The 72,089-nt window shown below is 33.4% G+C and overlaps 2 protein-coding genes across 6 annotated transcripts; one reads left to right on the top strand and one right to left on the bottom strand.

The window, feature by feature from the left end:
• Positions 1–20,461: 20,461 nt before the first annotated feature.
• Positions 20,462–47,583, top strand: LOC147410630 (K(+) efflux antiporter 6-like). 4 transcript variants are annotated; one of them, XM_086437614.1, is made up of 20 exons: positions 20,462–20,848; positions 21,516–21,559; positions 28,773–28,828; positions 28,996–29,068; positions 29,185–29,246; positions 29,326–29,401; positions 29,584–29,640; positions 36,191–36,262; positions 36,367–36,450; positions 37,203–37,271; positions 37,687–37,764; positions 38,006–38,094; positions 40,015–40,111; positions 40,257–40,310; positions 42,857–42,952; positions 43,977–44,165; positions 44,258–44,335; positions 45,062–45,106; positions 46,344–46,436; positions 46,735–47,583. In XM_086437614.1, exons 1-20 carry the CDS (start codon positions 20,629–20,631, stop codon positions 46,762–46,764), a joined length of 1,662 nt encoding a protein of 553 aa, XP_086293740.1. In that variant the 5' UTR covers positions 20,462–20,628; the 3' UTR covers positions 46,765–47,583. The 4 variants fall into 4 exon arrangements, with proteins under 4 accessions (XP_086293740.1, XP_086293747.1, XP_086293734.1 ...); XM_086437608.1 differs by having other exon boundaries at positions 20,463–20,848; positions 29,584–29,658; XM_086437621.1 differs by lacking the exons at positions 46,344–46,436; positions 46,735–47,583 and adding an exon at positions 46,003–46,335 and having other exon boundaries at positions 29,584–29,658.
• Positions 47,584–54,275: 6,692 nt separating this feature from the next.
• On the bottom strand, positions 54,276–56,165 carry LOC147410631 (transcription factor MYBS3-like). 2 transcript variants are annotated; one of them, XM_086444351.1, is made up of 3 exons: positions 55,647–56,165; positions 54,681–54,874; positions 54,276–54,558 (listed from the first exon to the last, which is right to left on the bottom strand). In XM_086444351.1, the coding sequence occupies exons 1-3, from the start codon at positions 55,948–55,950 to the stop codon at positions 54,337–54,339; spliced, it is 720 nt and encodes a 239-aa protein (XP_086300477.1). In that variant the 5' UTR covers positions 55,951–56,165; the 3' UTR covers positions 54,276–54,336. The 2 variants fall into 2 exon arrangements, with proteins under 2 accessions (XP_086300477.1, XP_086300525.1); XM_086444399.1 differs by having other exon boundaries at positions 54,276–54,555; positions 55,647–56,158.
• Positions 56,166–72,089: the final 15,924 nt, after the last annotated feature.

Genomic DNA, 72,089 nt, shown 5'->3' on the forward strand with positions numbered 1-72,089 from the left:
GAGTAAAATGATAAAAGCCCATAAATTCTAAAGAATTCTTGATGGAGGATAAAATTGTCTTAGGGCTTGACCTTGCTTCAAATTGGAGAGAGTTAAACCATATGACATGTAGTTATGTGATTGGTTTTTGAACTTTCTAGTCATAACTCTTTAATAACCTAGGTATAATCTAGCCTTTGGGCACAAAATTATTATACTCCTTGAAAAATGGTCAAATTACCTTTACTCATAGGAAAATTAGTTGAATTGAAGATAGGATCAATGTGCACATAAGTTACCTCTATTTAGTTCTAACAAGATGGGGTTAATGTGATAATTGAACTCATGTGAGGACCAATCTTGACCAAGAGTCTTTGTTAGGTGATTTGAAAAACTACCTGAAGACCAAGGTGGGACATAAGGAAGTTAATGAAAGGATAGGAAAGTAAAATGGTGAGTTTTCTTGAGGAAAAAGTCATTAAGGAGAGTGATTAGGTGGTCATTTCCCCTAAGAAAATTCGAGTACACATATGTCTTATAACTATCCAATGGACTTGGCCTAAAATGAGTTTCAACCTGGGCAAAATTAAGCGTGGCTAAAACTAAGGTTCAACTAATTTTATTTTAAGCATGGCCACACTTAAGTATCATACCAGGCAAAAAATCAATGGTTGGACCTAAGGTTCATCTAAGCAAAATTTTAAGCTTGGCCAAACCTTAGGTTTTGTCGAACTTAAAAAGAAGGCTTAGTCGAAACTAAGGTTCGGCTAAGTTTAGAATGCCTTTGAAAATGACCTTGATGTCGCTCACATTGGGTTTTAAGGTTTTTAAAAAATTCTCCTTGAGTAAAGCCCATTCTCAAAATGTTTTTAGTACTCTCGAACTCGGTCAAGACAAAAATTAGGTGTCTACGAGGATAAATAAAGATTCGGTTACGTTCTTATAAACAATGAAAAATAATGATTCTTTTAAGTGGATGAATACTATGAAAAAAGAGCTATAATCTATAGACCAGAACCATGTTTGGGATCTTGCTGAATTACCTTTTAAAAATAAGAAAGACGATTGTAAATGGGTATCCAAAACCAAATATGATGTAAAAGACAATGTTGAACGATTTAAAGTCAAACTTGTAGTCAAAGGTTTTACTACAAATGAATATATCTGAAATCGTCTCGACCTGTTTTCCACAAATTGTGAATTGGGATCTGATTGATAAATGGGAGATTTTTAGGGAATAAGGAGTCGCCTCCTAGTTTAGGTCTAAAAACCATAAATGACTCTGAAATGGATCGGATCGGTCCACGGGTCAGAAAAATGGGTAAGGGGTCAGATTACAGGTTTCGAAAGGTATTAGGTATCGAACCCGTCCGATCGAAATGATCGGCCTCTACTACGATCCAAACTATCCTACGGTCAACGGATAAAGACTAAAGTCAAGACTATGGTTCAATCATCATCATCAAATTATATCTAATGTGCTAAACGAATCTCAAGGCCAATATTGTCTCAAATCTCACGTGATTTCTCGAATTACGTACAATAATAAAAATATTTGAAAAATCCTTAATTTCCTTATGCTTCAAAGTCCACGTGACAACATTTCAATTACAAATCAAAAAATGTGAAGATTTTCCAAAACGACTAAAATAGGAATTTGTGAAAACTTTCTAAAATGAAAAATTGGGAATATGAAACTTCTAATTTGGGAATTCATGAAATTTCTAAACTAAAAATTAGAAATTTCCTAAATTAGGAGATTATAAAAATATGAGAAGCTACCAAATTGGAAACTTAGAAAAATAATCTTCTTGAAATAGAAATTTTCAAATATGAGAGTCCCAAATTAGAAATTTGTTAAAGGATTTTCCAAATCAGAAAATTATCATTATTGGGTTTCCCAAATTAGAAATTTACAAACATTAATTTTTCAAAAATAGAAAATCATGATTTTAGAAAAATCACCAAAATTAGCAAATTGTGAATTTCCAAGAATCTATTTTTGCCACATAAATTCTTCGTATTTCGCATAATCCTATGTCCACAAGAGCAATGAGTAACTCAAATCCTTTTGTATAAACAAAATCCGGCTTTAAACCCCCAATGTACACCCCAAATCAGTGAATTAACTCAAATCCTTTTGTATACACATAATCCGGCTTTAAACCCCAATGCACACTCCAAATCAGTGAGTTAACTCAACTCGTTTTATTAAAAAAATTGATTTTGAAATTCCAATGTACATAGAAATCAGTGAGTTAACTCACGTGGCAACTTTATTAAAAATCAATTTTGAAATTCCAATGAACATGCAAATCAGTAGGTTGACTCACGTGACAACTTTATTAAACAAAATGATTTTTGAAATTCCCACACACACACAAATCAGTGAGTGACTCACGTGGTAACTTTATTAAAAATCTCAACACCACATTCGATGCCTCCCCCAAAACAACGAGTTGACTCAACTGTCCCTTCAATGAAAAATCCAATTTTGAATTTTTAATGTGCACAAGAGGCAAATCAATTTACATGTCAATTCAACTAACAAAAGATTTCAAAACTTCTATGCTCACAAAATAAAACAGCGAGTTGATTCATGCCACAATTTTATTAAAAAATTGATTTCAAATATCTTATGTGTACCAAAAAAAAAAAAAACAGCAAGTCAATTAAATCTAGATTAGCGAATCAATCCGATAGTGTCAAACCAATGAGTCCACTTGATAGTATCAAAACCAATGGGCCGGTTCACTTACTTGATATGTAAGAATTAATTCAATCAATCCATCAGTACCAAAATCGACAAATTAATCCACCAATCTCCTTTCCAAATTGATTTGAGTTTTAATTTACAATTCCATTCATTCAAACAATAAATATGTGATTCACCATATATCAAATTATGTTAGAAAGGAGATTGGTAAATCATCGAATCGAGATCACAATCCAATGGACACAATCATCTGCACATATCGCAAACCCATTAAATAACATAAAAATAGGACTGTCAATGGATACATATCCGATCGGATAGTGATATATCTGAATTCGAATCCGATTTTTTTTAATGATATCCGAATTCGAATCCGAATCTGATCGGATATCACTATCAATATTCGAATTCGTATCCGAAAAAATTATCGGATATCCGATATTATCCGATTCGAATTCGATTACAAATCAAATTCGAAACTATCCGAAATTTATCCGATTCGAATCCGATTGTAAATCGAATTCGAAAATTATCCGAAATTTATCCGAATCTTATCCGATTGTAAATCGAATTCGAAAAATATTCGAAATTTATCCGATTCGAATTTACTATTTGAAAATTATCCGAAATTCGAAAATTATCTGAATTTTATTTAGAAAAACTCTAATCCATTAAATTTATAAATGGATTTTATAAATTATGGGCCAATATATTTTATAAATAGAAGTCCATTAAATTTCTAAAGCCAACACATCTCCTTCCATATCCCACCTCCTTGTCACAAATGACTATTTCATGAATTTTAAATTGTCTATTTAATAAGTAAAGCCCTTAGTAATGCTTGTCACGATCCCATTGGCCCTGCTCGTGTAGGGTAGAGCTTGAGTAGGGGCAATGGTTGGATTTGGATCCGCTTGGTGTAGTGATGCTTGCACGGTGATGAAAAGCTTATGTCCTACAAACGCACAGTGGTTGCCTACACAGTCTGATTTCCCACTATAAACTCCTTTGCCACAGCAACTTGATCTGCAAGAACAACAACCATGCCAGCAACCAAGAACACAAATCAACCACTAGTACAAGCACTGAAAAGAGCCAAAGGACTTCAATAAATAAAATAATCATCCAAAATCTTCATTTATTTACAGTGACTTATACTTTCCACATTCCACTGATTTCATGATGAATACAACAAAGAAAACTAGGTTCATAGAATGAGATTGCAACTATGATCCACCAATGCATTGTACAGTGTCCAATATGGATCATTTCTACCTTTCTTCCATTTTGTTTCTAGCATTCAAATTTTCATTACTCATAACCCAATCAAGTTGACTAGGAACATGGTGATTGAATTTGCATTTATAAATATATGCTAAATTGTCAAACTCAGCAAGCTTTTGAGATTTGCAAAATTTTAAAGTCAACTCCTATTACCCAAACTCTAATTTCCTATCGACAAAACAATATGTTCATCATGTGAAAGTAGGCCCAAACCTACTTACACAGTTAGGAAGGTCAATTTGATGAAGTGACAAAAATAGAACACATTCATGCCACTTACATTTATATATGGCTCGAGGGAACAGGTGAATGCGTGGTTTGGTAGAACAAATAGCCCATAAAAATTGTGGTGCAGTTCAGAAATATACCAAAATCATAACTCAGCTCCCGAGGATTTCTTTCTCCTTTGCCTTGGACATATCCTCTGCCGACTTGACAAACTTCTTCGTCAACTCATCCACCTGTGGAAGAAATTCACACAAATTGAATTGATGACAAGAACAAACCTTCTAAAAAAAAAATTAAATGTTATCCAAGTGGTACTCACTTCTTTTTCTAGTCTCTTTGCATCGTCTTTGGAGATACTTGATGATGCTTTCTTTATCGTATCCAATGCCTATAAAACCAAAGTGCCCATCTGAGCAGACTTACACAACACAGGATAAAAACTATTGAGGCAGTCAGGCAGATTATATCATGCCACGGCACTAGGAAATTCATCTTCCCCACCCATCTACTGTTCTATGTCACACACACGAAAATTGTCTGGGCCAACAAATAGATGGAAAGCTGAGTACTACTTATGAAATGGCCATGCCCAAATCAAATGACCCCAAGTTCCCCAATTATCTCATAAAAAGAACTATTTCCAGGATTTGTTTGATCAGTATTGCAAAAAAGAAATGCAATTTTATAGAAGATAAAGATAAAAAACAGACTCCATTTGGGCTAAGAGATCTCCAAGGTGAAGACCTCAACTAAATGACCCTAAAACAACTTGCACGTGCAACATGTGGAGAATGGATGAGTGAGAAAGTATGACTTCTACAACAGTTCAACATGAAATAGTATCAAAACTCTACACTTACGTAGGCATTAGAAGAAAATCATAAATATTAGATGATTATAACAATGAACAATCTGATCTATCACATTATCTTCGCTCAAAAGTAGTATCAATGCCCCAGAGTTTTACACACACACACACACACATATATATATTGGTTTATTTATTTTATTTGGTGGGGAGAGGTATCTGAACTGGTTGATTTTGAAGAAATGCTGAAGGTGAGAACTGGAGAATCCATCAAGAGATTGATTTTGACTCAGGAGCTCTTTAAGATGAAATCATCTAATGGTGCATCCAGCATACCATGCTTCTAAATTTTTACTAGGCCAAAAAAAAAAAAAAATAGGGGTTGCGGTAGTTGAATTTTGATTAATACAGTTCCTGTCCATAAATAAGGAAGTATTTTCATCTCATAATAAGCAATCTGTAACTAAAATTTCAAGTTCATACAATTATCTAAATTTTCAACTCTAAAGAGCCAAAAAGAGAATCTAAAAAAGCACCCATTTCTTTGTAGAAAGAAACAATCCCTTCAACGATCCATTGACAGGCCTAACATTATCACATGAATCTACTCTGGATGCCAAAAATTTCAAATGTTTTGTTTGAATGGCATACAATGAATTACCATCTAAACAACAAAAGTAAAATTGAACAAGAAAAAATCCATGCAACCATATTACATCAATAACTCACCAAATTTGCAAAGAAGTCACTATTGCTAGAGATGAGTTTTACAAACCCCAACGCCTCCCACTTTCTCTTGACCCTCAACAGAAGGCAGAATTACTGAGAATCAATGCTAAATTAAGAATAATATGGAAATGGAATAATAGACAGATATGGAAATGGAAGAATATACAGAAAACACAAGCAATAATCAACATATTTAAACCAATACAACAAGATAGAATAAAGTTGTCATTTTCCACAAGAAAACTCAGAGACTGAAAGAGCTACAAAGTGTTTCAAACGCTTACCCCAAGCTAGATAGTTGGAGATGATGTGAGCTGGGAGAGAAGTGGACCAAAGCTTTGTGCAATAGGCACGATAACAGGATAGAAGTGGACCAAGGCTTGCCTCCTGTAAAATGAATTGAAAGGAATCACCAATTTTACTATCTCAGTTTTACATAAACAACAAAATGAAGCCTACTACTGCAAAATGGATAAATCATCATCATTGGAAGTTGTATGTAGTAGAGAGTATAGACATTATGTAATGTCTATAGAAAAGTAAACAACAATTAGTCAACCATCATCAAAAGTATGTTGTTAAATATTACAACCACATTGAAACATCCTTAAATCAAAAAAGATATAATGTTCAAAATTTAAAAATACTAAAACTAAAAGTTAATATGGATCCATATTGCCGTAAACTCAATCAACCAAATTGATAGCATCTGCAAAAAAAAATAATAATAATAATAATAATATTAGTAGGAAGGATATGCATAATAAAATATAAATTTAATAAAATATAACAATTGTATTATTTACCTTTAAGGGATGGCAACCAATCTTTGACGCAAACCAAGGCATCAACAATTTCAGGATTCAATGAAGAACGAGATTCAGTGATTATTCTACCACCACTACTGAATGTTGATTCTGATGCTACAGTAGATACTGGAACCGCCAAGATGTCACGAGCCATCCTTGCAAGTGTAGGAAACTTTGGATCATTACTTTTCCACCAAAGTAATATATCAAAACTCTTTTCATCTTCGCCCAGTGGAAATAAACCTTCATCTAAGTATTTATCCAACTCTGTCTTTTGAACTTGTTATAAATTTTGAGAATGTTTTTGGATAAATTTCTTGAATTCTTCTTGCATCCTTGAATTCCCAGTATTAGAACTTCCATCACCAACTGTACCCAAACCACCTCCAATCGAACCACTAGCTAAATCAGAACAAGAATCATCTGAAATGACATACTTGGTGTATAATTCATTCATTGATTTCTTCACTTTATTGATGTGCATGTCAGCATCTTCCCCATAAATTCTAGAAAAAATAAACTCAATGAACTCCATTTTACAACATGGATCAAGAACCACACCAATGCTCATCAACAAGTTGCTAGTACTCCAATATTTGTCAAATTTTTCAATCATTTTGAAGGCCATTTGACGCACATAATCATGCTCGGAAACAAGCCACTGAATGATGTTATCATAAACATCACATACACCTTTAAAATATAAGTTAGCCGTTGGATATTTGACTCCTGAGAAGTGAAGAGTAGTATCATAAAATACTCTCAAACAGTCACAAATAACTCTCCCTACTTCCCATTCTTTTGAAGATGGTAAATATTTGTAATTAAGAGCCAACTCTGCTAATCGTTCAAATGCTGAACGTACGTCTAAAGCATTATCAAGCATCAAATAAATAGAATTACATTTGTTTGGCACATCCCTAGACACCCCTTTTCCAGTTAACCTCGTATGGGCCAATGCACTTGCAAATTTTTGACCTCTAGATGCAGAAGATTTCACGAACTTTACACTTTCTCGAATCTTATTCAAAATTCCATCGATCTCTTTTAGCCCATCTTGAACGATTAAATTTAGAATGTGAGCACTGCATCTTATATGAAACAAATCACCATTAAGTGCTAACATTCCTTTAGAGCATAAACAATCTTTCAGATCTCTTGCCATTACATCATTATTAGATGCATTATCGACTGTGATTGAAAATATCTTTTTATCAAGATTCCAATTTAATACTTTAGATTTGATAAATTCACTCAAAGCTTCCCCAGAATGTGAACCTTGAATTAATTCAAAAGATATGATTTTCTTATTCAATCTCCAATCAGAATCTATGTAATGGCAAGTCAAGCAAGCATAATTGAATTCTTGATGATCAAATGTCCATAGATCTGTTGTCAGACTACATCGAGAAGGTAGTTGATCAAGCAAGTCTTGTAACCCAATTTTCATCTCGTTGTAAACTTTCATTAAATCAGCCCGTTTTGTATTTCTAGAATAGAACTTAACCATGGGATTAATACCATTGACAAATAGCTGAAAATACTCGTGCTCACCTATACTGAAAGGATAATCATGCTTCGCAATCATCTTCGTAAAATCCATTCTACTTTTTTCAGGATCATACTTCCAATTTGTCAATTTTGTGGGTTCTTTACTAGATTTTGTAACGGACAACAATTGTTGTTTGACATCTTTATTTGATCTTCTCATACAAGTCTTTGTATGATTCATCAAATGTGTAGTTCTTTTTGAACTAGAACCGTCAAATGCCCTCTTACAATGCATACAAATTGCTTGAATGCTCCCATCCCCCAATTTCTTTTCATCAAATTCCAACCATACTTTTGACCTCATTTTTCGACTTTTGGTTTCTAAGGATGTATCATCTATAGTATCGGTTAATGGAACCATATCATTTGTATGTGCTTCATCATTACACTCATCACCAATGACAGGAGAAAGGGCAGATGCAACACTAGGAGTTGTATTAGCTAATGAGTCAGACTGAGACATTTTCTTTATGACCTACAAAATACCAACAACATATATCCTACTTAGCTATTTGGATTACTAATTGAATTATCAAACAAAAGATAATAATATTCAACAAAGTGATCAAAAGCTCAAAAATAAAATACCCCCACCCAATCATCTTCAAAGAAAAATCAATTTTACTTATTAGGTGCTTGTGACTACCATCTCTAAATTATAAACTACTGTAATTGAACTTAACTACTAGATTAATCTCAACATTTTTGAACTCTTAAAAACTAAGAAAAATAAATAATTGGTGTTCTAATTTTTAAACATAAGCTTATTCCTACTAAATTATATATAAATTTCGCTCGGATGCCTCCCAGACTGAGATGACTCTCTAGAGTTGGTCTCGTCCGAGATTTATAACCACACATCAAACAGACAAGACAACTAGGAATTAAAAAAACCCTTGTTCTCAATTTATAACCACACATCAAACAAGATTCTAATTGATCTCTTCGATTAGTTTTACGAAAAAAAAACTGAAAAAAAATAAACTGAAAAATAAATAATTTGACAAGAATTAGATCTCTTTACCTCTTTTCCTTCTCAATCTCTGAAATTCCTTCCTATCTCGAATTTGAGATTACAAATCTATTAAATAAAAATACAAAATATAAAATTAAAGGGGATAAATAAAACTAATGACAAGCTTGATCTCTGAAATTCCTTCCTCTCTCGAATTTGAGATTACAAATCTATTAAATAAAAATAAAAATAAAAAAATTAAAGGGGATAAATAAAATTAAAGACAAGTCAAGAGGGAAGGGATAGAACGAACCCAAATTTTCTGTTTTTATTGACGTCCGAGATTGTTCTCTATTTCTAAAACCATACAAATTTTTTTGTTTGTGTCACCTTTGCCGATGCCGAAGGTGAGCCGCTGAGAGAGATTCCAACTGTGACTAGTATGGTGACTAGTGTTATCGGTTGAGGGTTGAAGACAATGGGGGTTGAAGACGATGAGGGTTGTTAGATTGAAGACGATGGGGATTAAAGGCGATGAGGGCTGTCGGATTGAAGAAGATGACCGGATGATGGTTGAAGGGATTGAAGAAGATGAGGACGGAGGACCGTCCGCTGTCGGATTGAAGAAGATGAAGTTCGACGATGATTAGGGCTGAGTTATTAGCTGAGGGTTGAAGATGATGGGGGGTTGAAGATGATGAGGGCTGTTGGAGACGATGAGGACTGTCGGAGACGATGAGGGCAGAGGGCCGTCCGCTATCGGATGGAAAAAGATGAAGTTCGAAGACGATTAGGGCTGAGTTATTGGCTGAGGGTTGTAGATGATGAGGGCTGTCGGAGACGATGAGGGCTGTCGGAGAAGATGAGGGCAGAGGGCCGTCGTTGTCAGATTGAAGAAGATGAAGGTAGAACCGTAGAAGAAGATAAGGGCTGGCTGAGTTCTGTTCGACAGAACTTGAAACCTCCACTTCAAACCTATTTACTTATTATTATATTTCGAATCGGATATTATCGAATTCGAATCATGTATATCCGAATTCGTATCCGAAATACTATCCAATATTAAAAACTATTCGAATCCGAAAATTTCGGATAATATCCGAATTTTTGAATTCGAATTTGGATTTCGACTATCCATTGACAGGCCTACATAAAAATTAGCTAATGAACCTCACCTTGTCTACAGTGAATTAGGCACCATTATTGAGATAAAACAAAGTGCGAAAGTGGCCTCCTAACTGTAGTGGTTGTCGTGATTTCCTTCAGAATATATAAACAATCCGAGATAAATAGTGGGGATGTTGTAATGAAGCGAAAAGATCAGTGGCTACTGTGTGTTAATGGAGAAGATGATGGGGCTGATGTATGTGATGAGTGAGGGAAATTCTATAGGTTGAAATATTTAGTGAATGGTGCTGAAAAACGTGGTGAAGGATGGTTGTTTTACAGGCTGAAATATTGAGTAAATGTTGCTGAAAAACGTGATGAAGGATGGCTGTTTTATGGTCGAAAAACTAAGTGAAAAGGGGCTGAAAACGTGATGAATAGGGGTTGAAAAACGTGATGCAAAAGGTGATATTTTGGGACTGTAAAAACGTGATAAATGGACTGTTAATGGAGGCTATATTGCAAGGACATGGAGAGGTGTTTGGGGGCTACAAGGGGTTGTGGTGTTACAGATTTTTTTGGGTAGAAGACGGGACAGCAATGGACTAAGGTGTTGCAGATTTTTTGGGAAGAAGAAGAGGCAGCAATGGACTATGGTGGTTGGAGAAGATGAAGTCAGTGGGGTACCTCTCCTTTCTCTTTTTTTTTTCTTCTTTTTCTTTTTTGCTTTTTTTTTATTCTCTGTACCAAAAACGTCAGCCCTTTTTGATGGCTTCAAAAATGTTCAATCCCCCCTTAAGAGAGAAAGCTCTCTCCCAATTATAGCATTCTCTTGCTATTTTTTATTTTATCTCTTTCTCTTTTTCATTTATTTCTTTTCCCTTTTTTTGTTTGTTCTAATTTATTTGTTTTTTATTTTTTTTACTCTTTCTTTTATTTGGTTATTCTTTGACTGAACCAAACAGGGAATATCTCTCTTTTAAAGTTTAGAAAGAATGGGATCGTGATCCCACGCTTCACAACACGTGGCACATTGGTAGATTAAATTTCGATTTTTAATTTTGGTTGATAGTTTGGGTTATAATTTTTAATTTTGGTTTGATTTTAATTTGATAGATTAATTATGTTTCACTTTTCGATCTTGATTGGTTGATTAAATTAAGATTTTAATTCGATTGGTTAATTATGTTTTGATTTGGATCTTGATTGGTCGATTGAATTTAATTTAAGCTTGAATTTCGATTTTTTAATTTGTTGATTGGGTTTAGTTGGGTTTTGATAAAATTTTAATTCGGATTGGTTAATTGATCTTTAATTTGATTTTAAAATTTATTTTTAATTTAATTTTGAATTTTAATTTGAATTGATCTTAAATTTTAAGTTGTTGATTAAATTCTAATTTTAGTTTAATGGTTATTTTCAATTTGAATTTTTTTTTATTTGATTGTAAATTTTAATTGATTTAAATTTTAAATTTTAATTTAATTTTGATTATTCGAGATTTTTATTGAAGTCTTTTTAATTCTTTAATTGTGTTTTCCTAAGCGTCAAGATTTCTAAGAGTCGAACATTGAGGGGCGTTATAGTCATTTTACGATTTTTCATAAATTTCTTTGATTTTATCGATTTAGGTCCCGTTAGACTCAAAATCATGTTTTGAATGCAACGGAGGTACTTTCGAGATTTTTCGAAGGTTCGAAATTTATGAGGGGTATTTTCGTCATTTTATCAATTTTTGTCTATTTTAACATGAAGTTTCTTTTAATCGCAACATGATTATTTCAAAGTCTCGAGGTCATGTTTTCCTAGCATAGTGAGGTCTTTAAGTTATCTAAATGTGTAGCGAACCTAAGCGTACATACTTGCTAAGTTGCGTGTATGGTGTAGCGATCCTAAGCGTGCGTGATTCTATGTTGTGTGGTAATGAGAAATAATAGAATAAGATCAGAAAACAGGGGGAATTAAAAGGATGCTTCTCTCAAGCTTTCGAGTTTTTTGCGCTCATCATTAGGAATCAACAGCAACCGAGTGACGGATCGCCAAGTCAGGCGAATGCAAAAATGGGGTGTCTACAATATCGATTACACTAAGACTTTCTCTCCAATTTAAAAAAAAAAAAAACTCATTAATAATAAGTATGGCATTGGTGACTCATCATGATTTGAAACTACACCAAATGAATGTGAAAATGACATTCTTGAATATAAGTTTGGATGAAAAAACTAAATGGAACAACCTGAAGGGTTCATAGAAAATGGATAATAAAAATTAACCTGTAGACTTAAGAAATTCATTTACAAACTTAAATAAGTTTTGAGACAATAATATGTAAAGTTTAGTGATACCATTCCATTTTTTTTTTTAAGGAAAACACTGTTGACTAGTGTATATATCTAAAGGTTAGTAGGAGTAAGTTTATTAAGTTGGTCTTATATGTGAATTATATTCTGTTAATTAATAATAATCTTGATTTATTACATGAAACCAATAATTATCTCACTAAGAATTTCAAGATGATTGATATGGATTAGGTAACATATGTTATTGGCATAGAAAGTCTTAGGAATCAATCTCAAGGATTATTAGAATTGTCTCAGAAATGATATATCAATCGAGTCTTAGAAATATATAACATGCAATTTTGTTCTATTGGTGATGTACTTATTGAAAATGGAAATAAGTTGTAATATCTGCAAAATGATTTAGAAAATGAGCAAATGAAGGATATTTCATACACCTCAGTTGTTAGGAGATTGATGCACGCTCAGACCTATAACATATTGGATATTAGTTTTGTGGTTGGAATGTTAGGTAGATACCAGAGTAATCTAAAAATGGATTATTGGAAATTTGCAAAGAATGTTATGAGATATTTAAAAGGGATAAATGACTATATATTCACTTATAAGAGATCAGATTATCTAGAGATAATCGAGTACTGAGATTCAAATTATGTCAGATGCTCTAATACTAAAAAATTTACATCAAATTTTGTATTTCTGCTAGTGGGTGAAGTTATCTCGTGGAAAATCGTGAAACATAATATTACTATTTCATCCACCATAAAGGTTGAATTTGTGGCATGTTTTGAAGCCATGATTCACGCTCTGTGGTTGCAGAATTTTATCTTAAGACTTGGGTTTGTCGATTATATAGCTAGGCTGCATTGTGATAATACCGCAATTATATTCTTTTCTAAGATTATAAAGTACTTGAACAATGCGAAAGACATGAATGTCAAGTACTTGATGGTTAGAGAGTGAGTCTAGAAATAATTAATGTCAATCGAGACCATCAATACCACTCAAATAATAGTTGATCCATTAATAAAGAGGTAATCACTAAAAACTTACAAAGAACATGTTATGAGGATAGGTCTTTTGGAGAAATCTTTTACGTATTTGGAGTATGTTGTTTGAAGTGATTAGGTAACTGACATTAACATTAGTACTAAATGAAAATTTATTTCTGCTTATTTTTTGTTCTTATTTATGTTATAATCATATTTTATTTTCAATTTAAGTAATATAGAAAATGTATTGACAAAACAAATTACAGGGGCACAATTAAATGTTGTATTAAAAACGGTATTAATGGTATGGTATATGGAAAAAAGTGTGTTATAGATAGCATCCAACCACCATGACTCACATTAGTATCTAACCAAAATATAGAATTATAGTATCTAATAGGGGTGCAACTTAATTCGGTTCAAATCGAGAATCGAACCAAACCGTGAGATTTGGACTGGTTTGGTTCGGTTTAGACTGAATTTGGTTCGGTATCGAATTTAAAAAATAAAGAACTGATGAATTCAATTTGGTTCTCGGTTCAGGTAATATAAAAAATCAAACCAAATCGAAAATCGAATTAATTAATCTAAAATAAAATATTATATATATATATATATATATATATATATATATATATATATATATATATATATATTTGATTTTTAATTTTTTATAAAACCTCCGTCTATTTCATATCTCTCTCTCGTCTCTACACTCTCTCTTTTGTCTCTTCGATCCGTTGTCAGTAACTGCCATCGGTTCGTGTCTCTCTCTCGTTTCTGCGCTCTCTCTCTCTCGTCTCTACGATCCGCCTTTAGCGGCTGCCAGTGCGATCAGCTCCTCTTTCTCTTTGCGACCTATTGCCAGCGGGTGCTAGTGTCATCGGCTCCACTCTCTCTCTCTCTCTCTCTCTCTTTCTCTCTCTCTCTGCAGCTACGTCCTAATCTGTGACCTAAGGCTACAACTTGCGGCTGCGACTTCCGACTACGACCTGCGACAGGTTCCTCCCCCCTCTCTCTCTATCTACGGCTGTGATTTACGACCAAACCGTAAATCTTATGGAACTGAACCGAACCTAATTGAATTAAGATCGGTTTGGATTGGTTTGGTTCTACAACAATTTGGTTCGATTCTCATTCTTATATAGTATAACCGATCTTGGTCAGTTCGATTTTTATTTTGCTCTAACCCGAACTAAGTTGCACCCCTAGTATCTAATTAAATATAGGGATTATTGACAAGATTTCAAAACTCGTGATCACGTGTAAAAATGTTTTTGTTATAGAATCCTAAATTGAGTTTTTTTCAAGTAATTTTTTTTTACTTTAACATAATTGATCTAATGGGCCAAGTAACATGTGACCCATTAATCTATATGTTTTAAGTAATTCTCGATTTCTAGAAGAATTTGATGCGTGTGATCATCAACAATCAGTTCGTTTTTACGCATGAAGCATGATCATGCAATTTCACACTGATTGATCACCTTTCCACTGTGGCATAGTGAAAATGTGTTGAAAATGGTTGAATTTTGGTCCAATACTTTCTTATTTTCTCTTGATTGCTTTGATGTGTTTAAATTGCTTTAATGTATCATATTTGATCTTCTGATTTCCACCTACACAATCGAATGCACGATCATCCAAAATTTCTAGATTATTCAATTATTTATGCAATTATACTTATTTAATATGATGAAGCGTGTAAAGTGATGACATAAGACTTACGCAAGATTATTTGCTAATTATGGTACAAAAGTCATTACAAGTTTGATAAAAGCCTTCATAGAATGTATTAAAATCAATATTTTAAGACATTGACCACTTCCCCGTTTTTTTATCTGCCTTTGTTGCATTTTGATTTGGATTTACCTCGTTACTTTCCTTCAGAGAACATGGGTTCTTATTTGTTTTAATCTTCATGAAATTGATTTTGAAAAGCACTATCTCGTGGCTAATGAACAAATTCCTTGACTCATCTACAAAGGTTGTATCATCCACCTATCAATAGTCGCCATGTATGTCGCATACTCTAATTGTAGACCATTGATCAAAAGTCCCATCATCTTGGCATCTGAGAGTTTATTGTTTGGATCTAATAGGGACAAATGCATGCACGATGTCTTCATATGAAGGAAATATTCTACCACATAAGGTTTTCCTTGTTTAGGGCTTTCAATATTTTTTTTTTCCTAAGAGTTAAAAACGATACATGTTCTTCTTTGTGAATAGTCCTGAAAATGTCTCATGTTTTTCTTTGTATCTTAGGATTTGAGATACGAACAAATATGTCGTCATCTACAGATTGTTTCAACCATCCTTGGCATTCCACATTGTCTTCGATGCATGGTTTTTTAGTAATACCATGTTGTCTTCACACATCACGTTTTAGAGCTTATGACCCAGCATATTCAATTTCATACATGACTTTCATAAATCATAATTGGAATTATTGAGTTTTCATGAAAACGAAAAGTTCAAGTCAATGATCATCTTCTTTTTCAAAAAAGTCATTGAGTAGCCGTGCCAAACAATTTCTCCCAACGAACCATCCCGCTCTGATACCAAGGGTCGAAGTAACTATGTAACAAAGTCACAATTTCCAATTTGAACATCATGATTCTCACAATCAAAGATCTTGTCCTCAAGTTCGTTGTTGCTAACACATGGTTATATGGCTCAACTGAATAAATAAAAGAGAAGAGAAAATGAACAAACCAAATCACACATCCAAGAAATGGAGGAGAATTGACTAGAAAGTTTACTCTTTATGTGGCGTCCCGCCAAACGCTAACACAAATCCTCATGTCAGATCTCGAGGTACTAGGTGGCACCTCAAAATTTCGGCATGATCTCCTCTGTTTATGTTAGCATTCCAAGGCGATTCAACCTGCACCTGCTAAATGACATACAATCCTGCATATATATATATATTCAAAATATAATACTAGCGGAAGCTTATATACATCTAATAACATACGATAGATCAGAGTGCGAAAGAATAAATTTATATACATGATTATACAGAAATTTTTTACTTTAAAAAAGTCCTAACACTCATAATAAAATCTATAATACTTTTTGTCTAACTGACACCACTAGGAGTAATAATCCCAGTACTCACCAGGTGACGAACTTTGGTTGTCTATCTGACCCACCAGATGATCCTCACTCATACTCTATACCTGCCTCTTCAAGCTCTGAATCTGAAACTAAAAAAAATAGAGAAGGAAATGGTGAGTAACAATGGTTACCCAATAAGGAAGAACACAATTTCTGCCAATGATCTCTTCTAACATGAACGAATAAGCATACTAAATCATTTTAAAATATGTAAAATTTTACAAAAGAAACTACGATTAACTGGTACATATAGTCAGGGATGAGTAACTAAACATTTTAAAACTCACATTACATCGATCAGTAGTACTCATTATAACATTATATTTTTTTTATACAAATCTAATTGATCAAATAAAAATATTAAACATACATTTCATTTTATATGTCAAAATAAGACAATAGATACATAATACACAATGGTGGAGTACTGAAATTAGAGTGTTGGGATTCACGACTAGATCGCTCCCAGTCGGGATATGATGTTTCATAATAAAGTAGTAGTTCCTGATTTTGTGGCTGGTCGCTGTTTACCATACTTGTGGGACCATTTATCCGGCTCAGACTGGCCGTTTGACGTGACTATAAGCAATGGGTCTCTTTTCGATGTGTCAGAACGTTCGACTACTATAGATTGTTAGTGATCACTGACTAATCATCTTCTTTTATGCCTATCAGGTGTGCATGTGATTTCCAAATATACAAACTATTCGTATACGACCACCTTTACATTACAAGTTCACTGGTAAAGATAGAAAGGAATAAACCCGGATTCCAGTTGTGACTCCACTCTCATACGTATCTCATACCACGTATGAGCTTGGTAGTCCCTACCGTACATACCAGGATAGTACACCACTCCGGATGATATGACGCACTCTCCTTTCAAGCATTCACAGACTCTTTAAAAGCTTACAAAATGGCTATATATATATATATATATATATATATATATATATATATATATATATATATATATATATATATATATATATATATATATATATAATTTTCATTTGAAAATAAAATAGAAATTAACAATACAATGTTGAGAATGAATATCCAGTTTCTTACCATGCAAGTGTGTCCATCCGGCCTAAAATAAATAACAGAACGGAAAAGTAAACAGCATATCACGCTGACAGAAAGTAAATAAACATACAACCAGTAACATTATTCTTGGATATCCGTTCACCAACCTACACATAACACAATAATATAAAATGTAGACATCACCCATCGGGTGTGACTTTGACATTTTACCGTTTCATACCCTTTTTTTCGATTTTTACCATTTTCAATCTTTCAAACAAAATATCAATTTTCTGATATTCATCAACTCAATTTGAGTTCATTAAATATTAAATCATTTTTTTCAATTATAAAATTCATTTTCATCAATAATATTAAAAAAGTACAACACTTAGATAAAAATATGGTCCGAGCGGTGCACAGAACCCAACTGACAGAAATAACCCGTTGAAATATCCTATCAATGTATAATTTGTAAAAAAAATACAATTAAACATATCAAATATGCAAGTTCTGACGTGAATTTGAAATAATCAATTAAATTCTATATTTTTAGATACTCACCACAATTTTTTAATAAAATCCTAAATGTAATTTTCACAATCTACGATTACTAATAGAAATTGAGAGTTCCTTATAAGCTATGTGCTAAATGATCGAAGCACGTGCACGAAAACCGATATGAACAGTACGAAAATCGAGATGGGTTAAACTTCGATGTGGTTGATTTTTAAATCTGGCCCGGTGGTTTTGAAAGTCTCGATGTCGTTGTCTTTTCTCCCTTCTACGATGGAAGACGGTTTGACCCCGAAATAGGTAAAATCCGATGTCAAAGTTTCAAAACCCCTGTATATATATACGGCTGATTTTTGACGATATAGGGTGAAAGAGTATATGAAACGAAGAGATCTTGGGTGAGTTTTGTAGATGTCGAGGCTGCAGACCTTTCTCCCTTTTGTGTCGAAAATCGACTGTAAACGGTTTGTGACGAATCCGAGGTTGAAAATCAAAGAAAAAATGAATTTTTTTTAAATGGGATGACTGATTTTGGGTCGTTTAAAATGAAGGTAAATAGCGAAAAAAATTAAAAAAATTTATTTATATATATCTTGGGACGAAATCGGTATTTTGCATATTATTTCGATCGATGATAAATTGACCGTTCGGACTCCAAAAATGATGAATGAATATTTTATTTCGTCTAATTTTTCATTCTGGATCTAATAGTTTGGTCAATTTCTATAAATTCTATTTTTAACAAAAATTTACATTTTTAGTTTGAGGTGACTCTTAAAATTGACGTCATTTTCGTTTTTGACAATAATTCGATTTCTTGATCTCCAAAAATGACAAATAAATAGTCGATGCTCAATAATTTTTCGTTATGAACCCAATGGTATGATCGAATTTTAAAAATTCTTACTCTAACAAAAATTTATTATTTTAGCCTGATCTGATTTGGTAATCGAGGATTTTATAACTTTTCTTTTCGGACTTGCATTTGAGCGTGCTTACAGGCTAACATATGTTTTTCGATAATTTTGAATCTAATAGTGACGCCAGATTTCATTAAAAATGATCAGAACAAGGTCTTATAATTTACCCTAAGTCTCACTTTCAGGATTTTTTCAAAATTCAACTATTTATTTTTCTCGAGATACGAATTGAAAACTCGGGGTTTTACACTTTAAGAAATAAAATAATACTTCATTATTCTCAAAGAAAAATTCAACGCTACATCTTATGTTTGGGTGTTATTTATAAAGAAAAAGAATCATAATATAACTAAACTTCTTAAAATAATCTAACTCTAATTAAAATATAAAATACGATCCTAATCTAATTAGAAACTAACTTTTAGTTAAACTCAACTCTCAATATAAATCCTAATTTGACATAAGTAACTTAAAAGAACAATTGAAATTATTTAGTAATCCTAATCTAAGTCTACTGGCTGATGGTGGTAGAATCGGTGATAACTCTAACAATTGCGCCCACATGGATTTTAGTAAATCCAACACAACAACCTTCTATATTTCATGGAAAAACTTAGATTGAATTTATTTTTTAAAAGTACCTTTTGATCTTGATCCAAGGTGTTGAAAATGGATGGCCACCGAAGTCTTAAAACTCCTAAAACTTAAAGTTAAAATTCAACTATGAAGAATAATATATTTTTCGATTTATTTTAAGTTCTTATAATTTTTTCCTCTACAAAATTGGCATTTTTGGATGTCAAGATGTGAGCTCACGACCCCTAATAAGAGTTTAAATCATACTAAGTTAGTTAGGCTAGATTGACTCTATTTAAAATAGAATCCACCTCCACATGCCATAATGATTTAGAAAATAAATGAAAAACCCTTCCCATACTAACTTAATAAGATTTTATTCTTATTATGGTATGTTTTGCTCGAGTGGATTACCACATTGGCAATCCAACAATATAACTCACTGATTTTATGTAGAACAAAGACACAAAGAGAAAAAAAAAAAGAAATTCAAAAAATGATTTTTTTTTATTTGATCCAAGATTTTGAAAATGGATGACCCAAAAACGTAGTCCAAATTTTCAAATTTGAAATTAAAGTTCAACAGTAAAAATTAATATTATTCTTTTTTAATTTATTTATTTTTAATATATATATATTTTAAATTTTTGTTTTTTTGTCACAAGATAAGTTTAAAGGACTCTTATGGTAAGATTTAAAATCTTATTAAATTAGTGAGAATAGTTTTACTCAAAAGTAAAATTACCTAGTGATTGCGACTGTTTGTGACCAGTTGATGGGACGTGGAGATGGATTCTACTTTAAATAGAGTCAATCTAGCCTGACTAACTTATTTTACTAAGGGTCATGAGCTCATATCTTGACATCCAAAAATGCCAGGCTTGTTTTGTAGAGGAAAAGATTATAAGAACTTTGTGACCTTTTTTACATTTCACCGATTTCTCTCTCAAATCTCAACATTCCTCGCTCAAGCCTCAACACACCCATTCTCCTTTTCTACTCTGCAATGAGGAGGAGTTCTTCCTCCGAGTTTCTTTTCCTTCTCTTGACATTTGTTCTCTGCTTCGCTTCTTTCCCTTCTCGTCCAGAGACCGAGTTAGATCGGTTGGGGTTGAGCAATGCTACCGTTTCTGGCTCTTCAGGTTCCAGATCTAGAGAGGATAGCTTCGCAGGCATGATCGATCGAGCTCTTGACAAGGAATTTGCAGAGAATGAGCAAACCGAAGGTTGTATTGTAGGACTGAGCTCTCTCTCTCTCTCTCTCCCTCAGTTTCTGTGTTTTATTTTATTTTATTTTTTTATGATGAATTTTATCTAGAAGAAACTTTATTGAAATTCTTGGATGATGATTACAACTAATTATCTTATTGGATTTATGTAGATATGCAAAAATACGGCGATTTGGAAAGATAATCAATGAATCCAATCTAATATATAGCTAATTAATGCAAATCCGAATCTTCAAGATATGTTATGAGATGCACCATAATATAACGGATATAAATCATATCTATCATCCCTAAAAAAGATAAATGTTTAATTATTGATAATAAAGTCTAAAATGTTATATTGATTGACTGGTTCACTCAAGGAAAAAAATCTGATATGGTATCGACCAATACATTCCAATAGTTCACGAGGAATGTTTTTTATAGAGCTCAGTCGATACCAATATATATCGGCTGATGCATTTCGATATTTTAAAAGATGGTTTGTGTTGATTCGATAAAAAAACAGAGTTGCATAAAATTAGCTCAATCATAAGCAATGATTAGGAGAAAACCATTATTTTCATTTAATAGGCCAATAATAGTAATTCTAGACAACAATATTGCCAGATGATTACGAAAATTACGTTGGAGGCATACTGACTTGGCTGTTCTTCTTTGGCAGAAGATGATACCGGTAGCTTCAACAACAGTGTTGCCGAACAACAGGTTAGTGAATGTGCAACAATGACTGCAGTAATGGTAGCTACTTTTGCCTGTTCTTATGAGTTAATTATGTTACGAACTTTTTGTTTGTGAGAGCTTATATTGCCACACCAATTAATGAAAATAGGAAAAGGGATTATGAAACAAAAGCGAAAAAAAAAAAAAAAATGGAGCAAGAATGGCAGCAGCTTTGATGTCAATTCGATTGCAGCCATTCTTTGGTGTTTTCCTCTATCACCCTCTTACTTGTCCTTTTGGCACTTGAAGAATTTTTCTCACCTATTTAGAAAACCAAACCGAAGAGTTTCTTCAGAGAAGAAGTGAAAACAAGGTCGTCATTAAAAAATAGAATGGTTATCCGCATGCCAAACACCATATTTAATTTTATTGCTTTGAGTGTTAAAATTAATGTTGGTGTTAAAATAAATGTTGGTATTGCAATATAAATGTATTTTGTCTCAAGTTGATTGTCATTCGTTTTGCTTTGCATTCTTTAGTCTCTCGCGCCTTAGTGGAGAGCACACTTTGAAATTTCTCTTTTGGATAGCAATCTAGTCCGCGGGGGGGGGGGGGGGGGGATTTGGACTTTTTCAAGATCCTTTACAATAGGGTTATGTTGTAAACTTTTAGGTAGGGCTATGTTAGTGAGATACACCCTAAAGCTAGTCTCGTAAACCAATTCAACACATGGTCACTTCAAATATAATATCTAGGATACTAAAGAGAGTGCTATGAGTTAAGTGAACTAACACATGTAATGGAAAATAGAAGTTAGGAATAGCTTGCACAATATAAGGTAGGAATAGCGTCAAACACGCCGAACGTACAAGATTTATAGTGGTTTGGCTAAATGCCTACATCCACTCCCAAGGGTCCCTCATCTTGGGTCTTGGTATTTCACTAAACAAAGGTTTTTGGTTCACCTCAGACCATTTACAACTGATATTTCCCAGGACAAAATCAACAAACCTATTGAGATAGTTGGCTTTCTCCATCTTACACTAAGGTTTTGTACTTAGGTTAACCTACAACCTTTCCTAGGGAGATCTTCCCAAGACTCTTAGGTTTTTACCAAGGAAGACCTAAAAGACCCACCACACTTTGTTGATTGGTGTTGTACCTGTGAATAACTTGGTTTTTACAAAGGAAAAAACCAAGAAACCATAAAAAGATAATGAAGGAAGGTAACCAAAGAGGGAAGACTCTTGCCTTTGATGTAGATCTACCAATGCAACTTGAGAAGGCTAGAATTTCCAATGCTTCAAGTATGATTTAGGTCCAAAAATCTTCAGCTTGTGCTCCAAGAGATGTTCCATTTGTAGCTTGATGAGGTTATGTTGAGGATGTGGGAAATGAAGGTTGAAGCTCTTGATCTAGGATTTTTCATCAAATGAAATATAGGGTTCCTAAGGTTGGAGAAGAAGAGTGAATGTTGTGTGTTAAGTGTAGGCCAAGATCTATCCAGTTGTTTAAGCAAATGAAGCCAAGAAGCTAGGTCTCTATTTATAAAATTTTGAAAACAACGGGTAGGTTTAGTTAGCCGAAGGGTGTCTTCGGCTAGTTGAGTGCTCTAACAGCTAATTAGCTTCGGTAGTCAAAGAACATCTTTAGTTAACCGAATGGTGTCCTTCAAATAGCCTCGAAGACCAATTTTTTTATTGTATCTGGAAATGTAACCGAAGAACTCTTCGATTAGTTGCGGAAGTCCTTCAGTTAACCGAAGGAGGCTTTTCAGTTAACTAGGCTGACCCAAGATTTCGGTTTAGGTTGTTTGTAGAAATCTAACCGAAGGGTCTTTGGTTAGTTGAGGGCAGGCCTTGGTTAGCTGAAGAGGGCTTTTTGGCTAGTCGAAACTAATCGAGAAGGTAACCGACAGAGGAGCACATTTTTCTCTATCCAAAGGGACTCTTCTTAGGTCTATTCTAATACTAAAGAAAGGTTCTTAGGTCAACTAAACTTAGTCCAAAGGGGTCTTAGGGGCTCTAGTGAAAGCACAGCCTCAAATGTACTTGTAGTGTTTTGATTGAGGGTTGAGATTGTGAAAGAATCTGAATGTCAGTGCAAGACCCCGGGGAAGACTTCACACAGTTTGGTCACGGAATGGACAAAACTAAAACTCAATTAATACACTATGATTATATGTAATATTGCTTGGTCTAGTTAGTTTCTTAGTCTGGATAGCATCCAATCACAACTGAATCTTTCACTATATGATATGGAAAACTACTTCTTACGGGATTAAGATTTGCTGCACTTGTATCATTAGTTTATATTATATTAGAGTAGGAGCATAGTGTGATATGTTCCTCTTCATTTCTTATGATGGATTCGAATATCACTATTTTACTAATGGCTAGTCTTGGGCCATCATGTAATATACTACCATAAATAGATCCACAACTTGACTCCTACACATCATGTAATGCCAAAAGAGAGCTCCCTAAAGATCCATTGATCATCAGACCAAGTGAAGTTATGATATCAACTTTTGGACCCAATAATCACTAACACAAGCAATTGCCAATTATCCAAGAGAAGAATGAGAAAGAGAAAAAGAAAAAAAAAAAAGTAAAGGGGAGAGGGCAAAATTAACAAAATAGATATTTCATTAAAGTTTTTGTTTCACAATGTCTTGTATGTACTACCTTTTCCTTATATATAAACTTTTAAATTAAACTTCTAAAAGATAAATTACTAGTAGAAAATAACTAAAATAATTCTATCTCTAATAGGGCACTAAATAAAGAAATCATATTCCTAATAGGCAATAAACAAAAAGCTTTACGCCTATTATAAGAAGAGTTCCATGAAGAAGGCAAAGATCCTAAAAGGGAAGGAAAAACTGAAAATTGGAAAGGTAAAAGTAACAATTCAATTCAAAGGCACGATAAATCCCACTTCCATTGTTTTAATTGCCAAAAAAAATAAAATTGTCTCTATAAGTCAGATTGTAGATAAAAAAATCTAACGATAGTGGTATGTGGGCTAATATTGCTGAAAATAATGATGATAATTTGAAACTTCGTTATTAGCATGCAATATTGTAGAGGAAGACCACTAGAATAAGTGATTTTTGAAAATAGGCTGTAGTAATCATACGTGGGGTAGAAAAATATGTTTTCTGAGTTGGATGATACTATTTGCTCGGAATTGAAGTTTGAGAAATTGATAAGAGTTATTGTAATGGAAAAAGGTAAGATTTTCATCATGTTGAAGAATGAATCTCGCAAGGTAGTGAGGTGCGTTTGCTCCTCTTTTTCAATCATATCTATAGTTATAGGGATGACGTGATTTTTCCATCTTCCTTACCTATGGACATGTGACAAAGCATGTGCATTTCTTGAATACGTTCGGTGAGTTCATGAGTAACATGGGGATCGTTTCTTCTTTACGGAAGAAATCCATGCTAATGATAATCTTAAATTCATCGAGGGAAGTTGGAAGCAATTCAATTTCCCTCTTCCATGTACTCATTTTGTGCGGCATGGTCTTGGTTGACCCTTGAATTCGTATAGCCTATGAGTTCACGACCTTCGTACAACTAGAGTCCACGCGTTTTAGGTTGAGGTGCTTTGTCTTAGTATGAGCTATAAAGCTATCAGTAGCTCTTGTGTGCACCATTTCTTGGGTTTTCTCACTAGGATTTCTAGACCATACAAGAGTTCTTTTTAGTGGAATTTGTTTTCTCATTATCGTTATTCTTGCGTCATTTGGTTGGGCTAACGTTGTGTTGTTGACAAAGCATTCAAGAGAGTTCGTTAAGGGTGTTTGAATGTCTTATTTTATATGCCACATAGGATGCACTTGGAAGCCTTGTGAATTGTGATGGTGATATCTTGATGAGGCACCAGGGCTTTTTGAAGGTAATAGTATCGGTCTTTGCCTCTCCTTTTGCTTCTCATGCGTTTACCATCATGGCATTCATTCAACTGCAGTCCTTCTTTAGTTTATGGAGTCCTTTTCCATGGGATATTTGTTAATGGCATTTGGTTGATGAGGAGTTCCCATGTGATTCATTATTATTATTCCTATGCTATCGTGGTTGGGCTCACGTTGTATCGCTAGCGAAGCATTCAAGGTAGCTTGTTGAGGGTATGTGGATGTATTATGTTATCTGCCACATAGGATGCGCTTGGAAGGCTTGTGATGGTGATATCTTGATGAGGCGCGAATGCTTCATGAGTGGGAGTAATCCTTTTGGGAGCTATGGCTAGCACTCGTTCGTATATTTTGAGTTTTGCTAGACCCTTTAGCTCGTTCGTTCTATTGAGATTGACTCATCTTCTTTTCCCCCACCCATCAAGTTGCCCATTAGGTGAAGTTGGCCAGTTACTCTACTACAGTCATGGCAGAAGCGAGGTCTTGTGTACATTGCCTATGGAGTTCAATTTGAACCCAAGGCTTGAGTCCCTCAAGGAAATGGAATAGTTTGTCCTACTCAGAAATGTCTCGAATGTTAACTATCACAAAAAGTTCTTGACGTAGTCTCACATAGTACTATTCTAGTGGAGTTGCTTCAACTTCTTTGAAATATGAACTGCACATTTTCAGGAGGGAATTGGTTCTTTTGCTCACATTTCAAGTCATCCTACATCTTGATATTGCATTGACCATTCTCCTTTTTGGTATTTTCAGTGTTCCACCATAAGTAGATGTCACATATGAGGTACACAGTTGTTGTTGTGAGTTGTGACTTTCGACTTTTTCGAATTAGGTCAAGCTGGTCAAAAGTATTGTTTCATACCAAACAATCATGAGCACGCTCATGAGCAATGAACTTCTTAGCAAGCTCGTTGAGTTGCTCCTGAAAGAGCATCAGCCTCAAGTGTCTTCCTTGAGAATGTTCACCCTCTTGATCAAGGTTGCAAGATTATTTACAAATTGTCTATACCATGGTACACCTCGTACCATCTATAATCCCCATCAAAATGGTCATTTACTTCAATCTTTGTTGTTCCATAGTGTTGGTGCTAGTTGATATGTAGTCATCAATTCTTGGCATAACTCATGATGAACTATAAGGGTTTGGAAGCTTGCTCTAATACCTTTGATCATAGTTGTACTCGTTGCGACGCTTGATTGTGCAACACCTACAAATATGCCTATAAAAACCCAAATACAAGGCCAAGTATATTGAGCCTAAAGGGTGGCCTGACACTAAAGTCCAATTTCAATCGATATGCATCTACACAAGATTGCCCTGGGTATAATTGGCTCGGATAGACTACCTAAATGTAGACACATACATGATACTATGTACATGATTGTCATACCAAGACATTAATTCTTTCTAATGCATAGATCCAATCCCATCTACAAATTTTTCAAAGAAAATCTCCTTAAAAGCTTTTCATTAAAAAGAAAAGATAGCTAACGATAGAAATGATGATCTTCTTAAGCAAATACTAACAACTTGTGAAGACGTTGACAATTCCTTTCTTTCCAGATGTCCCAAGCTATGGAAAATGATCGAGGAAAACATCCAAAAATAGAGAAGAAAATGAGAAATGGAGAGACTTCCACCCTTCAAATAGAGAAGAAAATGATCGAGGAAAACATCCAAAAATTTGAGAAACAAAAAATGAGACCGTATATCACAAACTAATTTGCAGTGGATGACAAAGTCATTAATTCTCCATTAGTCTTACAAAGCGAGCGAAAATTCACAAGATGAGACTTCAAAGAATGATATGATTTATTGTTAGAACTTTACTCAAAATGGCCTATCTAACAGAAAAAGATACTTGCAAAAGGATTGTAGAACCCAAAACCATTATAGATGGAAACACCGTTTGGGATGCATGATATAGGAAATATAAAATACCTAATTGAGAAAATCCTATCCTGTCTACCGATACATATCCATTTGTCTCATCACTTGGGCTAATGGAAATGAGGAAAATTCAGCTAGTGAGGCTAGACAAAGATTTGATTTCCCAATCATTAAAAGCTCTTTTAAAACCTAAGTCCCAAGCGACATAGGAGCTGGCCAGAACCATGAAAATGATGATTGGCATCACCGTCCTATATGACATGGTAAACAAGTTAGGGAATTGCTCTTTGAGAGAAATGAACCGCAACAATCTTCACAGAACTGAACTCTACTACCACTCCCAATGCAATCCTAATGGAAATTCTATTGCAAAAAACAAGAAGAATTTTGAGGACTCTTCCAAATCCCCACCAAAAGATGAGTGAGCTACCCCACTTTCTCATCCCAAGTTCTTTTTTCTGTATTTTGCTTTAGTTACTCTCCACAAACTTTCATGATCAAAGCCTAGCCTCCCCAGCCATTTGCCCAAGAAAGCAAAATTCACAACCCCAAACCTATAAAACTCTAATCCCTTACTTCTTTGAGGAGCAAATGCACTTTCGGTTTACAAGATGGTACTTCCTCTTTTCATCCTTGTCATACTGTAGGAAGCCATGGAAAAGCTGAGCTAGGTAAATTTAGAACAATGAACTTATTTTAAAATATGTAATAAATTTTGAACATGCCTTGTTCGTCCTTAGTACTTTAGGCTTTTGTAATGCACCCAAGTCAAGATCGAGTTCCTTGGATTACCTGCTAAAGAGGAGCTGCATAAAGCTTGGCTCTTTTACTACCCTATAGAGACAAAACTCAGAGATGCTGAAATCAGGTCCTTTTCCCAACAATCTTTCCTCTTAATTCTACCACTATTTAAAGGTAATTTATGTGTTCTTATGCTTGATAGAGTATCAATAGATTTCCACAAAAGCTGTAATGCTTCTTGCTTTATTTTTTCTATAATTGTGATAGTTTGTGCTTTAAATTGGTTTTGCGCAAGTTACACTGTGTGCTTTTGGACACATTGTTACATGTGCAGCTAGAAACTGGAATATTTTATTTTTTTTCCTGGACATGCTTTCTGCTTTGTTGCTTTGCCTTACCTTCCCGTTTTCCTCTATTTTCCATAACTGCTTTGGAATCCACCTGCTTTCAAGTGCAGGATTTAGTACTTATTAAATGGTACTTATCACGATATATTGAGCTCCAGTTTCTTAATCAAATTAAATTTGCAATGCTTCAAGGGCAATATGTACTAGTAATAGTCATGACTTTCAAGGTGGTTTATTTTCTTAACAGCACACATAATGCTAAAATGTGCTTTCTAATTTGATTGCATGTTTTAACACAATCTTAGCTTATTCTTTTGCTGAAACAAAGTTTTCGTTTGTATTTTTTCTTCATCAGGCAGTTCTGGAAACTGTAGCTAGAGTTAAGCCCAAGAAAAATGTCACCAAGGAAAAGTATATCTTCTGTCATGTAAATTGATAAACAAATGATATTATTTATTTTCAGGGGAGATGGTCTCATCTTTATTTGTACATGGAGAAATTATATTTGATTAAAAGTAACTTTAGCCTTGCTATCTGAAATTTGAGTTGATCTCATGTCTTTGTGAATCTTATGTTAGGTCTTTTCAACTTCACGATGTGTTCACTAATGAGAATCGTGCTGAAGATACCCCAACATTAATCGATCGAAGAGTAAGTACCACTTGCAGGATTAGAAACTTATACCTGATTGAAGTTTACGATTGATGTATGGATGCTGCGAGTTTTTCCTCTTTTTTTCTCATATATGTTAGAAATTTTATTTTCAGGACAATGTATTTATCATATCCAATACCAATTCAAGATATCCTGTGCTACAGTTGGACTTAAGGTAAAGTTACCAAGTTTTTAATTGCAGTCATATTTAGCTTATCAGATCTTTCACAATTTCAAAATTGTTGTCTTTGTAGGTTGATCTCAGATCTGGTAATTGTCATTGTATCTGCAACTTGTGGCGGCATCGCCTTTGCTTGTGCTGGACAGCCGGTCTGAACCTTATCACTTCCCTAGTTCCCTATGTTTTGTTTGTGATGACTGCCATTAGTGAGCAAATTATTATATTATGATAAACTTATCGAAGTTTATATAAACACACATTTACCGATTCCTTGCTCCTTTTATTTTTAATTTAAAAGAGTTCGTTTTTTCCCATTCTGAAATCCTTTCAGGTTATTACTGGATATCTACTAGCTGGATCTCTTATTGGACCTGGAGGCTTGAGCTTTGTGAGTGAAATGGTGCAAGTACGTAGGTTTTATTTTTGCAGAACCATAACCCATGCCTTCACAATGTATTCATTTCAAAATTCTTGACCAATGTGTAATTTATTGCACCTTATAATAGGTTGTTTTGACCGAGGAAAGTAATGAATCATGCCTTATATGACTATGTCATTTAAATTCACTTATCTAGTTGTCTACTAGATTTTTTTGATTGGTAAAAGTGAATACAATTATTATCTAACGTATAAGTTTTTTCAAGGTTTAAAATTTGATTTCAAGGCATGTTTCAATCAATCCAAAAATGGTAGTGTTTTGGAAATATTCTAGCAAAGTGTAAATATTGTAATTGTTGTGCAATTAATGGGAATATTGTGGAAAACATAGAAATTCTAGGAAATGATAAAACAAGCATGAACTCCCAGGCAAATTATCAAACTATGGTAAACAAGCATATCATTTATCCAAAAAAAAAAAAAAAATTTATAATTAGTTAGAACTCTAAGATCCATAGCATTGGCCACACTATGGCACCGGTACACTATTTTGTATCGCTGAGCAAAGTAAAAGGAGCTAATTTGGGTGTATGTATGGATCTCCCAAATATTAGCATCATCCAGGGTGTGTGCCACCTTCTCTTTCTTGTATGATTTATACACAAAGAAATTTATACCTTGTTTTGTGCCCCTCATTTCCAAAATTCCATGACCCATGATCACATGTTGGAATCTGGGGCATGGGGATAAAATTAAAACTGGCCCATACATACAATGATATACATACATAACATCAGATGAAAATGATAATCATAGATATAGCATAGTCCACAAAGCTAGTGTAGGACTATGAAACTAACCAGAATGTTGGTTCTGAGATTATAATGAAATTACCAAGGACAATAAATATCATACAATACTTCATTCTACTGCATAAAATAAGAAAAGTCTAATAAATAACTAACAAATAATTCTGACAATGTTTGAAGTCGTGCTAGGCTTAATCTTAAATATTAAATTGAATGATCTTATGGAAGATAGAACTTCCAACTGGCCTAGGGTATTAATCTAACAATATTTGAGAAGATATAGAAAATTAGGGTTCATAAAGTTATATCTATAGGTTTGATGAATAAAAATGAGGTTAGTATGGTTTAAGCTTGTTGTAAATTATTGGACATGAAGTAGGGATGATTTTCGGAGTGACTTAGGTTGATTCGACTAGGGTTTTGAGACTGGTTTGGGTTGGAAAACAACATGGCAGGTTTTGAGTGAGGATTTGGTAGGTTCTACAATGTATAGGGACTCTAAAGGATGTTGGTAGGGGATGATATAGTGTTTAGAAACAGAAAATCAAAGAATTCTATGGAAAATGATGATGAAGAATAAGAAATAAGTTTAATACTTGTAAACCAAGAAGAAAAATGGAAGCTATTGATGTTTCTTGTCCACCAAGATGAATGCCCCAACATTCAAGGTTGTAAATTTTATCCCAAAGCTCCTTAAAATAACATAAAGATGTGTTTAAATACTAAAACACCATAAAGAACCAAATGCCTAAGCTACCCTTAAATATAAATTACAAAAATATTCCAATTTTCTTAACTTTATGTCTCCTAAAATTTCAACCCTTATAAACTTAATAAAGAGACATACTAAAGTTATCAAACTACCTCCAAACACTAATACTAATACATGAAAATAAACCTAGAAACTTAAAACTAAGTCCAAAATAAAAGCCCAAGAAAAAAAAAAAAAAATCAAACATTCTAACATTATGGCCATTTGTTGACCATTCTAATTCATCAAACAAGTCTTCCTCAATCCGAACACAGCCCACATACACTCTCCAATCTGGAGTCTTCAAAAGATTTTGCACATGGGGCTTTTAAGTTCCCAATGTAGCTATCACAGATCCACAAAGAAACTTGTGGTTTCTTCCTCCTATGGTAATATTTAGTGCGTGATGATTTGATGTCCCCATCAACTCTCCTTGACTGAGAAAATGGCATCTATGGAGAAATAAAACTATGATACCTGCTCCAAGAGATCTGGGTCGATCTTTTGTAACTCTGCCTCTATAATCCAAGTGCAATCTAAATCTTTTATGTTCTTCCACTTAACATGAAGTTTTTTATATCCTCCAAGTTGGGTTGAAATCGCTTGATGATCCTAGATATCCTCTATTTCTTCTTGTATTTGAGGTATATAATAGGTGTAGGAGGCAAAGGTGTGGGAAATTGTGATGGAAAATGCCATGGGCCATGGGTTGGGTCAGAAATAGAAGAAGTGTTAACGTGATGATGACAAGAGGGATTATTGATTAGTATTGTTGATCCTTGAAAAGGCACAAGATTTCCATGTTAAATGTTGAATTAATTCCTATGTCAGATGGAAGCTCTATCACATACGCATTAGTATGCACTCTTTTCAATATTTTAAAAGGTCCAGTATTGTGGGCTTGCAACTTCTTCACAACTCCCTATGGGAATCACTCAAGCCTAATACCAATCATCACGTAGTCACCTACTAGGAATTCCTTAAAACTTTTTGTGTGAATCAACATGCATTTTATAATTTTCATTCCTCTAGGTAATTCTCTTCCTAATCTCAGAATGTGAGAAATGATTGGGCTGAATTAGATGGCTTTTGTGAAACTGCCTTAGTGATGAGATCAATAGGTATCCTAGGCTTGTAACCATGAACTACTTCAAATGGATTCATGCCTGTGATACTATTGACTTATCTATCATACGCAAAGTCAGCTATGGACACTAAAGAATCCCATGATTTAATGTGATCACCTACAAGACATCGCAATAAATTTCCTTGATTCTCATTGACTACTTCAGTTTGACCATTTGTCTGTGGGTGGTATGCTGAAGAAAATTACAATCTAGTACCAATTATATTTCACAACATTTTCCCAAAAGTAACTCATAAATCTGGCTTCCCTACCAGATACTATGGTCTTTGGCAATCCTTGCAAACGAACCTCTTCAAAAAATATTTTGGCAACACTAGAAATCTATCCTCAACAAGAGTAATAGCCTTCTCTCACTCAAAATGTCTAGTCGCTCTGTTGGCGTGGAGTTCGCAAATGAGAAAATCCCATAACGTGGTATGGGGAATGCAAGTTTAGTGCCTTAAATTGGTAGCCATCTTGTAGGACAAGCCCACTGTTATTCCTCACTGGCATAGTAACAAAAACATTGTTTTCTTTTTGAAAAAAATGTGTTTAAACATGTCTTAGACCTTTAACTATTAGAACAATAAAAACAAATGCGACCTTTTGAAAAATTCACGTTTTTCCTCCCCGTTTTAAATGCATTTTTTACATTTTAAACAAGTTTTTTTTTCAAAAAAAATAAAAATAAAAATAAACACCTTCTTTTTTAATGTGGGATTTATACATAATAGAAATTGATGATTCATAAATATAGAAATATGGGATTTTATGATGATATCATGATGTTATCATTACTATCTTTTTTCAATAGTGTATTATTTTGACAAAAGATATGCTGATGAGTAAACTTTTTTTTTTTTTTTTTTTGCATCATAACATGTATAATTATGTTTGAGAACATGTTATATTGGAAACATATAATAAATTAAAACAAATATCTTATGTATTATATATATATATATATATATATATATTACATAATTTTTAATATATTTTTTATCTGTTATGTTTCATCATTTTTTCCCTGTTTTCTACGTTTTTTCCGAAGTTTTCCCCTGCCATTTTAAACCTGTCCTCCAACTTTCTGACTATGCTCACTGGATCACTCAGAAGTGAAGTGTATAATTTCCTAAAATATGGGCACATGGGATATTCATCTTTTAATTGCTCAAACCCGGTTGCTTCGACCCTCATGGAGTGTACTAATGCAATCCTACGATTCAATGCATGCGCTGGTTTATTCTCAACTGGCCCCTTGTGTTTTAACACGAAAGTGTACTCTTGTCGAAATTTAACCCACTTAACATGTTTTGGGTTTAATTTCTTTTGGGAACTAAGGTACCTAAGGGTTTCATGATCTGAGAATAACTTAAATTCTTGCGACAGTAGATAATGTCACAAACATCATTAAGTTTGTACTATTGCATAAAATTACTTGTCACAAGTAGAGTACTTTTGTTTTGCCTAATTCAATTTCTCGTTAAAATAGATGGGGGTGGTTGGGGTGTGCATGCATGTGTAAGGTTTTGATTGGTTCCCATGTTTTACCACTTTTGACTAGTTTTTTTATTTTCTTTTTTAATATCACAAAGGCGGTGAAAAGTTGTCGTTTGGAAGCTCCAAGAATGAGTGGCATGTCCCATCATGATCAATGGTTTAGATGCATTGCCTTTGCATTGATGATAGTGGTGTAATCGATGAGCATCTCAGGGTTCTTTATGACTTTTGAAGGAGAGTGGGACCAACATCTAAAGGAGGTCTTTAAATAAGCTTGAATGACCCATTTAGTATAATGGCCTATCTCCTATTAGATGATCCCTAGCTCCACATTTCTTGAGGTTGATCCATTGGCTCTTAATGCCCCACATTCTTGTTGCACCAAAGAAATACCCTCAATTAGGATAATTTTAGTTTCTTGGTTTTGCATGATACCTAAATGAAGTGCATGAGAATTCCCAGATACACCTCAAAACTTTAAAAGGGTCTACAATGTAATTGTGCATGAGTTTACATTTAATTTTTTTTTTTTTTTGAAAGGTTAAAAATTTTATTAAAGAAAGAAAAAGGGGTCGAGTGGCCCCGAAATACAACTTATCAAAAAGGAGCGAAGATAAGCCCTTAGGCCACCTCTAAATTACACCCCAAATCCCAAAATCTTCAAAGAAGATACCCTTAAACTGTTTGAACAACTTTCCCCAAAAACACAAAAAACCTAGGATGGATAAGATAGGATCATTCAATTGGAGAATCTTGCCCTCAAAAGTACGTCTATTCCTTTCCTTCCAAAGACCCCACAAAATGGCACCCGGAAGAATGCTCCAAAGAATCCTTTTGGAAGCTCTAAACGCTCCTCCCAAGATAACCAACATTCCAAAAGAGACTTGATAGAATGTGGAGAATACTGATAATGCCCTTATGATAATTGAGATAATATGCACGAAAATGTTCATTATCAATCCTCCATCCAAAACATAAGGTTTTTGTTTGTTTTTTTGTTTTGATCAATAAACTCTAGGGATCTGGGACCTCACCCTATATTAAAGCAGAAAAGGAGGATTACAAATGAGAATAAGAACAATGACCATCATCATGGACAATGGTACTAGTGCAGTAGGGAGAGAGCATCACACATTCCAAACTGAAAATGAATGATTTATAGCTCCCTTCCTGGCCAAAAAATCAGCTTCCCTGATTGCCTTACATTACTGTAATTCATACGTGCATGAATTAAAAACTTCACAAAGAGCCCTGATCTTCCTTTACTTGAACTCATACTTCCAAGAACCCTCAATCTCACTATTCAAATTGATTATGATAGGATGACATTGATTTAGTTGGGAAAATATCAGAGCTTCAGAAATATCTGATATTTAATTCGGGTTTGATACGACATATTGATAGTTCTAGTTCTTAGCATGAAAGTTGGTAGGAGAGTGGGTGAGAGAAATTTCTGTTTATGATTATGTAAACCTTTATTTTTGTTCTGAAATAATTGATTATTTTCTTTTTAAATTTTTGGTTACTAAACAATTGATTATATGTGTCATCAAGTGTCCTAAAAATTACCATAATTGATTGTATGATCCATAATTGACTATCAATCACATAACTAATTATGATAATGTTTACAAAACAGCCCCTAACCCAAGATGGAAGTCAAGCTGTCACTTCAAAAGATTTGTGAGAGAAAAATAAAATGGAGGGAATGTGGTTGATTTATAATGTTTAGATACATGCAGCCGAAATAATTCTTTCAATTGAAGTTTATGAACTGGCCGTGAAATATACTGGTCCTATTCTAAATTTGCTATTTATCAATCAAAATTCTTGAATGTTGAGACTTCCAGTGATATTTTCTGCCAATATCTCTCGAAACTATATTTTGTCAAAAATAATTGAAATGTTTCACAATTTGAACTTTTAGTTTGATAAATTGAAAAAGTAGTTTTCTGAGAAAAAATGAACCTAGAGATTCACATCAACATTCTTCATTATAGGTTACTTAAATGAATCCATGATTCGTGTCAGTCTGGTGTGGCAATACGCATTGGAAAGCCTTGATGATGCAAGAAGATTGAGACATATAGTAAGTTAGCAATTCTTTGTTAGTAAAGGAGGATTTTTGCATCCAGATGCTACCAGAAATTTGTTGGAGGTGACCTCTGATGTATGAATTATTAGCTATATCATGACAAAAGGACACTTGTTGAACTCCAAAAATGAATAACAATGGTGATAATGGGAATAGAAAAGCCTTTTTATCTTTTGTATAATGATGATATACTAGGATAGGATCAATTTAATCCAATTAAGTTTTCAGTTCTCATTCAAATTCTAATTTTTCCATCTATGCATGTCTATGTGGAATAAGGTGGAAACAGTTGCTCAGTTTGGTGTGATGTTCCTTCTTTTTGCACTGGGCCTGGAGTTCTCCACTGCAAAGGTTTGCTTATTTTCTCCTTCATATTTTCCTCTTCTTTCTAATTTTTAAACTCGTCAATTTGTATTTTCAATTGCAATTTAGATTTGTTCCCTCCATATATGCAGCTTCGAGTGGTTCGAGCTGTTGCTGTTCTAGGAGGCCTTCTCCAAATTTTCCTATTTATGTGCTTATGTGGCATAACAGCTTCAGTATGTATGATAATTCTGACCATTTCAAGTGAACAATTTTCTACTCTATACTGGAAAGAGTGAAATGGCTAGATGCTTCCTTTTTTTTTTGGTACTTTGTTTTGCTAAAAAACATAAACTTGTTCCTTGTGGATTTGGTATTTCTGTTGAGGGTTATTTGTTTTCCATAACTCTAGAGACGTAAATACCCCAGACCTAAGGCTTTCATTGCCTGACCCAAACCAGATAAACAAGGGTTCCATCAGATTGACAGCCACACAAAAATAAGGTCAAACCCCTTAACATAGACCCAAAAATTGTTGATTTTGGCTCATGTGAGGACGTTCTCCCGATATCATGCATGACTGAAGTTGTCTCTTGATGATGTTGAATGGTGCAACGTGATTCATGTTGCTGACCCTTATTTGGGATGAGGCATAGTTGATGATGCCCTTTAGACATCTTGTTCTGACATGAATTATGTGTCAAGTATATCAATCAGTATCTTTTTCTTCATTTCTTTGCTACAAAAGGAAATTCTAGGCATGCTAGAATTGTGGTGCGACATTCTTTGTGGCTAAGATTATGATGCTAATCTTATCATGTTTTTTCTTTTATTAATTAAGCAAGTTCTTACTTTTACTGATCTAAGCACCTGGAAGGTACTTTTGAGCTTGAAATATTTTCCAGTGTCAAATGTTGTATTAAATTTATAATATCTATGATATTCTATTTGCTGCAGTTTTGATGTATGTAACTCATGTTTTCTGCAGTTATGTGGGGGGAAACCTTCGGAGGGAGTATTTATTGGTGCATTCCTGTCAATGTCTTCAACAGCTGTGGTAGCTCTCTAATACTTACGTAAAGTGACTTTATTTATTAACTTTCTGGTTAAATGTATGGTAAATAAAATGGTCGACATGTTACCTAGTGATCATGTTTGTTTTACTTATACTTTGAACAACTAAGTTGTAAACAATAAACTTATATATGGTAAAAGAAAAACAAATATCTTTTTGCAATTCTCTTTGTTTTCTTTTTAAATACTTACACTTTGAACAATTCAATTTTCTTTTCAACTACGTTTGTTTGAGTTTCCAAATATCTCGCCGTTCACCCCTTCATCTCCTTGTGTCCTTCAAACAAAAGCCCATGGAGTACTATCCATTCTTAGATTTAGAATTATTTTTGTTTGCAATGTTGCCAGTATTTTATGCAGTGAAAATGTCTGAGCATTTCATCTTAATCCTGCCACAGGTTTTGAAATTTTTAATGGATAGAAATAGCATCAATGCCCTCCATGGCCAAATCACAGTTGGAACCCTTATTCTCCAGGTGAAATGATTCCCTCTTATCTTTAATCATGAACTTATTATTGGAGATCGTATGCAAATATATTCTAATAGTTGAATCATCTCAACCAGTTGCTTTTTTCAATGAAATTTATGCTTATCCAAAAAAAGAAAAAGAAAAAAGAACATAGTTGGATGATAATACTTGAAAATATATCGTATGTAAAACATACATGCACAAAATTGCTTGAGTTCTGAGCTGTCTTTGGCTCTTTCCCCACCAGGATTGTGCTGTAGGTTTGCTGTTTGCACTGCTTCCAATTCTGGGTGGCACCTCTGGGGTTCTTCAAGGAATAATATCCATGACTAAGTCGTAAGTAAAGAACCTGGGATGCGGACTACTTTTATTTATTTTTTTTGATGAATTTTTCCACTGTTAATTGAAATCCTTGTCCATAATTCACTTAGCATGTGATGGCACAGATTATATGTACACAATAAGATTCTGATTTTGTAGAGCTCGGGTGTTAATGAATAATATTGGTCAACCTTGCCCAAGTTACTCATAGTAATTTGAGATCAAGAAATGGCTTATGGTTCATATGTTGTTTATTTAATACATTTTGAATCATTATGCAAGTACTTTTTCCCCCTTTTTCTAGAGGGGGAAGGAGGGAGGTTGAAGAGGAGATGAATCATCTTCATTTGACCTCCTTCGGAGATAAGAGTATGGTGAGCTCAGGTATTGTAGGGAGTTATTGGCATTGGTGAAAATTGTATGGGGGAGAACCAAACCCTTTTCTAGACTGATAGGTTATTCTAATCGGCAGAAATAAAAAGTAGGAAATGAATTACAATGAAGGGGTGGAATGGTCACAAGCATTTAAATCTCAACAATCTTGCAGTAAACTACAGGTTTAATACAGTAAAATATATTAAGGAAGTTTTGTGTGAAAAATAGGAGAGGTGTCCAAGGTCATTGATGCATGATATTATTTATGTTGATATCCGTTTTTGTTGGGACTATAAGATCTCCACAAGAGAAACAAATAAAAGTAGGTTAAATTGTCTACTTCACAACTGAAAATTTTCATTCACTGACATGTTTATAAAGTGTGTATCTGAAGTCCACATACCAAATGTGCGAGCCACAAAATATATAAAACATTGTTCACAAGATACATAAAAGTGGGTGCCAAAGGCCCCCAAAACTAATAAGACATGTTATAAATATAACAAAAGTGGCATTAGGAATAGCATATGTAACATTTACGTCAATTAAATTACCACTTAGATGTGTGCGGATTATACTTCCGATGTATGATCTTTTTTTTTCTTTCAAGGTTAAAGATTACTTGAAATATGCTTATAAAAAATGATTACTTGAAACATTCCAGATTCTTGCAATGCATTACGTTTTGGTTTCATTGTCTATTCAATTAGTTTTGAAATGGTAATATTCCTATCAATGCATAAAAGTACATTTTTCATTCAAAAGATGAAAATAGTGAGGAACTTTTCATTAAAACTATAGCAAAGATAAAAGAAAACCAATAAACTGGAAAAAGATGGATTGTTTATGTGAAAGAATTTGAGCCTAAAAAGTGGAATTATATTAGTCACATGAAATTGAGAATAATCATGTTACATTAACTACATGCACCTCACTATGTAAAATACAAGCTTAAACGAAAAGATTATGATCCACTACATTCACAATTGTTATATAGTTTTTACATTTCTGAATATTTTTGAATAAATGACTAATTTGTCCGGCAACTTAGAGCATGAACAATTGTGTTATACATGCAATCTAATATATGTATAATGCATCAAAATAAGATTTTATATAGATACCTTATCAATCATAATTTATTTACTGAGTGAATATTAGGCTTAAATACAAGTCCTCTCTACATGAAATTTGTATTATTTTTTTTTTCATAATTGTTTGCAATATTTCTAGAATAATTTTGAAAATATTAAATTCCTGTCAAAACTTACTATTTATTGAAATACTTTCATCAAAATCTTGCATTTTTATACATGAAATTGGATTATTTCTATTGAAATCTAGTGTTCACAGAAATAGTTCAGGAAATGAAAAGTGATTTCCACCGAAATATACACAAAAATGTATTGTTTGTTGAATATCTTCTTAAGCCTTGTGGAAATGAAAATATTTCAGTATTTTTTGTAATGTTGAAATTCATCGCCCTGTATTCTGGCATTGTGCTTGATAGGAATTAGGAGTATGTGTATTTTGTTACATACTAATTCTTCTTTCAATCAGGTTGGTTTTGTTGGTTTCATTTTTGGCCATTTTGTCGATATTTTCTCGTACTTGCGTACCTTGGTTTTTTAAGCTGATGATAAGCCTATCATCACAGGTATGGTTTTCTTTGATTAAATGATTGAACCACTAGCTATGGATTTTCAAGTACTATCATTTAGTATCAAATATTGTTATATGTTAGAGCACCCCATGGATATCTAATGTTTAACATAGTTTTGGCTGTTGTCTTATCTGTGCAGACAAATGAGCTTTATCAATTGGCATCGGTCGCATTTTGTTTGCTTGTTTCTTGGGTTTGTTTCTTTTCCTAATTCTTGGATTGTTATCTGCAATTTTCACTTCCATATTTGACACTTTTTCTTTTTCATTTCATATTATATGCATGATGATCACAGTTTTTTTTTCCATATGCAAGTTTTTCCTACTTTTTTACAGTAATTGTATCTTCAGACACGTTCTTTGATCAACATTTTCCTGTTATGAGAAAATATCCTCAAATCATAGTCACCAAAGTCTCTGACTTATTGAAAATTCGTGATTATATTGTGACTTTTTCCTTCACTGATTTAATCACGACTTCTTTAATAATACGTGGCTTTTAAGAACTTCACGATTAAATCATGAACAGTGTTATGCCCCAATTTCTTTGCAAGATTTTCGAAGGAAAATCTCGATTTAATTGGAATGCGATTTCTTAATATTGAGAAATAAAGGCGGAAGATATAATTTTTATTGAACAAAATGGGTTACATCGAAATAGCAATAGTTCGACAACCATCCATCTCGGGTACAAACTAGAACAAAATAAATTGTGTTTTTATCCTGAAACCACGTCCTCCCAACTTTTGAGTTCTTTTGGAAGGTCTTGATCATCGTTATTATCTGTAGGCATGAATGGTTCGTGAGCGGTGAAGCCAAGCAAATGATTAAGCCATAAAAACTATAATATGAACACAGAAATCAGAGTTCAAAATAAAACACACAGGAATTGTGTAGCGGTAATTTTCAAGTTCTTCGTAGGTAATTTATATGTATTTAAGTGTTCTATTTATTAGTTGCCTAGAGTTGGGATCAACCTCTCTTGGCTGGTTTTCTACCCTAACGGTATTTAGCCAACTAAAGAGCTACCTCGACGAGATATACCTGAACCTGCAGTGTTCCACACTCCTTGAGGTATTTCTAGTCAAGGTGCTTTTATTTAAATGCCCTGGGACTTTCTGAACTCCAATCCTTAGATGGGAATGACCCTACCCGGGATCTACTTCTCTTGAGGTAGTAACCACCCCTCATGATATTTAGCTGGATAGGATCGGGTGATGGTTATTATTATTTGTTCAAGTATTAGTCCTCCTTTTATAAAATGTAATAACATAAGGTCTGACCTTAGTCTAAATGTATGTGAAAGTTTCGAGCTTGTATTAATTGAAATATTTAGGCGGCATAGCCAACCATGTAGAGATAATAAGTAGTTTTTACGAAGAAAAATAAAGGGGGTTGGAATCAAGCATAAAGTTAGCATGGCTGAACATTGATAAATAGCAAGTTCTTTTTAAGAAAAGATATAAAGGGGTTAGAATCAAGTATTAAGGCAGCTTGACCAACCATTTAGAAATAACAAAAGGAATAACAGTATTAGGGTGATGTGTGTACTTCAATAAATTTAAGAGAAAGGGTAGAAGTAAAGAGTGGGAGTTTTGGTTGCTTCGATAAAATTCTGGGGTGTCCCAACATAACCTTTGCACCGTACTATGACTTCCATGAGTTAATACTTGCCTTGAACTTTTAGAGTTCTTGTTAGGAACAATCTGAAAATTTTCCTTTCTCCTTTCCTTGTTCCCTAGTTCTTCTTCCGAATTTTTCTTACCTTAGCTGTGTGTGTGCACGTTAAACATAGAAAGAGAGACATTGGGAGTGGGGTATGGATGAGATAAAAGGAGAATGAATGCATTGGTGTTTTGGGTTAGAGGGGTATTTATATGTGGCTTTTAGGCTAGGGTCATTAATTATGGTTCATTAGAGTGTTCATGACCTAAGAGTTTGAGTTGTGTGGGAGAGGTGTGTAATTAAGGGGGACTTTGGGCTTGTCAAAAATCAATTAAGGGGGGGTGTATATGTGTTGGACATCCAAGTGAAATTCATGTGCTTGGACGTCCAAGCATTTTGTGGGTTGGGTTGTGTTCACACCTAAGGCCATAAATCTTGTTACAATACATCCATGTAAATTTTAGTTAGGCAGCCACATGGTGCCTATGTAATTATTTACATAATACTTAGGTTAAACATTTAACATATTGTATGTACCTACTAGTTACCTAGTATTATTAAAATAAATATGTTAGGTTAAGGTATTTCATAAATCTATAATACTATTTAATTATATATAATATTACTTAATTATTATACTACCCTTATTTATTTTTTGTGAGTGTTACAAACAATGCGTTAAATGAGGAGGATGCAAATGAGAATGACATTGATTCGATGTTTTTGATCTGTTAATGAATCCTAATTCGGACATTGTGATCTTTGTTATATTTTGAATAGTAGAGACCTTGAATATGTTGTGGATCTGTGGTTACTTGTTGTGGATCTTGATTTATTATTCTAGTTTAATGTAGAACTTGATGATATAATATGAGAAGACCTAGGAACGATTAAATAGCCCTAACATTGCTCAATTTTTTCTGATGTTTCCCGATTTTACTGAATTTTTTCCTTTCCGACTTATTCCCGATCCCCGACTCGGTGACTATGCCTGTAATGATATCAATGACCTATAATTAGTTATTAGTGTGATACAATTATGAAACATAAATATGGAAGTTTTGTATAATTACAGTGTAGTGACAAGTTGGGGCTAAGCCTTGAACTTGGTTCCTTTGCTGCCGGAGTGATGATATCTACAACTGATCTTGCACAACATACACTTGAACAAGTAAGATTACCTATCTTTTTAATTGTTTTATTATCAGAAATTCATTAGGTGAGTTCAATTCTATACTTTCTGCCTAGGCGTTCAGAAACTTATGAGCAGGATAGAAGCATGGCATTTATTTTTGTCAATGAGACAAAAACAATAGTTTAAATTCACTGCGATTCTGTTGTAATCTGCTGAATAACTGATATTTGGATTCATGTAATACACAGTTGTTTCATTGCTCATCTAATGGGCTATTTGACTTGTACATCCTGTTCTTTGTGCAATTTTAACTCTTCTGTTGTCGCTTAGCTTGCCATTTCATTGTAAATGCTGCTTTCCAAGATTGCTTCTCGCCTTCATTTCATTCATTTTCTTTGTCTGGAAAAGAGGGAACCACTAATCCAACTATGTGAAATAATGAGCTAAGGGCTCCTCTGGCTTATTAAATTCATTGGATTATTTATTTATTTTTATAAAACTTGTACGAAATCATTGTAACAAAGATGCAGACACGTGAAGGTGCCACCTCATTGGCGTGGTAACGTTGTAGACGTGGTAAACCCCCTGTTCACACGTAAAATTATAAATAAAAAATAATGCAGACTCGTGTGTCAGTGTCTGTCATGGGTAACAAAATGTTGGTTAGACTTGATTGCTCTTGTTCATGCAAGTGTAAAGTATAGAAGAATGTATTTAGATAAGCTAATGTAGATTAAAGTCGTATAAATAATATAAAACTAATGTTTGAATAATTTAAAGATTTCTTTGTTGAAGTGTATCAAGATGTTTCTGACACATTGCTACAAAACATTGTTCAACAGTGAAATTTTAATTTTTTAGAAGATGTTATGTCATTGTTACATTGGTACAAAAGTTATACCAGTATTCTTGTTATTGTGGATTATCTATTTGAATGAATTCTCTATTTTATTCTTTTATAGGTGTGATTGTGGATTATCTTTTTCAATGGATATTTATTTATTTTGGTGGAGAATTCTGACCTTAACACTTTCTAATTACAAGGTTGTTCTTTCATTAGGTTGAACCCATTCGCAATTTATTTGCTGCTCTTTTTCTCACCAGCATTGGAATGCTGATCCATTTCCATTTCCTTTGGATCCATGTTGATATTTTATTATCGGCCGTTATTTTGGTGATCATTATGAAAACAATTGTGATCACCACAGTTGTTAAGGGATTTGGCTATAACAACAAGACTTCACTTTTTGTAAGATTTGATTCTAACTACTTCATAGTAATCGTTTCGAGCTATGTATGTTGTCGTTGACAAAATGACCTTAGATTCTTCTTTATATGTAGGTTGGGATGTCGCTGGCACAAATTGGGGAATTTGCCTTTGTTCTTCTCAGTCGTGCTTCTAATCTTCATCTAGTTGAAGTTAGTACTTGTCAAAATTAGTCACTTCCATCTTATTTACCATGTTCAGATTAAAATGATTTGGTCATTTTGGAATCGTTCAAGGGACAAACATTTCAACAATGTGTTTCTTCCTATATGGGTTACAAGTTTCAGAATGGGCTGGTTTTTTGTGAGGTTGCCTCATAGATAATCCTCACAAAAAATCAGCCCATTCTAAAACTACTGACCCATATAGGACGAAGCATGTTGTCAAAATGTTTGTCCCATTCATATATATAGGGTAGTGTTTGGAGGCCCTAAAGAGAGCCAAACATTGTGCCTAATATTTTTTCAATGTATGGGTTAGAAGTTTCGGAATGAGCTGATTTTTTGTGAGAATGGTCTCTCTGATGAGGAGATCATCCTCACCAAAAATCTGCCCGTTCCGAAACTTCTGACCCCATCAAAAGTGGTTTACAAAAATTGGACGGTCCACGATATTTCAACTTGTAAACTAGGGTTAGATTTTCAGAATGAGCTGGTTTTTGGTGAGGATGATCTCTTCACCACAGAAATTATCCTCATAAAAAATCAGTCCATTCCGAAACTTCTAACCCCTATTTTGAAAAAATGTTTGGCTCTCTTTAGGGCCTCCGAACGCTTCCCATATACATATAACAGTTGAAAGAGGTTAAGAGTTATTTTTCTCCTTTTACTAGTATCTTAGTCAATTGCAAAATAATTTAAGTCTTATCATTTCTACAGGGTAAACTGTACGGACTGCTTCTTGGAACAACAGCTCTAAGTTTGGTATGTAATCCATTTGAAATTATGTTATAAGATTAAGATGATTTGTGGTGCTTGTCAGGCCCTAGCAGGCCAGGGTTTGATTACAGAGTTCCAACACAATCTTGTGTGTATGTCTATTACATGTCAATAACATGTGAAAAGAAAGTTCTCTAATTCAGTCTTCACAAGTGTGCATGTTGTCAGTTTGCGACCTCCTTTGGAGATTCAAACTCTGATAATCATAGGTCATAGCTATTAGATAATCTGGGCAATCTGATGTTCTTTCAGATCAAAGCTGAACCGGGGACACACTTTATAGAATGTTTAGGATTGTCTCATTCTTTTCCTGCTAGATATCCTTTATGTGGCCAATTGATAGACTGAAGGAATGACCTTGTGTTCGTTGTGGTGATTATTAAGGGTGGGTGTGAAGAATTTCACTTAGTACTGACAAAAACTTTCAGAGGGTTCCACTTGTCAGTGATTTAGAAATTCCCCAGAATTGGTGTCACTTTAAATAGTAAGGGCTCGTTTAGGGAAGCTCCGCCCTCATGTTCTTCATGGAATCAATTTAGTTTCAATCAATTCTATAAGAATTGTGGTTGCTTTTTGACATTGTTCAGGAATTGCTTTTGGGATCTAGAAGTTGTATTTGGTACTAAGCAGTTTTTTGCTTCTAGATTATGTTTGATTGACCATAATTCCCTTAGAAGGGGGTGTGAATAGTGAAGAGTGGGTGTCTAGTAAATAAAGATAATGGGGACATTTTTGTCTCATTTTTTTTAAATTCTAATTCCACTTGGATTCTTGCAAGAGCAGAAGCCAAAAGCAGGTCTAGATTGCCGCATGAGCCAGAAGCCAAAATGGGTTCGGGCAGCTTCAGCTTCTAACCCACTTTTGACTTCTGGATTTTGCAGGAATCCGGAATCTACATGCATACTACGTGTGATTTTGACTCCTAAAGGCCCTTTTGATGGGCAGGGCCCCTCAAAGTTGCACCAATTGCAAGCTAAGCAGTCTGGTGGATCCTTGATTGTTGATGCTTATATTCTGAAATGGATTAAAAAAAAATGTTCCCTTCTCCTAACAAGACAATGTGTAGGCATAATATATGGAGCCATGTTTTTGGAACACATTCCAGTAAATATCAGCCCCATGAGTGGGGCGAAGCTTGCAGTTGTGGGGCTCTTAATCAGTGTGGCTTTTGATTTCTTTGTAAAGTTTGCACAGAGGATCACTCATATAACAAATTATGTAGGTGACTACCCCAATGCTTTTCAAGTTGATTCCTGCTGTTATGCATCTTGGAGTGCTCTTGGGGTGGTTCTCCCCCGATGGCAGTCTTATTGAGGTAATCTCTCCTCTTGTTTTGATATATATTCTGCATGCACACTTACTTGTTCATAGGAAAGGGACTTCATCTACTTTCACAGGCTTCGTTTTATCCTTGCCTGAGTTAGTCTTTAAAGTACTTTGAATATGATTTCAACTTCCAGATTGTATATAAAGGAGAATAACATTTGCACAGAGAGTGCTAAGTATATTACTTCGACGGTCGAAGACTCATGTTTCATGAATTAAAATACATGAACTAAAAATGGAATTTGTCCATCTTTACCTGATGGGCTTCTTATTACTCTGGTGAACAGGTGCCTAAGAGTGCAAAAGCAGTAGACTGAGTTGACTTCTTGTTGCCCATCACATTTCCTGACCAAGTGAGTGAGCAACAAAACCAGATGAAACTGCAAATGTAGAACCAGTAGGATCCAGATGCCGGTAAACTTTGATTGATTTGAAGCTTGGACTCTGGTTCCAGTCATCTTCCCGGTACGTTGCCCCTGATTTTTGTATAAAATTGTTTCCACCTTGTAATTTGAGTTTTTTTTTTTCCCTCTAATTTAATGGGTTTGTTAAACCTGTGCTACTTAGATTCGTTACTGTAAACCGAACCAAACCGCGAATCAGTACAAAGTGAACCAGTTCGCAGTTGGGTCCTATGGGTTTGGGAAATACAGCAAGTACTAACAAAACTTGAATTTTTTGGTGATTTATCTCCCTGTTTTCAACCTGATGACATGCCCCACTTGGGTGGAGAAGCACCTCTACTTTCACAACTAAAATGCCTTTTGGTGTCATTCATAATACCTTGAACTCTAATTAATGCACATAGATGGTGGATGGAGTCTGCACCCCATTTGTATGTTAGATCGACACTGGTGTTTGTTATGCAATATCAAATCCATGTATTTTTGTCTCTCTTCATCCATATTAATGTGTATCTCTTTAGATATATTTAAGAGTTGTTTGATAGCAATAACAGCTTGAGCAACTGTAGAAATCGTTGTAGCCACCACCACGACATTTCTTTTTGTACATCTCATAGTTTGAATCCTCTATCTACAATTTAAACCAGATATAAATTCAATATGCCTTTGGTGGATATCTCAAATACCCAACAACTAGTAGTAATTCAAAAATAAACAGACAATTCAATTCTATGAATGTGAAAATTCAAAAGAATGTTAATATGTCCAACTAAACAAACAATTTGTAGAAAACTAAAGAGGGTATTATTTTGATCTAATTATGAATGATAAGTAGCTGATATTTGTGAGGAATGTAACAAATGCATGGTTGTGATTGATGTTAAAACAAGGGAATTGCTTCCCAGTGGGAGTGGGTTCGAAGATCACCTTGTTTAATTGAATGCTTTTAAGGGAGAATGGCAGGTAAACTGCAATTTAATTGATCGGGAAAATTTGGAACAAAATGGTCCCAAAATATCTACTAAATACGGGCATTTGCAACAAAAAAAAAAAAAAGGCAAAATTACTTAGTGGTCTCTTGTGCAAGGTTTTCTTTCTAATTAGTCCTTGACTTTTGGGGGTTAGTTAAATGGTCCATTTAGGAAATCCCTCTTTTCTTAGTAGTCCATCAACCTCATCTCAGGTTATAATATTTTTGAAATTTTGAAACTACCTATTTTTTCACCTTAATACTTGGGTTTTCCAATGGTTATTTCAATCATTTTCGACGATTTTTTATTGTGGATGACGAATGGAAAGGATATAGTTCTTTTTTTTTTTGTTTTTATTTCGACAATTTATAATAAAAATTGAAGTTAGGGTTTTTCAATTGTTTTACCTCTTTTTTTAATGAAAATAGATCATGGATGATTCTTTAGGTTTGAAATCATTTACACAAGTCGTTATGTTAAGTCTTTAGTCAATCTTTTCATGTATTTTAGTTGAAAAACTCGAAAAAATGAAAATGGATAGGTTTCACAGCGTCGAGTTCGACAATTTTATTTTTGGAGTTCAATCCTTTTATCGTCAAGTCAATAATTTTTTTAAGACAACAAATTATTGAGCTCCCAGTTTTATTTATTGTTCAGTTCACCAATTTTTATTTTATTGTTGAGTTCGACAATTTTTAAGAAAATGTGAAACTCGATTTTGTAAAATACACCCGTTTTCATTTTTTCAAGTTTTTCCAATTAAAATACATAGAAAGATCGACTTAAAACTTGAGATAATAACTTGTATATATGATTTCAAACCAAAAGAACAATTATTGATCAATTTTCATCCAAAAATAATTATAAAAATTCTAGATTTTTACATACATCAAAATGTTTGTAAATGGCTTTTTGTTCCTTCTCAAATCCTTTTCATAGGATTGAGGTCTCCAAAACTCGGTTGGCATGTTAAAATATATATATATAATATGAAAATAGTGAGTTTGAATGAGAGCAGTTTCAGCATTTCAATAGGGAGAAATGCCTCGAGCGGCATTAAGGATTAATTAGAAAGAAAACATTCTACGAGGACCATCAAGTAGTTTTCCCAAAATTAAAAAGAAAAAGGAATTGTTGAGGCCCAAATAAGAAGTGTGGGTAGTGCTAGCAATGGATCGGTTTGGTAGCAGATCAATACAACACCACCACCGATCCGAAATATGTACTCTATGATCCAAACCCAAATCAATCCAATTGGATCTTTGAACCAAATCCGATCAGATTTGGATTTTACTCGAACCGATTTTGCAAGTGGATGAAGAAGACGTGGGTTTGCACTAAAAAAATTAGGGTTTTTGTAGATGAAGAGTTGACGATGATGGGGATAATTGGGGAGAAAAAAAAAATCAAATTTTCTAGGAGATTAGGGTTGAACAAAGTGTGATTGTGGATATGAGGAGTTGAATCTGACAGTAGATTATTTTAATTTAATTTTTTAGATAGAGAGAAGGTCAGAACGATGGGGTTTTGGGAAGTTTTATTTATTTATTTAATTTAATTTTAAAAAAATTTAGTATTACATAGAATATGTGTACATCTAATCAAGACTTAGGTTACATTGTAAGATCTTATTTTATAGATTTCAACTGATTTTTATTTTTATTTTTTTAAATTGTTTTTCTTCCCTTGAGTACCTTCATTATGAAAATGCAATGAGTACATTAGTAATCAAAATACTTAAAAGTTGGGACTTGGGAATATAATATAAGTATTTTCAATAACTTTTGATAATGTATATCTAATAATGGGTTTGTTGATTATGTTAATAAAATAGTTCATTTTAACAATAATGGAAAAGTATTTTATATACGTTATTGTAACTATATATTAAATGGGAAATGTTCAACACCTTAAGCTTTACCCTATACTTTAACAAATGTGTTTTGTCCTACATGGGTTAGAAGTTTTGGAATGGGCTGATTTTTGGTGAGGATGATTTCTATGATTAGAAGATCATCCTCACCAAAAATCAGCCCATTCCGAAATTTTTAACCCCATGTTTACAAGTTGAAAAATTGTGGACCGTTCATTTTTTATAAATCATTTTTTATGGGGTTAGAAGTTTTGAATGGACTGGTTTTTGGTGAGGATGATCTCCTCATCATAGAGATCATCCTCACCAAAAATCAGCCTATTCCAAAACTTCTAACCCATCTACATGTTTGTTAAAGTGTAGGGTAAAGCTTAGGTGGGGAACGGGACCATATTAAATTTAGTTGTACAATATAGTTTGGAATTAATTAAACCATTTTAGAATTAATTAAAACATGTCGTAATTCATATTTTTTTTTTACTATAATGGTAAATTTAAAAGGAAAAAAAAAAAAAACAGATCTCTAAACTAGGAAGATGAAGAAAAAGATCTTGATGATGATGGTGTCTCATCTATCCATATAGATATGGAGATGATGACTCACTTAAGTCATGGACAATTTTTAAAACCATGAAAGAATGTGGTAAACATGTTCTTTATGTCATTCTATAATTAGATAATATGTGGACATTGGGACACACAACTCGCCAACCTTTTTAGCTAGGGAAGAGGCGAGGGGAAGAATGTCAAAATAGAGAATGTTTTTTTTGTTTTTTCAATCCTAGAACAGGATCTGATAATTATAAAATCCAAATTTCAAATATCAGAATCAATCGAAAAAGAAGAAGACTTAGATGCCGTGCCGAGCCCCCCCACTTCCCAAGCTAGCAACAAAAATTGGAATCATATGTAACTTTGTTTGCCACACATTCCACAAACTCGTGAATTCTTCGTCGAGTATTAACACATGATAATAAAATGCTTAAATTTGGAGTTTGGTATTTTTGTAATTTAGGTGTGCTTAGGATTTCTGCTTTCCACTTTAGGGTGTTAGACGACGTAGTAATTTGCAAAATTTACTGAATCAGTCATGTCTTATAGTATTCACAAAGACGGATCATATGTCTAATTTCATAATTTTTCTTTACTAAAATGGTTATATGTTGTAGTATCACATTTGCTATTTACCCTTCCTAGGAACTAAATTTTGATTCATGGATATAAAAGTAAATTCATCAAATTGTCTATATCATTAAAGGGAATGTAACAAAATGGGCAATAATGTGAAGAAGCTATACAACATCCTATCAGCTTCATCAAAACCTTATTATAAAACATTGGAATCTTGGTGAAAGAATATATAAGGTTGGATCCGTTAACTCCTAAGAATGACTCATGAAAAAAAAAAACACATGATCCCAATCCTTTAAATACAAAATCTAATGGTTGAGATTTTGTGAGTATCTTGATAACACAAATCTCGGGTGGGGATACTTATCCTGAGCATAACTCTTAATCATTGGATTTTGCATTTAAAGGATTGGGAACTTGTGTTTTTTCATGAGTCATTTTTAGGAGTTTACGGATCCCAACTCCATATGTATATATATATTTGGGCCTGTTAGGGTCCCCTCTTTCCCCCGCTCCACACGTATTAGGTAATATCTAGGAAATTCCTCAGGGGTAACCAAGAAGGGGGTTTGAACTCAAGACCTCTATCTTTTTGGAGGGAGACCATGACCATTACGCCCAACACTTGTTAGTTTTGAACAAATTATAACTTTATATCGATTATATTATGTCAAAAGTCATCTTTTGTTAATACTAGTATGTTTATATCTACTCTCACTATCGTAATCCACATCTTTTTTGGTTTTCTTAACACTTCTATAGAATCTTCAACTTACATATTCCTTCTAGCGAGTTCATTTTGGGAGACCCGTATTTAGTAGACCCCACATTCTCCTTGGTTCATGTGTATTGAAGGGCATCCAATACATATGTAAAAATGAGAATGTGGTTTAGGATATCCAAAATTGCTCTATCTTATAGTCATGAATGTTATTAATTTTATTGTATGTTTCTTCTAATTTTAAAACACCATATGCAACTTCTAATCATTGCGTGTTGTCGTGTTGACCAATATGAGTTTGAATACACACTCGATCGACTTCGGAGATTATCCCTAATTTTTGCATTTGTATGGAGGTACGATACCCACAAGCTAGAATTTTATTATAAAGCTTAATCTGTATGAAACATGTGAAAATGAAAACGGCCATGTGGGAAATAAGACAAACTTGGTAGTTCGTGTGTCCTTGTTATTAAAATTCATTCACTATGACATGTCATTCACATTCAAGTATATGACACACACACACAGAAAGAGATAAATGTTTAAACTCACTTCAAATAAATATTGGAAAACAAAAGTTCTGACTTTGAATAATTGATTAATCCACCAATCTTTTCAAGGAAAAATAGTCACAACTCAAGGACAAAATAGATAATGAAAACAATAGATTTTTATTTTGAATAATTCAGAAATTTGTTGATATAACAGTGACACTTAACCAACTTTTTGAAGGGGTTACTCTGATTAATAATTAAGAAATTTGTTGATATATCAGTGACAGTACTTGACAAATATTTTCAGGACAAGATAGAGAGTAAAAGCTCACCAACCTTTCTTATGACTTATAAGAGTCATAAATTTAGACTCCCCTTGAGTGCATCTCAAAATGCTTCTTATCCTTACAAGGTTATTTCTGATATCCATGAAATCCAATTTTCAAATATCAAAATCAATCGAAAAGTAAAAAAACATGCATAGATTCCCATAAAACAGAAAAAAAAAAAAAAATCAAAGAGGTCCCCATTTAAATGGTTCCCAAGCAAGCAACAAAAAGGGAAATAGAAGGGCATAACTTGACTGAAAGTGCCAAAAGATTAAGGTACTTTTTCTTGACAACTTGTGGAGAAGATTTGTTCTTTTCCCTTCCTTATCCTCATTGTACTACTGAGAAACATTAGGGGATGTGTGAGTTTGTTAGTCACACATTTCATGGAGTCATGTATATTTTTCCACCAAGTATTACTTCATACATGGTGGCAGGTGCCAACTCACTTAGTCGGTAAAGTCTAAGGATGATGATACGATACTCATAAACATTGGTTCAAGTCCTAATAAGAAAGGGTATTGAAACTAAAAGTGACTAGTCGACTTGATTGGATTTTGAGATGACATGGCCCTAAAACTCGATGAAACCAACTTTCTGAGTCATCTTAGCCAAGTTAGCTCGAAATTAGGGGAGGTGGGGATAGAAACTCGACAGAGTTATTCATTTATGTGTAGTATTTTTACGAGAATAAAAATAAATACTTTTATTATTTAAAAAATATTAAACTATTTTTAGAATTTTAAAATTTTAATATGTTTTTATGACTTGTCCAAGTTAACTCATGAGTTGTTGATTTGACTCGACTCAGTGAACATTCAAGTGAAGTCAAGTTTTAGAGTTCTGAAATGTGGGTGTACTTAAGGAGGTTACAATTATATAATTTGTTATACAAAAGTTCAAAATAATCTTTCTTGAGGCATTAAAGAAGAATTGACAATTCGCACATTCATTTTGGTGCACTAATCACCAATGATACTATTTGTACTATTCAAACTCAAAATTTTTTCAGATCGTACATGTGTCACCTTGAAATAAGATATATCAAACTTCTTAGTTGGGTCCCAATAGAAGTTGCATACCTAAGGAACAATATAAAATTCAATATTGCATCACGCGTCAAATACACTGTAATTTATAGTTTCCAAGGGCTAAAGGACATTACTCTAAATGGAATTTAGACTATGAAATGAAAGAAAGAACCAAAAGGATCTCCCATCCTGCATAGTACTAAGATCATGTTGGATGGGGAATTTAAAGGGACACCCAGATATAAAAGGAATCTAGACTCGAAATCAATGATCAGTAAGAACCGTATGTGAATTTTTTCTACTTTTAGTTTTAATGCTCTACTTAGTTTAAATCTTTATCTTAAGCGTCGAAGTGTCTTTGTAGGCACACCTACTGTGAACTCGAATTCGATCAAGGAGACAATGATTCATTGATACAAGTTTTTCAATATGAAAATGGTGTTCCGTTGGAAATCAACTAAGTCACTCAGTGCTCCATCTCAGTAGATCATGACTCTAGCTATAAGATCAAAACCGAACTTTTATATCGTGGCTCTAACTCTCAAGTCTGCCGGGACATTCCTTGATTTTTTTTCAAAGACTCCCGCAAAGCTCGATAACCTACTTCATAGACTAAAGTAAGTACCCTCTTCGTCATATGGAACAAATTAAACTAGCGGCCGATGCCCACTGTCTGTTCAACCTATTACAAATAGGGTATAGACAGGGGCGGAGCCAGGATTTTGTTTTCGTGGGGCAAATTACAAATAGAAAAATTTTCTGATTTTCTATGAGGCAAAGCAGTAGAATGTTAAAAAATTTTAAAATTATTAATGCCTCCCTATAGATTTTAGAAATTCTTGTGGGGGCAATTGCCCCCACTGCCATCAATCTATTGAGATAGGTTTCAGATCACCCTGAAGGATCCAATCAAGAGGGGCCCTGGGGATGATTTAGTTAGAAGAAAGTGTGAGCTCTAGACTCGGTGCTGTGCTTGGAACAATGGGTGTCGTAACGATAGAAGATTCAGGCTGGGATTCCAATGATTCATTTCCTCCACTCGGAAACTTCCGAGAGACATTGTGTGACACTTCAAACAAGATCGAAGAAGAATTTTTGGGCTTCGAATTGGTAAAGCGAAGATGATGATCAGCTATGGTACCATTCCCGACCTGCTAGAACAATGGGTACAGAACAAAATTAAATAATAAATAAGGTATTAGTTTTGATGTTGGTTTCATTACTGATAACAAGAGGTGTGATGGGTTTTAAGTAAATCATGGAATGGCGGATGTACCACGTCAAAGAGGCTTGAGCGGCGCTTCTTATTGAGAATTGTCTGCCGAAGAAAATACTTCTGAGCATGACTGGCTACTTGTGTTGGCGTTCTTGTCGTCACGAAATTTCTCGAGATACCTCTCCAGTCCCCCTTTCCAAGCTTCTCAAGCCCCACTAGAAATGTTCTGTGTTCCTCCACTGTCCATGGGACTCCTAATCACCCATACACCACAAAAAATGACAATCATATCTCATAAAATCTAAAGAACCTTTTTTTTTTTAAATGCTGAGAAGTATGGATAAAATAAATTGCTGTAAAAACTAATTTCTAAGAGTAATATTAGTTAAAGACTCATGACTGAGAAACATAATAATGTTGTACATTTTAAACAACTAAAGAACATTTAGAGAGAAAATATTGAAGGAGACAGGCAGATTCAAAGATCACCAATACATAGATGCATAAGGGGTTTTGAAAGGAAGCTGATTTAATTCAGAAGAAATCTATTGAGGGATCCAACAACAGAGGATACAGAACACACCTTAAAAAAAATTCAGACTTTGTTTAGAAACAAAATAAATTTCCAGAGAATTTATATCTTGAAGTATTTCCCACACAATTGGTTCTTTTTCTCAAATCTTGCTTTTAGCAACTCCTATGTTCTTCGAAGCAATGTGTTGTCGGATTAGACCACGAATTACAAATGTCTGGAAAAGCTTTATTGCTATTTCAGTGAAACTGAAACTGAGCGAGATAGAAAAGTTTTCCTTCTCCGATCAAACAATTCAAAACCAAAACTTGGGTTTTACTCCAAAATATTTAGAAAATTTCAAATTAGTACAAGAAATCTAGACCATAACAGTAAAATATGATGGAAAAAAAAATGCATACAGAAAAATTCCTTAAACTACTAGAAACTGAACCAAAAAAAAAAAAAACTAAAAATAATTTAGATATAGAGAGAATTGAATCCTTACTACTTACCTTTCTTCCTATCTTGTTTTCTGCACATGAGACCATCTGAGAGATACCCATTAGACATTTTATCTGAATTCTCATTAATCGAAGAAACACGACATGAAGACGATGAAGAAGATGATGAAGAAGAAGAGGATGATGACAAACAATCCATGCTGAAACTCTTCTTCATGAGAAGTGATGAAGAAGTTGAAGGTATGTCAAGTTGCACCCCAAAGAGCCTTAACTTACAAACAACAATCCCTCTAAAATTTGTACAAGTCCTTGAATTATGACCCATGTTCCCACAATGAGAGCATTTCCTACCCATCTTCAACCAGACAAAATTCAACAAAGAAAAAAGGTTCACAAACCAACAACCATCACTCAAAAGCACAGAAACAAAAAGAAAAAGAGAAGATTCAACTAATAACTAATATGTAATGGTGCTATAAATTATGATAGGTGAGATGGGTTTTAATAAGAATGCAAACCAAGGAAGGAAAGTAGATTGGATGGACAGAGTCTTTTTGGTTGGATATTTTCCACCTCTCTCTCTCTCTCTCTCTCTGTAGAAGACATCTTTAGTGTGTAGATTGTACAATTATACAGTGTACTACAGATGGTATGTGGGGACATTTTCAAGCATTGCAGAGATATACCATCAGGATTCTATACTCCAGGAGTAGAGCAAAGTTATCTAACTCTAAGACATGTTGCCAGGTGGCATTCTATTATAGGTCCATTGAGCCATGAATTTCAGGCATACACTTTACTAAACCTAAACACCATGGTTTTAAAACTCGGTTTTGCGTCTCATCTCGGACGAGTTTTTCGATACGTTTGAGACGTCTCGTTCAAAAAATAAAAAAATTGAACGTGAGTCCTAAATCTTGGTCAAAAAATGACTTTGTGAGTTGGTCTCGTTCAATTCTGATACTAAATTAACTAGGACGATATGTCTCGGTCTCAGACAAATTTTAAAACCATACTACACACTCAAAATCTGATTCATTGGATTTGAAAAATCTTTTAATCATGGGCTTTATGAAATAGGCCCTTGAGTTAAATGTAGGTTCACTGGAAGAGTAATCAAGTAAGTAGAAAGTGTTACCATATAAATATATAACTATATACTATATGAAATAACATGGCTGATTTAGTAACTTTAATAAATTATTCAGACCGTTTTCATAAAACACCTAGTAAATAGTTTATGATGAATGCAAATGCCAATCAATATCACATTTTGTTTGCTTAAGACTTACTTGTTTTAGTTAACCTCTTGGTACATGCACACACGTTTAAATTATGGGACTTAAAGATAAATCAATGAGTCAACTATTTTGCAAAAATTACTTTTTAATATTTATTATGAAAGTAGTCATGTACCCAATTTCATAATAACTTACTTTTACCTGCATGGTTATATATTGTACATTTTCTATTAATTAAAGATAAAATTTCATCAACCCAAGGATGATTTTTTGTAGAAAAATAACTACGGATAAATGTTAGAAACAATGGCTGGTATAGTAATTTCAGCAAAATACATAACTGTTTTAGTAAATAAATATATGAATGAGAGAGAGAGAGAGAGAGAAGACAAAGAAAGATCCACCAATGGTTTCAAGGTGGGTGGCTGGAATGACTTAGATGTATGAGAGAAGAAAAGGGTCTTAGAAAATTGATGTTGATCAACCAACCAATCCAACACCATTTTGATGCAAGTTTTGGTTTCATACTTTGAAGACTTAAATAAAGAATACTAAGAATTTTGGTAAACTAGTATTTTTTTTTTTAATGTTTTGGTCTGTCTTCAATTTTCTAAAACAGATAAAATCAACTTTCTACCAAGTCAAGAAGCCTTATGATATCCCTAGAACCAATTGGGATAAAATAATATGGTATAACCCTATCTACTTTCAACCAAAGCGCTTCTCTAGAATTACTTTTCCTTGAATCATTTTTACAGGGATTGCAATAGTGTAATTGATGATAATGGTAAAAAGTGTTTTTTAGGCATTTCTTGATGCCGCTTTACTATTTTTATAATGCCCCTCACCCTATAAATATTTTTTTTTAATCCCTCACGTTTCTTTTCTAAATGTCCTCACCCCTTCAAATGTCCAAGCTCGAATCGGCTTGATGAACCATTCAAATGATTATACACTTATAAAATCATAAGTTATCAATAAAAAAATTTTTTATATAATTTTTTTTTATTATGATATATTTTTAGTCTAGATTTATTCTTTAATGTATATGAAAACTACACCCATTTTCTAATATATAGAAGAAAAAAAATCATTTTAGTAGTCTCCCAATTTTTCCCAAAAATTTTCTGACTTTATACGATTTAACCCTTCCTTGAATGATAGCTGAATCCGAATTTTGTTGCCATCCTAAAAAGCAACTTTGGGAATTGTCAAGACAAGATGAGAAATGGAACCTTAGAAACAATCCCAAAATGGAGACATCTTCATTTTAAAATCTTGTTATTTTGACAGAAGGTGTGGTTGGAGGTCTAGAGAAATCTATTATTAGGTAGCGTTGGAAAGGCCTATCACAATTAAGCACGATGATACTGAAAGAAAAGGATAAACCATAAAGATAAGAAAGTAAATTTACGTGGTTCAACAACAATGCTTACCTCCACGGATAGATCAGGGTCATGTTGACAAGCCATTGAGGTAGGTCATGTTTTCGAAACCCCATGAAGTTATGAATTTCTTGGAGCCACCATCCAGGGTCATGTTGACCCTTGACTCAATCTGTTGCACATAGGATTTTCTAAAAGGGCGATGTGTGTGACCGTAGGAATAGTCCCATCCAAAGGGCGGGGACACCCACAATATCAAAAATATATATATATATATATATATCAAAGAATTTTTACTATACAAAACTAGTGAGAACAAATGCAAGAAAGGAGTCCTGATTTTGAAATACAAAATATCACTCCCAAAACCCTTGTACACCCATTTTTACTCGTATGCTTTAAACCCTAGAAAAATATACTCATTATCTAGAAAAGTAGCAATATTGCTATTTATAGGATTATAAAATTAAAAAAATTATCCTAACTGTTTGATTAAAATCCCTTATAATGAGTGTGGGAAAAGACAAATAACAAAAGACTAATGATAAATCGACATGGTAAATAGTACACGGCTGACATGGCAAGGGCAGGGAACCGTAGATCTTTTTCTACGTATATTCCGAAGAAAAAGATCTATGGTTTTGTACCCTTGCCACATCAACCACGTACAGACCGAGTTTGCTTTGCCACATCGATTTATTATGACTCATAACAAAATCATACTCAAAGTGGGTAAGAGAGACAAGATAAGATTGTGGAAATATATATATTACATGATAGCCACTAAAAGATGCACATCCCTATTCCTTCATGCCTTGCACCAAGAAGGAAGCTTTAATTTTATTGAATAGGATGCCTTAATTCAGTAATGCATACCTTGGAATAGTCATGATTTTTCTCGGAAAATTTTAGATTCAAAAGAAGGTAGAATGATTGAAAACTTAATACTACTTCAATGCATCTTTCAAATTTATCAAGCACGCTTCTTAGTTCAATAAATCCCTTCTAATCATATCAATGAAGAGAATTTTCTCACATAAGCATGCATCTTCACTCATATCATGTCAAATTCCGACCAAGGTGACAATTTTTTTCCCTTCGGATTGCATCTTTAAATAAAATATTCACCATCAGTATTGCTATGTACTATCGCTTCTTGTATATAAGTGTAATATTGAATCAATGTTTCATCTTCTTTTTCATTGTCCAATTAATTATTTTATATGGAAAATGTTTCTCCCAATTAAATTTAGGTTGGATCCTACCTAATTATGTTTTTTTTTTTAATCTTTTTAAAAGTTAATTTAGTATCATGTTAATCCAGGGTTGGAGCCAGGATTTCCTTATATTGGGGACAAGATTATAATTACTGATAAAGATGAAAAGCTTGAAGATAATTGATTTTGAGGAAAAAAATGAAAGGGTTTTTGGTTAAACATGGGTCAAATTCCTTGCATTTACGTTATTCAACATAAATGTGTCGAAGCACTTGTACCATTGTCTTGGGGACTATTTCAAACTATAGAGAGACTTCTTCAACTTGTAAACATACTCTTATTTTTCTTTTTCTTGAAATCCCTCTAGTTGATGCATGTTGATATGATTATTTTGCTTTCCATGTAAGAAAGTTATAGTAACATCTAGCTACTCTAAATTAACGTCCTGCATAGATGTTATAGGCAATAGAGTAATAATAGAAGTATGCTTAATCACTAGTGAAAACATTTCAAATCAATACCTTCACGTTATGCACATCATTGTCATCAATCTTGCCTTATATTTGATTTTCACATTTTTAGAAGATGATTATTTCTTTTTGGAAATCCACTTACAATCATTTGCCTTTTCCCTTTAGGCAATTTCATTTGATCCCACGTCTTATTTTTGTGAAAAGAATTCATGTCATCTTTCATTGCCTTTTGCCACTTGCCTTGTTATTCATCAACAAGAGTCTCCTAAAAATTTGTCTGTTTCACCAGCCACTATATCTGTATCTTTAAACCTCTTTAACACCATCTATATATGCTTTGATCTTTGTAGTAGAGGCTGTGAAAAATTTTATGGAGAACTTTCATCCCTATCTTCTTTACCTAAAGCCTTAGAGGTGTCAATCTTCAACTTGATGACACTAGTCTCCTTAGTAGTAGTCTTTTTCTTTCTATTTCTCTTGTTTTAATATGCTTATTTTACCAAAAATCATGTCTCTGCTTATAACCACCTTTCTAGTTATAGGATCTCATACTTTATATTCCTTCCGCATAGTTATGAAAAATGCATTTCTTTATTTTAGGATCAAGTTGTTGCGCTCATCATTAGGAACATGCACGTTAGTGGGACATCCAAATATTCTAAAATTAGAATAATCAACTGATTTACTTGATCATACCTTTTCTGGAGTTGAAGCTTTAGTACAATTCATGTTGATTTATTAATATAGTGAGCTACTGTATAACAGCTTCAACCGCAAAACTTTTAGATATATCCCTGTATAGATCCTCATGCTTCTAGCTCTTTCAAATAAAGTCCTATTCATGCGCTCTGCAACTCCATTCTGTCGTGACATTTGTTTTACTTTAAATTTATGCCCAATACCCATATCCTTATAAAATTGCAAAAATCCGTCTTCCTTGTAATCTCTTTCATTATCTTTTCTAATACACTTTACTTATTTATCAATCTATTTTTCAACTCTGGCTTTCCATTCCTTGAAGATACCAAATACCTTTGATTTATGCTTCATAAAGTACACTTATGTTTTTCTAGAGAAGTCATCTATGAATGTCACAAAGTATATGACTCTCGAATTACATATTACTATGGATGGTCCCCATATATCTAAATGCATGTATTCAAGGATCTCCTTATTATGGTATGTAGAAGCCTTGAATCCTTTTATGCATTGTTTTTTAAATACACAGTTTTCATAGAAATCAAGGACGTGTTTGGATACCAAGAGCAGAACTACTGTTCCAAAGAGCAGGAGCTGGAGTACTCTGTGGAGGAGCTGCAAAAGTAATTCTATGCAGAAAGGGCGTTTGACAATCAACTCTGTGAAGTATTGGCAGAAGTACTTTTGTGCTGGAAGTCTATTTGAAAACCATACTGACTTCTTATAACTTCTAGAAAAAAAGACCAGAATACCCTTATATTATACTAGTTACTGTTTTTTGTTTTTTAGTATCATAATATGCCTTCAAATTATACTGTTTTTTGACATTTTAACTATAAATATTAATATAATATAATATAATATTTCAAATATTAAATATTAATATAATGTGTTTAAAACGGGGGTATTTTAGTAGAAAATTAATAAAGTTAGGGGTATTTCGATAAAATGAACCGTTAGAATATTACTCCCCGCAAGATGCGAAATTGCGAAGTAGGTTTTAGCGACTTTTTCATAAAGAACAATTTTTTGCTCTTGCGTGGAGTAATTCTTCGAAAGAGTTGTTTATCTATATTATCCAAACGACTTCTAACTCCCCGCAAGAGTCAGAAGTAGTCAAGGAGTCCTATCCAAATGCCATCCAAGTTTATAGGTTTTAACTCCCTTGAAGAGTTTTCTGTTGTGAAGCTCTAACATATCCAGCTCACTTATATGGCCCAATTGCATGTATCATAATCTGATTTTATTTTTCTCATTAGTTTTTTAGGAACCTACGACGACCTCCACCTGTAACTGCATTCTTTACCAGCCTCTTCTAATCTTTTAGAACAACCATGGAATATTTCACAATCTTCAAAACTCCACCTACAACCGAGTATCCATACCAAGTAGAATCTAATGCATCCAAAGAAATCAAGTTCTTTTTTAGATCGGGCACATGCCTTTTATTTGTTAGAGTACAAACCATTTCATGGTACATCTTGATTTTAATGGTCTACATTCCAACTATTTTTCATATTGTATTGTTACTCTTCAACACAACACCACCATTATATGGTTCATATGTGTCGAACCAATTCATATTTGATACATATATTACGAACATCCATAATCTAATATCCCAGAATCACATAGGGTTTCAACACCCAAGGAAGTATAAATTGAGTGCATCCCCGTCATTGTTTTCTAAAGTGTCTATTGATTTACTTATTGAATCAGAAGACTTTTTTTTCTTGTTTTCAATGTTTTTTTGACGCTTTCAACAATCTCTTTTGAAGTGCTCTTTCTAATGGCAGTAGTAGCATTTTACATCTTACACTCTTGATTTTGATTTAGATTTTTTTCTTTCTAATCAAGATTTGTTCTTAGATTTCCCTCACCATTGAGTCTCCTTTTTTATGAGTCCTTCTATTTAGGATTTCTCACTATTTCTCCTCATTTGATTTGATAAAAGTATCACAGTGACCTCCTTTGTATTCAGATTCTTCTTCCCATAAAGTAAGGTTGTGGCAAGATCTTCATATAAAAGGGGAAGAGATACTAATAGTAGCAGCGCCTTATTTTCTTCGTCAATTTTAACCTCGAGTCTCAATAGTTTACCTATGATTTTCTTGAATATATTGAGATGTTCCTGCAAATCTAAACTTTATGATTCGTAGACTTGTTTTTTTTAAAATAGTTTATTTATTAGAGATTTCTCTATTTATAAGCTCTCCAATTTCTCCCACGAATATGAAGTTGATTTCTCATCAATTACGTTATACATCACTTCGTCTACAAGACACAAATGAATAGTATTCATATCTTTCTCATCGATCTCTTCCAAATCATCATTGTCCATCGCCATAGATTTCTCACTAGATAGTGCCTTGTACAATCTTTGTTGCACTAGTAGATATTTTACTCACCTCTGCCATTAGTTGAAGTTGTTCATCCCATCAAACTTTGAACCAGTCATCTTTATCGTAAACTTCAATATTCAGAGGCTCTAATTTCAATTTGTGCAAAATCGAAACAACAAAGACAACAAAAATCATACAAAAAGGATTTACATGGTTCAACAGTGTGCCTACATCCATAGAACAGAACAAAAACAAACATTACTTTTTATCAACTTTTAGCCCTAAAGATCTCTATTTTTAAAAGTGGGAATTGCTCAAATGAGTTTATCTCCCTAAAATAGAAAACCTTTAAGACAATATTATACAATTTCCCTTTTCGTACCCTTACAAAATTTGGGTTGGGAGGCAGCATTGCCCCTTTCACCCTCAGCAAGAGCACTGCTTCTCCAAAACTTTGTGTTAAGCAACAGATACAAGACATCTCATACACAACATAACTTTGACAAGAAATTAAATCAAGTACCCATGAACACATGCTTTTTAAATTTAGATAAGAAATTTCATGCAAATAAAGGTTAAAAATACCCTCCCCCCTCCCCATTTTCTCTCTCTCTCTCTCTCTCTCACACACACACACACACACACAGACAAAATGCTACCCTAAGTCTCACTTTTTTCTTTGGAGGAGGAGGTTTGACTTGCTTTTTTTTCTTTTTATTATCTACTACTATGGTCAATGGTTAATACATTGGGTTGAATAAAGGAGATACGGACGATGTTTCCAATACGAGAGTATGTTTTCTTTGTGGGTTTCCTTTTGAGAAGTTGGTATGTAAATTAAAATACAGCATAAATATATTATAAATCTTTCTTTTCAGATGGATATCTCACCTTACATGCTTTTGTCCGTCTTAGTCAATAATTATAAATGGACCAACTTGTTTAATTCTTTAATAAACAACGAATACTTAGAGAATTTGACCACATTAGTTATTTGATTTTATTTTTGATCAATTTCTATAACAGTTCAAACAATCTATATGCAAGTCAAGAAGCCTTGTGATGGCTTCAACGCAGTAGCCATTAAATTTCCCCAAAATCCTTCCATTTCTTCAATAGGATGTCAAACCCTATGATGAGAGGCTTGCCATTGAATTAAACTATACAATTAATTACAACCAATACATTAATATTATCAATCAAGACTATCTCATTAGTGGGTCAGGTCTAAAAATCACACCCATTAGACAATAATGACCATTTCATCGCTTGATTTTGGATATTAGTTACATGGGTTTTGTTAACATGTGCCCCTAAGACACACAGTGGAATAAATACACTTCGGAAATAGGAATCTGACGGTATTTTGGTAAAAAAATATAATTAATTTAGGCTATTTTTGGTACAAAATCTTATTTTCAAAATGTATTTATTGCACTTTAACGTGTGCCCTAAACAAGACCCTAGTTACATATAATAGATTTTGAGTCGTGCTGGAGTGACCTCAAGAATAAACCTCACATCACACTTTTATGACGAAGAAGTGCATAGGAACCATAGATGCTTTTCATAGTATCTCGATGAAAAGCATGTATGATTCCTACACATTTCCACATCAGAAAGTGCACTGTGAGGTACAATATTGAGGTCACTTGAACATTATTCGTAGATTTTTAATAATTGTTTTGTTTGTGCCTTATCTTCTATAGGTGGTGGCTTTCAATTTTGAACAGTCCAGCTCCGTGCTAAGTTGGATAAGGGTTGTATGGGGGTAGCACATCCCTCAACCAAATGTTAGGGATTGGAGTAGAGCTCCCAACATGAATTTTTTTATTGACTTTTTTATATAATTTTGTAACTTTTTGTTGAGGGAAATTTTGTCTTTGTGCGAACTATAAATCCATCGTCAACTCAGACTTTTATTGAGAGATTTTCTATTTTTCTGAGAGGGGTTTTGGTAATGTATGCCCTTGGGGCACAAGTTAAGATGCTATAAATACACCTCGGAAATAAGCATTTGAGAGTATTTTTTATAGAAAAAAAGATTGAGAGCAATTTTGGTAGGAAAGTTTGGAGGTGTATTTAATGTATCTTAACATGTGAACATGTGCCCTTCGGGCACATGTTAACAATGATAAATTTGGGGTTCCAACCAAAATCAATTGGTAATAAGTGGAGAGGCCCAAGAGCTTATAAAGAGAGAGACAAAAAAATGAGTGTCCGGTGTGAGATTAAACTCAACATGCACCCGCACGTGTGTGCTTAACTGGGCCAAAGCATGTGGAGATATGAACTGGGTGACGTGAAGGAAAGAAAAGCCCACTCTGATACCATGATAAATTTGGGGGTCTGATTCAAAATCAATTGGCAATGAGTGGAAAGGCCCAAGAGCTTATAAGGATATAGACAAGGCAATAAGTGTTCAATGAGTGAATGATATTTTAGAATATTTATTGATATTTAGAATATATCAATTAGAATATTCTAAAATGTTATATTATGTTAGTTTTCATATATCCTCAGTTGATGTAATTTCTATAAATATCTTATTAAGGTTTATATAAAATTCATCAAAGAATTATCAAAAAAATTAATTTTCTACATGGTATCAGTGCTCAAGCTCCATTAAGCACATCGATCTTGATACACCGTTTTTCGACGATGACGCAATCGTCGGACCAAAATCTTTCTCTTTTTTTCATTTACTATTGTTCTAGTTTTCTTAAAAAAAATCACATCTCCTTTCATATCTCTACAAATCTTCTAGGTTCACATATTCATGTCCCTCAATCTCATTTCTTATTTAAAATCTCTCCAACAATAATGATTTCTTTAAATTGCAGAATCCTACATTATATGCTCATGGGAAAGACTATGGCAAACCTAGTTTCATAAGTCACCGGCTCCAACAGATTCAAAAAAAAAACACAAGATGCAATCGTGATGAACTTCACAGATGGACGGTGACCACCATGAAACACGATTGGATTTTGGATGATCTAATAGCATGTCACTTGATGGAATCAAGAGAAACTATTCAAAGAAGCCAATCGCATATTCCTTCTTCAAAAGATCATACACTTGCAAAAGGGTGTTAGAGAATAAGATACATTGTATTAAGGTGCAATGAGATACACTATAACATCATTCGTGTATCTCATCACAAATAGAAGATTGTGCTAGACAATATTCTATAATATTTATTAATATGTAGAATATAACAATTATGATATTCTAAAATATTATATTAGGTTAGTTTCCACATATCTTGATTGATGTAATCTCTATAAATATCAATAAAATTAATTTTTCAACAAACAAAATCCTTTCTAAGATATATTATTATAATCAATCAAACCCAATGTAATGAGCAAGAGCCGCATTTTATTGAGTGTCATATTTTCCAAAAAGCATTCTTGGAAACCAGAAACCATTTCTTTGGAAATTGCCACTAAACAATTGTCGAAAAAATAATTCTTATAAAAAGTGATTCGATATACACACTTCAGTTGAAAGTAGGGCTCCCCAAATGAACCTTTAAGTCTCACCTGATTCTTCCTACTGTGTATTTTTACTTATTTATTTATTTGGGTTGTGGGGTAGGTAAGGGAGGACTTGAAAATGCAGTGTATTATACCAACCAACCAAGTTATAGGTCCAAGCCCTCCCATATTCAATCTCTGAGTAAGAGAGAGAGAGTAGTTTTGACATTTTTCATTTTCTCTATCTAAGCTTATTAAAGTAGTTTTGACATTTTTATTTTCTAGCTCTACGTATGTAAGCCAGTGACTTTGGTTTAATAAAAGAATTAAAGGAGATGAGGATATTCTTTCCAATATAAAAAGCCACTTTATTATTTTATATTTATTTTTGGTGAGAAGTTGAAATGTAAATTAAAATAAAGATGAAGATTTAGAAATAATATTATAATACCTTCCTCTACTTACTTTTTGTCTTATATAATCGAGACATCTTGTTTAAGTGTTGTTTTCAATGGGTTTTAATAATCTAATTAATGTATTTAAATGTCCAGTTGATCTTATTTTAAATTCTTCTCATTGAAAGACATCTTCATTGTCTTATTAAATTCAGGATTCATACCCTTTTGGCAGTATCATGGAAAAGAATCTTTTACTAATTTAAAGTAAAATAATGACATTAAGGCAATTTTCTTATACTTATTTGACTTTATTTTTAATTATAGTTGGAGAATTCTCTCTTTAAACTAACTATCCTTCACAGGAAGAGAAAATAAAAACTTTGAAAGAGTCTTTATGCTTTTGAGAAGTTATATAACCACATCAATAGTTTTATACACAACACCAATTGATGAAATTATATATTAGCTTAGCATAGTTTTTAAACTCGTCCAAGTCAATTTGATTGGATGTATAGGTGACTCAACCCCAAACTCAATGGAATCAACTTTTGAATCCACCCAGCAAATTGTGGAATTAGCTTATCTCAATAAGGCAACTAGAAAATGCATCAAGTTAGATAAAAAAAAAACTGATCTATTTATTTGGTTATATATAATATTTGTGGAGGTCGATTTTGTGATAAATTGACCTCGATTACGATTTCATCATTCAATTCACAAAATAATAAAAAGAACATGAAAAAATAGAGAAAACAAAGATTTTTTACGTGGTTTGACAAACGTGCCTGCATCCACGGGCTTGGGGAGTCGTTTCACTATAAATCTCATAGTTACATGCCATCCTCACCTCAATCTCCGTCTTTCTCTACCTTTTTCTCCCTTCTTCTCCTTTTTACAATGGTCTCAAGACCTTTAAATATAAAGATCCTAAAAAGAGTCATAACCCTAATAAAGTTACAATTGATCATATTACTTCTTATCCAAATTAATAATTACATAAAAAATAAAAATAAAAACCCTCTTAAATTAAGATTCTTCCCTAATAAGATAGAGTCATTTTCAAATAATATCATGTGCCGCCTCAGACCATGCATTGATAGTGCGAATGGACAATTCGGATGTAAGACGATTTTATCCCTCCATAATATTTCTAAAGAGACACAAAAAATAAATATTTATAAAAATAAATTCATTTATTTGTCTGACTTGCAAGAGTCTACCTGTGAGTTTTCAAGTTGACTCAATTCTCTAGACATTCGAGTTGAGTTTTAAAATTGTGTATATAGTGTACATGCCAAATATAGAAACAGACGCCAAAAAAAAAGTTTGGAAAAAATAATACTAACTTTAGATATCTTCTTTGATCATTCACTTTCGCTCTCTCTGATAATTAGTTCCTTTAGAATTCGAAAAAAATTTCTAACCTAAGTAGAAATCCAAATTGAAAGGGTTTCGTGGAAACGAAGAGGCGAAAATGGGGTGTGATAAATAAAAAATAGTCAAATTAGAATATATATTCTCATCTAAAATTCATATTTTATATTACTGTTTGGTGTGCTATAAGAAAATATTGGTGTTACAATATAAGCTCTCTATTATTTTGGGGAATGGTCAGCTTATATTTCTCTGAAGTATAAAGAAACTTTTGCATCAGCTGAAGTTGGGAGTACAATTAAAATTAAGATTTAGTAGTTAATTCATGCACATGAAACGTCTTTGTCATGTCCCTCCAAGTTGATAGGAAAATCATCCACACGTACGAATATGTCTGAGGACGTAATGAAAATGGGATTGAACAGTAGGTGTGGGACTTGTGGGACTATATTACTTGATTGGTCGGGTTCACTTTAATTGAATTAGTAACTTAGTTGAGATTCAGCAATTATTCTATCTTTTAGAAAGAAAATAAAAATTAAAAAATATCAGAAAATTTTGGATTTAGGGTAAGAAAAAAAAATGAATAAGTGTTAAAAAAGAAAAAAGATTGGCTCACTTTTTTTGTTTTTTTTTTCAAATTTAGATTTTTAGTATGAGAGCCGTTAGGGTGTTAGCTATTTGACTAGCACATTTTATCCTATATAGATTAGAAGTTTCAGAATAGACTAATTTTTGATAAAGATGATCTTTATGATGAGATCATTCCACCAAAAATCAGTCTATTTATAAACTTCTAATCCCATCAAACATGGTTTCCAAAAAATAGACGGTCCACGATAGTAATCAAATCATTTGGACTAAACAATTATTCAGTGGGGGTCAATTTAATTACTTCAGTTACATTGAGCAAATGATAGGCCAAAAAATAAAGAAGCTAACTTGGAGGTTTAAGAGCCACTGAAGGAACATCAAGAGTACATTATGCATATAAGAGATCACTTTCTAAGAGTAACTATTTTTTAACGTAGTTTAAAAGAAAAAATGATAAATAAGTGTCGGCCCACATAAGTCGTGTGGATTGATCGTGAATAAAATGGCAAAAGAGCACTGTCAATCTGAAGGGAAAAAGAGAACATAACTTTTGAGATTAAGAAATTTCATGACTCATATAAATGCACATTTAACGTCTTTTATCTTAAACTAGAGTTTGTCGGTGCCTATCGCCACAACTATTCTCTTTAGGGTTAAGAGTGTAAGAGATTAAAGACAATAGAGTTGGAACGATATTCTTCAAAAAAATAAAGAATAAATAAAAGTTGTAATAAAATGATGTATTAAAACTAACACGGTTGACATGGCAAGAGCACAGAATCATAGATCTTTTTCTTCGGGATACTCAAGGAAAAAGCTCTATAGTTCTGTGCACTTGCCACGTCAATGTGTACCGACCGCATCAATTTAGCCCGTCATTTTATCATTTGTCAAGAAAAAAAGAAGAGGAAATATAATTATTTTAAAAATTATCCTCGAGATTTGAAGTACGATTAAATTCTAACCCTTCTTTATATGAAGGTTAAAGAGTAGCATTATATAGATTTACCCTCATTCAAGTCATCGTATGAGCAAGGCATTTCATACATTTTATAACCATTTGCCTAATATAAAAGATTTTATAACCAGCTCACCTTTTAACCTCTCTCTCTCTGTCTCTCTCCTTGACTCATGCAACAACCCCTAACTATCATCTTCTCAGCTGAGACAAGGTGTTGGATCCACCTCACTTTATTTTATCCATGAAAAATCATTCAAGGCCATTTCTGCAAAAATCCTAAAATGGTTATCAAAATTCGATCACCACTTTTATATCCTCAAGAATAATTATTTTTAAGACTAAAGAAAAAATTTTAATATTAAAATATAATTCTAGATAGTAAAATACATTTTTTGTTTTTCAATTAAAATCAAGAGTAACTAAAACCTTATCCAAATCTAAAATTGGGGTCAATTAAATGAATCATGGTCCTCTATTTCACTCGCTTTAAAGATAAGTCTAATGTTATTGAGAATTAGTTTATATCTACTTTCACTATTGCTATCCACATTTTTTTTTTTTTAATCTTTTTCCCACTCTCTTAGAACCTTTTACTTGAATATTACTTCTGATTGAAATTTGTACTCAACCTTCGTTCAACATGTCTAAACATTGCTTTACAGTCAAACACATACTCACACTAAAGAAAAGGTTGAAATATCTAAAACAAAACTCATGTTTAATTAACTATATAATGCATTTTAAACACTAATTTCTATTAATATTATTCTTTGCCCTCCTTGTGCTCAAACCCATAAAAATAAAAATAAAAATTACTTCAATCATATAAATAAAACTCATATTTAATTTACTCTAAAAATAATTTCTTTACATGCTAAATGAAGCTACTCTCTTTTTTTTTTTTTTTTTTCTTTTTTTAAATCGAAAGAAGGAATGTGAAATAGAATATCCTTTTATCCTAGGAGAAGCTATACATGCATCTAAGGGTATTACATTATTTGGAAAAGAAACAGAGACCCTCTTTGTGGCCATTGGTTCATCCACTATTCTCCATACAAGGTACCTAATGATGACAAGCATTAAGAAAAGGAGATGAGTCTGTGGCTGCTACATAGCAGCCCACAAATGAAAAAACTCTCTCATAAGAACAAATCATGAAAAGTCCAAATCACCCTTCTGTTGTCTCCAATTAGATGAGGTCCCTAAAAGCAACTTCTGGTTCTGAAAGATCATCATCATGCATATAAGTCTTATTCCTTCTTTCAATTTTACTTAAGTTGATCTCAACATCTCTATCTACTGAGATATACACATGAAATAGGGATGATAAGAACCTAACCAAATAATTCACTTGGAAAGAAAATTTTCTAATACCCCAATCACTATCAATAAAATTATCCCATTATTACTTATTTTTTTTATTTTTAAATAATAATTGATCGATCGGACCAACGGATTAAATCAGCAATAACCTCATCGTCAATCTTCATCGTTCTTCTTCCAAAATCTCGATAAACTGTTGTTTTTTCTTCAAAATAACCATCTCTATTTTTCCCTAAAATCCCATTGTCTTCAACTTCAAGCTAGGTTAAAATATTTACCCTTCAACCTCGTTGAATACATCAAAAATAATTAAGCTTAGAGATTTAAGAACTTAAACATAATGGATGTTGGGGGAAAAAAAAATCAAAGATTTCATGCTTAAGATTGAAAAAAAGGGCATTTAGGTCATTTTGATAAATCTATCAGTGCAGACCAAGGTTTGTAAAGGGTGGGGTTGAAAAGTCCAAATCACCCTTTGTTGTCTCCAATTTAGATGAGGTCCCTAAAAGCAACTTCTGGTTCTGAAAGATCATCATCATGCATATAAGTCTTATTCCTTCTTTCAATTTTACTTAAAGTTGATCTCAACATCTCTATCTACTGAGATATACACATGAAATAATGGATGATAAGAACCTAACCAAATAATTCACTTGAAAAAGAAAATTTTCTAATACCCCAATCACTATCAATAAAATTATCCCATTATTACTTATTTTTTTTATTTTTAAATAATAATTGATCGATCGGACCAACGGATTAAATCAGCAATAACATCATCGTCAATCTTCATCATTCTTCTTCCAAAATCTCGATAAACTGTTGTTTTTTCTTCAAAATAACCATCTCTATTTTTCCCTAAAATCCCATTGTCTTCAACTTCAAGCTAGGTTAAAATATTTACCCTTCAACCTCAACAATTCTCAACTAGATATTACAGAGGTAGAAGATGACATTTTTTTTTTTTTTTTTTTTGAAAGAAACCTAAAAAAAGGTTCATTTATA

This window comes from Akebia trifoliata, chromosome 1 (assembly GCF_017979445.1).
Source record: "Akebia trifoliata isolate Shusen 1 chromosome 1, ASM1797944v1, whole genome shotgun sequence".
NCBI lineage: Eukaryota > Viridiplantae > Streptophyta > Magnoliopsida > Ranunculales > Lardizabalaceae > Akebia > Akebia trifoliata.

Bases quoted from the DNA above. Each gene is read 5' to 3' on its own strand.
- LOC147410630 (XM_086437608.1), top strand. From the start codon at position 20,629: ATGAGGAGGAGTTCTTCCTCCGAGTTTCTTTTCCTTCTCTTGACATTT. The intron at 36,451-37,202 runs GTATGTATGATA...TGTTTTCTGCAG, and splicing joins TATGTGGCATAACAGCTTCA to TTATGTGGGGGGAAACCTTC. The intron at 44,336-45,061 runs GTTAGTACTTGT...TCATTTCTACAG, and splicing joins CTAATCTTCATCTAGTTGAA to GGTAAACTGTACGGACTGCT.
- LOC147410631 (XM_086444351.1), bottom strand. From the start codon at position 55,950: ATGGGTAGGAAATGCTCTCATTGTGGGAACATGGGTCATAATTCAAGG. The intron at 54,875-55,646 runs GTAAGTAGTAAG...ATGGGTGATTAG, and splicing joins AAAACAAGATAGGAAGAAAG to GAGTCCCATGGACAGTGGAG. The intron at 54,559-54,680 runs GTACATCCGCCA...CCATTGTTCTAG, and splicing joins GCTCAAGCCTCTTTGACGTG to CAGGTCGGGAATGGTACCAT.